Raw genomic sequence first — 72,089 nt, 5'->3', positions numbered from 1 at the left:
AAATGCTCACATTCGCTGGCGTTTGGCACGTTGGAGAGGTGTTCTCTTCACGGATGATGCGAAGGAGATGTGTTGCACTGCATGAGGCAAATGGTGGTCACACCAGATACTGACTGGTATCCCCCCCCAATAAAACAAAACTGCACCTTTCAGAGTGGCCTTTTATTGTGGGCAGTCTAAGGCACACCTGTGCACTAATCATGGTGTCTAATCAGCATCTTGATATGGCACACCTGTGAGGTGGGATGGATTATCTCAGCAAAGGAGAAGTGCTCAGTATCACAGATTTAGACTGGTTTGTGCACAGTATTTGAGGGAAATGGTGATATTGTGTATGTGGAAAAAGTTTTAGATCGTTGAGTTAATCTCATACAAAATGGGAGCAAAACCAAAAGTGTTGCGTTTATATTTTTGTTGAGTATATATATATATATATATATATACACGAGGTCTATTAGAAAAGAAACCGACCTTTTTATTTTTTCAAAAACTATATGGACGTGCGGACGGATTCGCGCGTCGGCACCCAGCCGCTTATCGCGCGGCGCCACAGCAAAACACCTCCGTTGGAAGCATTACAGGACAAGTTTGAACATGCCCAGCTGTTAAACAATTTCTCGGATACTCACTCAACTGAAAGCCATCGAAAACCGCCTGAATCTTATGAATGGTTATCAACACGGAGGTGTTTTGCTGTGGCGCCGCACCATGAGCGGATGGGTGCCGACGCGCAAATCCGTCCGCACGTCTTTCATTACAAAATCTCCTTTAACAGTGGAATGTCCGGATAAACTGCTGATCCCGAGCTCTCCTGAAACTTCTCTGTTCTCTCACGACGTCCTGGGTCAACAGAGGCTTAAATTTGGAAGTTTTCAGCTTGAAACAGGCTGACGACGGCGGCTCAGGGCGTGGCGCGCCGTCCGGCTCCGTGGGCAGTCCTTAAAGCGACAGTAACACTCCATAATCTCTCATCAGCCGTTAAAATTTTCACCGAAAACCGTCTGAATTTCTCGAATGGTGTCCACTTGGATGTGTCTCACAGTTTCAGAAAAAATTTTGATCAAGCAAAGCGTCCGTCTCTCAGGAAGAAGTCAGACAAAGGAATTCCGACGAGGGGGGTGGACCAGTGCTCGCTCAAAGCCTGCCCACAGGGGAATGACGCAACCAACAGGCGTGAAAAAACTCACGCATGCGCATGAGGGTTCAAGCTTGTCTGACGTAATCGCATGTGATTCAAATCCATATAGTTTTTTTTTTAAATAAAAAGGTCGGTTTCTTTTCTAATAGACCTCATATATATATATACAAGTTCTTTTATACTCACTCGAATGGTAAGCACTGAAAGCTGAGATAGACATGTCCCAACTTGTCCTCTAACACGCCGAAACGGAGGTGTTCCTTTGTCTCGCTTCATCAGCGAATCGGTCGTGACGCGCGAAGCCTCCGCGCGGCTTTCCATGACAAAATCTCTTGTTAAAAGTGAAATCTGCCGGAAAATGGCTGATGTCCAGGTCTTGTGATAACCAGAGAAAGAGCACACGACGGTCTCGTATCCACAGAGCCATCAGCTTAGAAATGATCCAGTGGTTTGTGCCGCATCGTCACAGCTCGCAGCGCGGCGCACCGACCGTCCTTTAAAGGGGTCCTTATACCTGTAGTTAAAGTCCTTATTCTCTGTGAAGCCCGTAAAATTTTCACTGAAAGCCAGATAAATTTTTCGAATGGTTTCCAGGTGCCAGTCTCTAACAGCTTCTGAAAAAATTCTGATGGAAAAAAAGTCCTTTTCATTCCGCCATTTCCAGACAATGAAAATCCGACGAGGGGGCGGGACCACTCCTTCCACAAGGCGTGCTCACAGGCGAATGACGTCACCGACAGGCGTGGAAAAACTCACGCATGCGCACGAGGGTTCAAGCATGTCTGACGTAAAAACATATGAATGAAATCCATATAGTTTTTGAAAAAAATAAAAAGGACCGTTACTTTATTGACAGACCTCGTATGTATTGTGTGCTGGCAAATGGAGCATACAGTAACCTTCTTATGTAAGGTGCGTCTGTCTCTGACAGCACTCAATAATTAGGAAATGAAATTGGTTGGCTCAGATTTGTGTATCTGATGGTGCAGATAAGGCTGGACTTCGGACCTTGTTTTTGTGTAATCTGAGGTGTACATTTCTGGTGACATATGATAATGCACCAGCTCTGCACTCGACCACGCCTCATATGTAGACCAACACGCTAACTGCCACAGACCTTTCAGGAATTTTCACTTATTTTGCAGAGACATTCAGTTCTCTGAAACATTTAATTGAGATTTTTTAAATAACATAAACTTTACATAGTTTTTATTATCCCTCAAAAACACACATTTCCCATTTTAAACGCCTCACTGACTCGCTCTTTCAAGTGTGTAGAATCTGATCATATTCCATTACCACATTTTCACATCCGATCTCAGCTCCAGCTGCATAGTGCTCTGTCAGATGTCCACTCGTCTTTCCTGTATAAGCCACAGTGTACAGCAGACCAACCTACGTCAGCTGTTCCTATGGCAATGAACTCACTGTTAAGGTCAGCTTCACAGCACTTGACAAAGATACACTTTTTTCAGTTTTCTATCACTGAGCAACTGTCTACCCTTGGAGGCCATCAGTGGGCAGCAGACAGCCTTAATGAGGAAATCCTGCTGACAAGACAAACGTCCTTAGAAGACTAGAAACTCTGTGAGACAACCAGAACTTGACTGTAACTCATATATACCAAGAGGATGCATATAAAAGTGTGCAGGTGTATCAACAGGTGATAAATGAAAGGATGCATGCGTAAAAAGGATTAATTTCTTCTGGCTTTTGCATTTTTTTGTGACTAGGGTTTGGAAACGCTGAGACATGTACGCTGTAAAATGCACTGAGTGAATGAATGAGATCATCTCCTCCATGTTGTTAGTACAATAACATAGAAACAACAAAAGCTTTCATCTTTCAACTCACCAAATGAAAGGTCATATCATGAGGACAACCTGATTAGATTTTGGTTTAAACTTACACCCACTGATTTTTGCACCATTTGATAGTGATTGCTGATAATTGTCTGGAATGATCCTTTTCATGTTTGGTCCACACCGAATACCATAACAGTAAAAAATAAAATAAAATAAATCTAGAATACTGGTTTGTCTGACCACAATACATGTTTCCTGTGTGTGAGAGCTGGTCCAATTCAGAAGTCAATGCTGCTTCTGGACAAAATTAAGATAATGCTTCTTTTTTGCACAGCAAAGTTTTAAGTAGCATTTGGGAAAGTAACTCTGTATTGTAGTGTCAGACAGAAGTTTTCCAATGTTATGCCTTGCACATGTGGTTATATCAGCTATTGATGTATGATGGTTCTTTATACAGTATCACCTATCACCTGAGGGGTCAGAGATCCAAGCAGTTGTTGGGCAAGAGCAGTCAGTTTTAGAGTTTTGTCTAACCTGCATGTGTTTGGAAATGAGTGGAAGCCAGAGTACTCGGAGGGAACCCACGCAAACACAGGGAGAACATGCAAAGTCCACACATAAAGGACAAAGTGGGAAACTATTTTAGGATGTTCTCGTTGTGAGGAAACAGTGCTAAAACCACTAATTCATGATGCCGCTACCATACTACAAATAACCAATAAATAAAGTACAAGAATTGCCAGACATGCAATACACAGATTATGAAATTAAGCATCCAGGTACTAAAGCCAAGTGATCAAAGTGACTAGTAGTCCAAACAATTAAGTGGTAAAGCTCATGGACCTGTGATGTGGGATCATCATAGTCATTTGACAGTTCTGTTCCCAATAAAACCACAGGAACAATCACTGCTCCCCTAGCATCCCCATCGATCCACAGCAAGGCCATGGCCCTTAACCATCTCCCTGCCCCACTTGCAGTCCAGTGAAGATGAGATATATCAGTGGAGGTGATCCATGCTCAGCTAAAGGAGACTGACAGTTTCTTCATCCCCTGCATCTCAGTCAAGATGATAGAGCAGAAATCAATTTGCCGAAACAAATAACTCACAGGAACAATGTTGCCCAACAGCAGTAGAATGGGCAGAATGCTAATGGGATTTTGTGAGCAACAGAGTCCTACGTTTCACCATATCGAAATCCTAGAATTTAGATATGGTGAGACTGAGTCCAGCTCCAAGAGTATTACCATAAAGTTAAGATAGAGGTTAAAGGTAAGTCAATGCAACCAAGTCTATATTGGTCATATGAAAGAGAAAACAGACAAATCTTTAATCTAGATTTGAATGAACTGACAGAACCATTTTATCCCAGCAAGCAGATTGTTTTACAGAACAGCTGTACGATCAGAAAAAGTTCCGGGAGCTTCTAACTTTTTTTAAACCTTTGGAACACACAGCTGCAATCCTGCATCCTGAGAATGCTGAGCATGGGACAGTAAAGAAAGTTTAATTCAATCAGTCAGATAGCGAGGTGCAACCCCATGAAGAATTTTGTATGCTAATAACAAAAACCTGAAATCTGACCTTGCACAGACAGGAGGTCAGTGGCGAGAGGACAAAATTACAGTTATATGGCCAAATTTTCTTCTCCTAGATCAGTGGTGTCCAAAGTATTCCAGAAAGGGCTGAGAAGGTGCAGGTAATTTCACTGATGAACTCATCCCACCTGCTCAAAGTGATGTTAATCAGTGAAATCACCTGCTGGAGTCAGTGGCTGCAAGGAAAACCTGCACATTCTCGGCCCTTTCTGGAATACTTTGGACACCGCTGTGCTAGATAGAACTCTAGCAACAGCATTTTGAACCATCTGAAAACCTACTATGCTTATTTTTCTATACAAAAATATAATGAAATCTACTGTATTGATTACAGGACTCTATTGTAGAAGAGACAAAGGGATGAATCAGAGTCTCTGCATCTGTCAAAGACACAACAGGTCAAACCTTCACAACAACGTGGAGGTGCAAATAAGCATTCTTTATCATTTCTCTAATGTGTAGGTCAAACAACAGCATGGGATCAATGCACATAAAATTCTTCTTTTTAATAATAATAATAATTTAATTTTAGCTGTCATGAAGCAAAACTATCAAACAAAAAAATTAATGTAAAAGTCTAATGACATGGTTACTTTTATAGGTTGTGTCAATATAAGAGATGTTAAAAAATGAAATGAGGTAATGTGGTGCTTATTCATGGGTGTGATACTGATATTAGATCCTGTCATGCCTTTGTCTGGGTCCACCTGTCCTCTTACAGACCACAAACCATTAAACCACCATTAGGTGACGTGTTACCACACACTGAGGATGAGGCTCCGAGGATGGTCTGACTATGAAAATTATGTAAATCATCAGGCCTTTCAGTGGCATCACAGTATATGTTAATTTTTTCCCTTCAATATGTCACCCATTTGTGTATTAGGAACCTGCACATGTTTATATATGCAGGATGACGTACAGGTAGACCATCAAATCCTGAGGAGTAACAATGACATTTTAGGAAAATTCCTTACACAGTGGAAATTCATGTCAGAAATGTGACTGTGGAAAAATACTGCGGTTATACATCACTGTGTCACTGTGATGTGTGTTTTGTGCAACCTCTCACACCGAGTGTGGATACAGATTGGAGGAGGCGACAGCTCATGGCCCAATCAGAAAGCGGCATGTCATACCCATCTTTGTATTGTGGTGAGGAGAGCTGCAGGGTGTAAGGAGGAGAGCCAGAGTGGGCATGGTAAACAACTAGGACAAACACACACACGCACACATGCACTCTAACTATAGTGGACAAGCCTTCTCTTCACATTAAGTTGAGTGCAGCCCTGAGGATTGAGTAAAAATAGTTCGGCATGAAGACACGAGCCAAAACGACACCAGCATCAGCGTGCATGATGCAGGGCTCATCAGTGTACCGTGCACAACTAAACATCGAAAAAATGACTGAAATTAAAAGGAAAACCACAATCATCCTAAATGTACTGGTTACAATTATTCTGCATGAAAATCTCTATAAATCTCTTCAGCTCTGGAATGAGACAGTCTCGCTCACCGAGTGTTTTGTTGGTGCAGTATTAGCTTTTCCCACCCCTACCCCATCGCCTGGCAACCTTGACAGCTGCAAGTGACAAGCTAGCATAGTGGGCGTAATCCGTAGTCTTGTAATCATTTTGTAGTATTTCTTTCTACAACCCCAATTCCAATGAAGTTGGGATGTTGTGTAAAATGGAAATAAAAACAGAATACAATGATTTGCAAATCCTCTTTGTTCAAACTGATACACTTTATTGTTTTTGTGCAAATATTTGCTCCTTTTGAAATGGATGCCTGCAACACATTTCAAAAAAGCTGGGACAGTGGTATATTTACCACTGTGTTACATCACCTTTCCTTCTAACAACACTCAATAAGTGTTTGGGAACTGAGGACACTAATTGTTGAAGCTTTGTAGTTGGAATTCTTTCCCATTCTTGCTTGATGTACGACTTCAGTTGTTCAACATTCTGGGGTCTCCGTTGTCATATTTTCTGCTTCATAATGTGTCACACATTTTCAATGGGCGACAGGTCTGGACTGCAGGCAGGCCAGTCTAGTACCTGCACGCTTTTACTACGAAGCCACGCTGTTGTAACACTTGCAGAATGTGGCTTGGCATTGTCTTGCTGAAATAAGCAGGGACGTCCCTGAAAAAGATGTTGCTTGGATGGCAGCATGTGTTGCTCCAAAACCTGGATGTACCTTTCAGCATTGATGGTGCCATCACAGATGTGTAAGTTGTCCATGCCATGGGCACTAACACACCTCCATACCATCACAGATGGTGGTTTTTGAACTTTGTGCTGGTAAGAATCTGGATGGTCTTTTTCCTCTTTTGTCCGGAGGACATGACGTCCATGATTTCCAAAAACAACTTGAAACGTGGACTCATCAGACCACAGCACACTTTTCCACTTTATGTCTGTCCATTTCAAATGAGCTCTGGCCCAGAGAAGGCGGTAGCATTTCTGGATGTTGTATGTATGGCTTTTTGGTATGTTGTATGTTGATGTATGGCTTTCACTTTGCATAGTAGAGTTTTAACTTGCACTTGTAGATGTAGTGCCGAACTTTGTTAATTGACAATGGTTTTCTGAAGTGTTCCTGAGCCCACGTGGTAAGATCCTTTACACAATGATGTTGGTTTTTAATGCAGTGCCGCCTGAGGGATCGAAGGTCATGGGCATTCAATGTTGGTTTTCAGCCTTGCTGCTTATGTGTAGAAAGTTCTCCAGATTCTCTGAATCTTCTGATAATATTATGGACTGTATATGATGGAATCCCTAAATTCCTTGCAATTCAACATTGAGAAACATTGTTCTGCAATTGTTCACAAAGTGGTGATCCTCGCCCCATCTTTGCTTGTGAATGGCTGAGACTTTTGGGGATGCTCCTTTTATACCCAATCATGACACTCACCTGTATTCAATTAGGTGTTCTTTGAGCATTCATCAACTTTCCCAGTCTTTCGTTGCCCCGTCCCAACTTTTTTTAAATGTGTTCCAGGCATCCATTTCAAAATGAGCAAATATTTGCACAAAAACAAAAAAGTCTATCAGTTTGAACATTAAATATCTTGTCTTTGTGGTGTATTCAATTGGATATAGGTTGAAGAGGATTTTCAAATCATTGTATTCTGTTTTTATTTACATTTTACACAACATCCCAACTTCATTGGAATTGGGGTTGTACTTTACTAATAAACATTAGTTATTTATAGAGCAACTATTATATTATCCATATTATCCAATATTAATAGTATGATTCATGAATTTATTGACTCATCTTATAAGAAAGGCTGGATAACAGAAAAAGAGAAGGCCTTCCTTTTAAGTGAATACCCTCGTTGTCCAGTATTTTATGGTGTACCCAAAATTCACAAACAATTGGATGATCCTCCATTACGGCCTATTGTTTCTGGAATAGGGAGTCTTACTGAGCCCCTTTCACTTCTTTCTGGCAAAGTTTGTTCGTAAATTACCTTTGTATCTTGAGGATACCACTGATGTTCTAAATCTTATCAATAATCAGAACTGTGCAAGTGATGATATCCTTGTGTCTTTGGATGTACAAAGTCTATATACGTGCATACCTCACCACACAGGCTTAGAAGCCATTTTCTACTATCTTGCCAAACGTCCTATTGATGTGCTGCCACCTTCAGATTTTTGATTAAATTGGTTGAGATTGTCTTATCGAATATTTTTTTTTAAATACTCAGACAAATATTATCTACAACTACAGGGGACTGCTATGGGGAGTGCTTTTGCTCCATCATACGCCTGCTTAGTGATGGGTTTTTGGAAAGAGAAACATATCTTTAGTACTGAAAATAACCCTTTTCACTCAAAAATATCACTATGGCGCAGATACATTGATGACGTCCTCTTAATTTGGAGGGGCACATCTGATGAGTTACATCAATTTTTGAACTATATTAATTCCTCTACGGATTATTTATCTTTTACTATGAACTATAATCCTCATTCCATAGATTTTTTAGATCTCACTATTTATAAGGATGTCAATAATTTTTTGCAATCAACTATTTATCGCAAACCTCTTAGCAGAAATACTTTATTGAGAGCAGATAGTAATCATCCGCCCCATTTAGTTCGTAACATACCAATGGGTCAGTTCTTGCGAGTTATAAGAAATTGTAGTTCTATCATGGACTTCATGTCAAAAGCAGCTTATCTAGCAACTGTTTGAACAACGTGGTTATAGTAAAATTGATATTGGTAAAGCATGGGACAGAGCTCTAAATACATCTAAATTGTTTTTTTCTACCTGCTATACTCCATTTGCGGGAAGAATAAAAAACATAATTTCTAAATATTGGCACATTTTGAAGAGTGATCCCACACTTAAAGACATCTGTGCTGAACCGCCTAAATTTATATTTAGGTGTGCCCGAAATATTCGTGACAGACTTGTTCATTCAGATATGATCAGTCCCGTCTCAACTGCCTGGCCCTCCAGCCCACCAAAAGGTTTCTTCAGATGTGGTAATTGTGCACATTGTTCAAATTCCACTAATGCTTCATGTTTCTCTCATCCTCGGACTGGTAAGCAATATCCTATTTCTTCATTTATCAATTGTAATACTACTCATGTAGTATATATTTTAAAATGCCCTTGTGCATTGGTATATATTGGCCAAACAAAATGTCAACTCAAATTACGGATAGCTGAACATAAAACAGCAATCCGTACTCAGAATTTAACTTATGCCATGGCAAGGCACTATAAACAGGCCGGTCATGGCACTCCAGCATCTTTAAAATTTGGTGGGATTGAGAGAATCATAGCTCCACCCAGAGGTGGTGATATCATTAAAAAGCTCTTATGCAGAGAAGTATTTTGGATTTACACTTTAGGCACTTTGGAACCTTTTGGTCTGAATGAAGATCTAAAATTTACTTGTTTTCTTTAATAATTGTTTTTAGTCCGGTTTTAATTTTGTGTGCTTTGGGACAGTGTGTTTCAAATCATGAATTGATTACTAATTGAGTGAATGTTGTGTCTGATGGATGGTCATGCCCCTTTGGAAGCATCAGGACACCTGTTTCTTATTAGCATTTAAGCTGTACCATCTCTGTCTTTGCAGGACTCTGAGGAAGATGTGACTCTCACATCGAAACGTTAGTCCCGTGTACATTTTTTGCTTTCAGCACCTTATTAAATTGTCTGGCACTTATTTCTGTGTTGCACCAGTTATTTTTCTCTTTTATTAGTTATTTATAATTGTACATATGGTGCCTGAAAGCATCCTTTTAAGCTTTTTTTAACCAACCATTTTGTCTGGGGGAAAATAAAATCGCACTAGTCATGAGATTGTTTAAGCCACTATGGATATACCTGTTGTATCTTTCATTTTAGGGGGAAAGTAGGCTACACATGTTGGTTGTATTCCAAGGAGCCTTCCAAATGGGACAGCCACTAATGACATATGCGCCTGACAAATGCAGCCCGAGAAGAGTGCAGCCCCTGAATTGGGACACAGGTATAGTGAGCAGGCCTTGGTAGGTAGCTAAAAATTAATCACGGTTCCACTGCAACCAACTTTACGTTCCTTCTTGGAATTACTGTAGTTTTTTGTAGTTCACAGGACATATTTGTGTTTTGTTTTGTTTTTATGTGGAGGGGTTTGACAGTTTGCACAGCATTGTGTAACCACATACTTTCTAATTCAATACTCAATGACATGTAGGCCACCATTCACCTTAACTCAATCTCACACAACATGAGAGCTGCTGGTATAAATCACAAGTCAAGTGATGATCAGTGACATGAATACAACCCTTGCAGTTACTCATAACCAACACTAAACAGATGATTCTGTGCCTTTGACACAATGACATCACTATTTTGTGCCAGATGATAACCCAGTCAGTGCTCACGCTGTACGTGAAGAAAGTATTCACACCACTTCACTTTTTCCACTATTTTATGTTACAGCCTATTCTAAAATGGATGAAATTCTTTTTTTTTCCCTCAAAATTCCACACGATACTCATAATGACAATGTGAAAAAAGGTTGCATTTTTTTAGATTCGAGATTTTTGCAAATTTATTAAAAATAAAAAAAGAATTCACATGCACTTAAGTATTCACAGTGTCTGCGATGAAGCTCAAAATTGAGCTCAGGTGCATCCCCTGTTTCCACTGATCATCCTTGAGATGTTTCTACAGTTTACTTGGAGTCCACCTGGGGTAAATTCCGTTGATTGGACATGATTTGGAACGACACACCTGTCTACATATAAGAGCACAAACCAAGCGTGAAGTCAAAGAAATTGTCTGGAGACCTTCAAGACAGGATTGTCTCGAGGCAGAAATCTGGGGAAGTTTACAAAAACATTTTTGTTGCTTTGAAGGTCCCAATAAGCACAGTGGCCTCCATTATCCATAAGTGGAAGAAGTTTGGATCCACCAGGGCTCTTCTTAGAGCATGCTGCCCATCTTAACTGAGCAACTGGGGAAAAAGGGCCTTAATCTGGGGAAGTTTACAAAAACATTTTTGTTGCTTTGAAGGTCCCACTAAGCACAGTGGCCTCCATTATCCATAAGTGGAAGAAGTTTGGATCCACCAGGGCTCTTCTTAGAGCATGCTGCCCATCTTAACTGAGCAACTGGGGAAAAAGGGCCTTAGTCAGGGAGGTGACCAAGAACCTGATGGTCACTCTGTCAGAGCTCCAGCAGTTCTCTGTGGAGAGAGGAGAACCTTCCAGAAGGACAATTATCTCTGCAGCAATCCACCAATCAGGCCTGTATGGTAGAGTGTCCAGATGGAAGCCACTCCTTAGTAAAAGGCACATGGCAGCCCACCTGGAGTTTGCCAAAAGGCACCCGAAGGATTTAGATAAATGAAAAACAAAATTCTCTGGTCTGATGAGACAAAGAATGCCAGGCATCATGTTTGGAGGAAACCAGGCACCATCCCTACAATGAAGCATGGTGGTGGCAGCATCATGCTGTGGGGATGTTTTTCAGTGGCAAGAACTGGGAGACTCGTCAAGATTGAGGGAAAAATGAATGCAGCAATGTACAGAGACATCCTGGATGAAAACCTGCTCCAGAGCGCTCTTGACCTCAGAATGGGGCGAAGGTTCATCTTTCAGTGGGACAATGACCCTATGCACACAGCCAAGATATCAAAGGAGTGGCTCCAGGACAACTGTGTGAATGTCCTTGAGTGACCCAGCCAGAGCCCAGACCTGAATCCAATTGAACATCTCTGGAGAGATCAGAAAATGGCTGTGCAGCGATGCTCCCCATCCAACCTGATGGATCTTGAGGGGTGCTGCAAAGAGGAATGGACAAAACTCCCCAAAGATAGATGCATCAAGCTTGTGGCATCATATTCAAAAAGACTTGAGGCTGTAATTGCTGCCAAAGGTGCATCAACAAAGTATTTTGTTTTTAATAAATTTGCAAAAAAAAAAAAAAAAAAAACTTTTTTATGCTGTCATTATGGTGTGTTGTGAGTGGAATTTTAAAGGGGGGAAAATAATTTACTCAATTTTGGAATAAAGCTGTAACATAAAATGTGGAAAAACTGAAGCACTGCAAATATTTTCCGGACACTGTATGTAGAATTTATATGAATGTGTGTAGCAGATGTGTCTGTTGTATCTGTTTCATGTGTCTGAGTCACATGAAACAGATATTTCTGCCACAGTAACCCAATTCTGTAGTTTTCAATTTTGGTTGAGTGTGTTGATTTGTGTGTTGACAGCATATTCTGGTATTTATTAAATAGATAAAAATAAAGAAAAAGCATAGCACACTCAAAATATTGATGTCTAGCCGCTGTTTTATTTCATAATAATTACGTTTCGGCCAAAAGGCCTTCGTCAGATAGCAGCTTCCGTTGGACCAAGAGTTCAAAATTGTTTGACAACCCAGGTGCTTAAATTCCCCTCCAACGAGTGGGAGGTCCCAAGAGTGATGACACCCAGTGATTTCAGCCCATTCTAAAAATAGAAGACAAGATTATGAAATGTTCAAAAGAAAAAACATCAGTATAAACAATACATGATTGCAAAAACATAATCACAAAAAACATCTTAAATCAAAGTCAATGTTGAGTCCATGAGGAGTAAGAGTCTTCATATTCATATATGAAGACTCATATTCATATTCATATGCAGCATATTCTGGTATAACACAAACAAGGAGGCTTTATGCTGCTGAACAATTAGTTTTTTGTAAGCATCGTATAGGGCCTGAGAACCACTGGTACCAGTGTGCACACCTGGATTCCACAGGGTGAACTGCATGAGAGTCTCCATCTCCCGCTGGATGGGATGCCAGTTCAACACAGGTTGGGACAGCTATGTGCAAGCAGTGTTTCTCTGAAGGACACAAACAGGTAGTGTGAATAGGTATCGAACCCACACCTACATATTGGTAGCTGAACTCCTTAGTCTGCTGAGCTACGTGCTCTATATGGTAAGTCCCTTCAGCTACTCCGTGTTTGCACTCGGGGTCGCCACAGCAAATCTGAGGTGGATCTACATGTTGAATTGGCACAAGTTTTACGCCGGATGCCCTTCCTGACGCAGCTCCACATTGCATGGAGAAATGTGGCAGGGATGGAGTTTGAAACAGGAACCTTCCACACTGAACCAAAGTGCACAAACCATTTGGCCACCTGCTCTACTACATTTCCTTTACAGATGTACTTTGCAAACCCGCCAAATATAATGTACATTAATGCTCAACAACTGCTTAGTTATATTTACCAAATAACGCAGCTGTTCTCTGTTATTTTACAAGCAAACACAGATATATCCCCTGTTCTTCTCTCTGTCTTTTCCAGTGTCCTTTTGACAAATCACCACAATAAATGTGGCCATTTTTTAGGGCCGGCTCACTTTCCTCTGTTTATTGGTTTCAGATAAAAGTGCAATATTTCCATTCATCCATTTCCGCTCGGATGCTGTGTGTAGGTCGTGTCCACTCGTATGCACGTGAGTACTCTGAAAAGCGCACAGTGACACACTACCTCTTCTGTCTCTTTGGTCGTTAATAATGTGTTGATAGCAATACTGGGGTTACTGACCCGCAGCCAAGCTATTAATCAAACAATACAACTAGCATATGATCATAGTAATGTATGCTCCGGAATAATGCCTTGCAGTAGTGTGAAGTTTGTGCACAGACCCAGTCTGCAGGACAGAAGAAGGATGAATCTGATGGAAAATGGATTCAAATCAGAGGAATATAGTCTTCTTTTGAAAATGTCTGACAGACAGGCTTCTGTGTTGTTGTAGATTATTTCTCACATGTATTAAAATTCAGATTTTCTGCAGTTTGTCTTCTTATTAACAGGCAGTGTGTGATTATATTTGCCTGTTGTGATTCAGCAATATGAGACTGCTTGATGTCATTCAGCATGCAATGGACATAAGTGTTACAATAACATTACATTGATGTTCTACTGACCTCTAGTGGTAATCAATGAAATTACATAGTATTCTTTCCATATGAGAAATCCAGTTTTTTTTTAACTTCAGTCCTTCTAAAACATTGTTTAGAGGTCAACCCTGCTTTTATGGGAAGAATCCCTTTTCCACAAGTTGCTCTTCAGGAAAGACAATGAGTATCAATAAGGCACCTGAGCTCATTAATGAAACCATTTCTCCAAAGTAGAGAAGCTTGAATCTTCGACTGGACTGGGTTGCTTGACGTGAGGACGTTTCGCTTCAAATCACAGAAGCTTCCTCAGCTAAAATTCTTGCTCTGGTAGTCTGACTTCTGTCTTGACGCTTGTAGAGAAGAATAAACCAGAAGCCAATAAAAGCTGGAGTTTTTATCATAACTAGACCCCACCTACCGAGAGGCTGAATGCTATAGGCTAGTGACTAAACAATAGCTCTAATTAGCACCTATTGTGCTCTAGTTAGCACTTTCCTAATGACAGGACGGAAGCCTCCCCTGATGGCTCCCTTGACGACTCTCTCCTGATGACGTGAATGACTCATTACCATGAACAAAAGACTGAAACTGCTTTGACCTGAGTACCCCATTGTGAACAGGGGACAAAGCGTGTCTGAGACCCGCTCCGCGGTTAAGGCTGGGTTTCAACTGTTTTACAAAGAATGCTTCCTTGACACCTCTCTCAAACCATTTCTTCTCTCTGGCTAAGATTTTAACTTCCTTGTCCTCAAACGTGTGGTTAGTGCCTTTCAGGTGGAGACGAACTGCAGACTGAGGTCCACTGGCGACCTCTCTGCGGTGCTGGTATAGCCTCTTGTGTAAAAGTTGCTTCGTCTCACCTATGTAGTGTTCATTACAGTTTTCCTGACATCTGATATGATACACTACATTGCTCTGTTTGTAACTAGGGATCCTGTCCTTAGGGTGAACTAATTTCTGTCTCAAGGTGTTGACTGGTTTAAAGTAAACTGGGATTTTGTGCTGTCTGAAGATCCTCTGTAGTTTTTCCCCTACTCCTGCTAAATAAGGGAGAGACACTCCTCTTCTTCTTGTCTCTGTCTCCTGTCTATCTGGTCTCTTTGTTTTCTGGGACTTCTGCACTTTGTCCAGGGACCAACGTGGGTACCCACATACTGTGAGGGCTTTCCGTACAAGTTGTTGCTCTTTAGCCCTTCCCTCTGCAGTTGTGGGCACCTGTAGGGCTCTGTGTTGAAATGGTTAGGATAAAAAACTCCAGCTTTTGTTGGCTTCTGGTTTATTCTTCTCTACAAGAGTCAAGACAGACGTCAGACTACCACAGCAAGAATTTTAGCTGAGGAAGCTTCTGTGATTTGAAGCGAAATGTCCTCACGTCAAGCAACCCAGTCCAGTCGAAGATTCAAGCTTCTCTACTATGGAAACCACCTGGACAACTGAGAGCCTACACAGAAACATTTCTCCAAACTTTAAAAATGCACAGTGTAGTTATTAATGTGTTCCTGCATTTTATTAAAACTTGCAACGCATTTGCTGGTGATATGACTTTTCTGTAGGGACTGTTTATTCACTAGTGGTACTCATACCACTAGTGAGTAGTACTTCTGTCAGATATTCAGGGTTCATACCTTGATGATCTATGGGGCATGATGTAAAGCTCGTAACACAAGTGCATTTTGGGCATGTTCAACTCTACTTTGCTATTTACACAGTATGTAATCAGGCAGGGCGCAAGGGAGCTGTACTTAGTCAGTAATTACTAGGGTTGAGAGGACCAGTGCAAGTCACTTGTCAAGTGGTCAGGTCACATTACTCATCTAGTAGTCGACTCATTGATCACTAATTTGACAATAAGTGAGGTCAAATCTAAGCATGAAAAAAATTGATGTTATTAAAAGAACAACAACTGCAGAACTACAAGTTGAAAATATGGAATTAACACAATATTTGTGGTACTACTAGATACAAGATGGGGTGCGGGGGTGGTGTCCAAGAGGTTACTGCGCTTGTTCCCAGTACCGAAGGTTCCCGGTTCAAGACTACCCCTGCCTGTTCTCCATGTAATGTGGAGTTCTGTCAGGAAGGGCATCTAGCATAAAACGTGCCAAATCAATATGCAGATCCACCTCGGCTCTGCATATTACGAGGGAGAAGTGGAACGGACTTACTGAATAGATGCAAGGTATTATTCAAAACACTTAGGTGAAGGGAGGTGCGTGAACATGGAACTGTTTGATCTCTGTCCTCAGCGAAACAATCTATTCAAGGGTACCCTGCCTCTGTTTTTTAAAAGCCATGAAAATCTGAATCAACTAAAAGAAAATGTCAAATCATACCTGACTTTTACGGCTAGTTGTTGCAAATTGATTAATTTCTTGTGGGTGTGTTTGGGGCAAAACATGACAAAAACATTCATCCATTCATTCATCTTCCACCGCTTAGTCCAATTAAGGGTCGCGGGGAGCTGGAGCATATCCCAGCAGTCATAGAGCATGAGGCGAGGTACACCCAGGACAGGACACCAGTCTGTCGCAGGGCCACAAATAGACAAACAAACACAAACACAGCCACACACACACACACCTACGGACAATTTTTTTTTTTTAAGATTTCAATCCACCTAACCCGCATGTCTTTGGATGTGGGAGGAAACCGGAGCACCCGGAGGAAACCCACGCAAACACGGGGAGAACATGCAAACTTCTGCATGACAAAAACAATCATTTTATTATCTGCCATTCCCTGGTGCACTGCTACAAACTCAGAAGTGAGAGGTTTTCTGGCAAAGCATCAAAACCTCCACCACAGCCCACTGTGGTGACGCATGCGTATTTAGTACCTCATTCCCACAACACTGTGTTGACTTTATCTTTTTCTTTTAATTAGTTGACCATGATTATGATGATAATAAAACACAGGACAAACATTTAAGGCAATTAAAATGTACTTTTTAATGAAATCAAAATATTTGACATTTAAATTTTACTTTTTCAGTTAAGATTTTTGTTCAGAAACAATGTAACAATATCCAAATATTGTTATACAGTAATGGATTTGTTTTCCGCAGACGTCACAGCTTGCAGGGTTTTTGTCTGCTGTTGTAAAATAGCTCCATGCGGTGCTGCTCCTCTTCCTCTCTGCCATCATGTAGCCAGAAAAGCGCAACAAGTCACAGCAGCAGACAACGGGCAAAGTCAGCATAAGCGAAGTGAGAGGAGCGGTGTTTACACAACCACTATGGTCTAACGGGAGCTGTGGACTGAACGTAGAGAAGCGAAACTAAAGTGTCAACATCATAACGCAAGTATTAATACAATAACATGCTTTTGGGGGGCGGTATGCATTTTCAAGAGGCCCGACGTCCATGCCCAGTCGCCCAAAATGACAGCTATAAAACAACAACAACAAAAAAGGTCAATGTGGCCCTAAAACGCCGCCGTACCACAGAATGCCTTGGAGTTATTTTCCTCCTGCTTCCTTATAGCGCGTTCCTTATGTTTATTTTGGTAAAATTTGCTTCTGTTACGTCCCCAAACTCTCAGAGGGCGGAGCCAGCAGTCAGCGCTGGGCGGAGCTTTCGTCAACAGCAGTAGTAGGAGGCGGAGCCGCGCTGCAGTAGGATTCCTTAGCCGTGTTTGGAGTATTTGTCCTCGTTTGCAGTTTCCTCAAACGCCGCTTTCTTGTCAGTCGGTAGATAGCAGTAAAAAATGACAAACGTCAGCTGGAAGCCGTTTGTTTTCGGCGGAGTGGCTTCTGTGACGGCGGAATGCGGTGAGTGATAAAAGGAGCGGGGCGGCGGCGCGAGGCCGAGCTGTGTGGCTTTTTGACTCTAGTGCAGGCTTGTTGAAAGTAAAACATCTTATCCTGTCTGTTTCAGGGACTTTTCCCATCGATTTGGCAAAGACTCGTCTTCAAGTGCAAGGACAAGTGGGGGACAGTAAATATCGAGAGATCCGCTACAGAGGCATGCTGCACGCGATAGTGAGGATAGGAAGAGAGGAGGGTCTGCGCGCGCTCTATTCAGGGTCAGTCCGCCGCCTTATTACTGCTGGTCACTAGAGGGCGCCCCCTCCAAATATTGAGAAAATAAATACGTTCTGCAACACAATAAATATAATAGTGCAGCGGATAACTGAAAAAAAATGCTTCAAATGGTGATGCAAGCACCAAATTTGGCACACATACTCCTTAGACATTACTCTTTTAAAAATGCCGGGTACCCACGTGAACTTTCAATAGGTGACCAAGAAGTACAGGTGTCAAAATTTAAAAATGCTCCAATCATATTGAAAGGTATTCCGTATTATTTGTCTGATCATAAAGATTCCAAAAAGGTATAGTTTGGACTATCTGTGAATGAATGTTATGGAGTTATGGGGTAAAAACAGCAAGAACACTGAGAAAGGTCAATTTCAGTTTATACAGGGGTCAAAAGTTAAAGTTGCTCCAATTTTGGTAAAAAGTGGTGCAAATTAGTGGTTGAGCTAATAGGATTAATAAATGGAAGAGTTTTGACTGTGCTTGGTTTGCAAAGTAAAGGTTAAACAATATCAGCATCCATTGGATTCTATGACACGTGACATATGTTACTCTGTAACATAACTAAGCATGATACATGATGCAAACTATTCCTTTTTAAAACCGTATTCACCCAACTAATAATTTGTATTTTTATTTTATAATTGTGTTTGTTTTATGTAAACATGCGAGAAGCTCAGGTTGTTTCACCGTTATTTTCAATGGGAATCACTGTGAGCCGCGATTGCTTTCTGTTCATGTCATTCTGGGTGAAAGTGAAGTTTGCTCTTTAATGTCCTGCTTACTGCTTATATATCCTTTACAACACTGTTTGTCCTGTTTGTTCCAGAGTTTTATATATATATATATATATATATATATATATGAAATGTATGAAATTCGGTTTGCGTTTATTCGCAAGTTTTCAGTAGAGCCCGACTGATATATCGGCCGATATAAGCCCTTTTCACAGTACTCACTGTCGGATGAAATTTTGCCGATAGAACGCGATAATTTCTCACAAACAGAACAGTTACTGAAATAATGTTTGTGTCGGCAATGTAAAATGTCCTTGTACCGTTTGTCCAGTAGATGGAGCTCTGACTCCATTCAACTGAGAGCTGCTTACACCCCTGCTTAAATGTGTTCATCACCGGCCCCCGTAGTTCGCCGTCACACTGCACTGATCGGCTGACAAAAGCATACAAGTAAGTTTATAAGGATCTACACTCAACAAAAATAAAAACGCAACACTTTTGGTTTTGCTCCCATTTTGTATGAGATGAACTCAAAGATCTAAAACTTTTTCCACATACACAATATCACCATTTCCCTCAAATATTGTTCACAAACCAGTCTAAATCTGCGACAGTGAGCACTTCTCCTTTGCTGAGATAATCCATCCCACCTCACAGGTGTGCCATACCAAGATGCTGATTAGACACCATGATTAGTGCACAGGTGTGCCTTAGACTGCCCACAATAAAAGGCCACTCTAAAAGGTGCAGTTTTATCACACAGCACAATGCCACAGATGTCGCAAGATTTGAGGGAGTGTGCAGTTGGCATGCTGACAGCAGGAATGTCAACCAGAGCTGTTGCTCGTGTATTGAATGTTCATGTCTCTACCATAAGCCGTCTCCAAAGTCGTTTCAGAGAATTTGGCAGTACATCCAACCAGCCTCACAACCGCAGACCACGTGTAACCACACCAGCCCAGGACCTCCACATCCAGCATGTTCACCTCCAAGATCGTCTGAGACCAGCCACTCGGACAGCTGCTGAAACAATCGGTTTGCATAACCAAAGAATTTCTGCACAAACTGTCAGAAACCGTCTCAGGGAAGCTCATCTGCATGCTCGTCGTCCTCATTGGGGTCTCGACCTGACTCCAGTTCGTCGTCGTAACCGACTTGAGTGGGCAAATGCTCACATTCGCTGGCGTTTGGCATGTTGGAGAGGCGTTCTCTTCACGGATGATGCGAAGGAGATGTGTTGCACTGCATGAGGCAAATGGTGGTCACACCAGATACTGACTGGTATCCCCCCCAATAAAACAAAACTGCACCTTTCAGAGTGGCCTTTTATTGTGGACAGTCTAAGGCACACCTGTGCACTAATCATGGTGTCTAATCAGCATCTTGGTATGGCACACCTGTGAGGTGGGATGGATTATCTCAGCAAAGGAGAAGTGCTCACTATCACAGATTTCGACTGGTTTGTGAACAATATTTGAGGGAAATGGTGATATTGTGTATGTGGAAAAAGTTTTAGATCTTTGAGTTCATCTCATACAAAATGGGAGCAAAACCAAAAGTGCTGCGTTTATATTTTTGTTGAGTATATATCCTTATCCTGAACCTATGTCTAAGTTGCAGCAACAAGAGGTACAAGATCAGATGTATTTCACAACTCTTTTTAAGGATATGTATTTGCTAATTTCACAAAGGTTTTATTCTTGATTGTATTTTTTGAACTTGAAAATTCTTCTCTGTTATAAAGTTAATCAGTATGAGGACAAAGCTTCCACTTTTAGCTCATACCTTTTTTGTTAATGGTCCAAAAAAGAACATTTTATTCATTAAAAAAATAATATCGGCTGATTTATCGGCTATCGGCAAATCAGCCGATTTATCAATTATCTGCATTTTTTTCATCCAAATATCGTTATCGGCATAGGCCTCAAGAGATCCATTACGGTCGGGCTGTATTTTTCAGGGTCTCATGCATGCAGTCTCTTATTAGCATGATGAAAAGCATAAAAAACACATTTCGGTAGTTTAATGTTCATTTGCAATTGTCGTCATATGGTTTCTCTGTGGTATTTAGACGGCAGTGACTCTGGTGCACAAGGGATTATGGGATATCTCAAGAGCGCAAATTATGGCTTGAAAAAATGTTGGTACGCCTGCGACCTCCACAGCCTTTGTGTTCCAAAGCCCAGCTTCCAGATACTTTTGTCTTATTTCATTTGTGTGCATGTGCAGTTGTTATATGACATCACAGAATTCAAAGCAAAGATCAGTGCAAATTATTCTTTGGAATCTTAGCACGCACTTCAAAGCTTTGAAGCGAAAGACTTTGAAGGCTGAATTCAAAACAAAAAAGCCAACTGTGAACTAATATCGATTGATAATGTTGTATATCAAGGTAGGATATCCTATATTTCAAAGTAAGGGATGCAGCTGAAGCACCCTGGAGTACTTGAAGCTTTGAATCAAAGACAATGTTGTGTTGAACCCTAAACAAGAAGCTGGCGTGCTACTTCAACAGCTTCATCAAACAACAAGTTTTAAAGCATTTTACAGGTTCAAATACATTAGACATGCTCCCATACAGCCCAATAGAGTCATAATAATAATACACTGTGAAGTGTGTTGTATGCCCAGATTGTTTCATCCATCTTCTGTACCCGCTTATTCCAATCAAGGGTCCCGGGGGCTGGAGTCTATCCCAGCAGTCATAGGGGGTGGGGGTGTGTGTGTGTGTGTGTGTGTGTGTGTGTGTGTGTGTGTGGGTGGGGGGGGGTACACCCTGAACTAGGGTCCCTTCATTCAGAGGTTAGTGTCAACAGAGAACATGGTGCCATATTTGGTCCAAGTGTGCTGAACTACTGAATACACCTTTTATGTTTTCAACATTTTTTTAAAATCAGTTAACCACATACAGTAACATGTACAGGTACTATCAAAATAAATATAAAAATAGTTAAGCTATCAAATTGACATGAATTCACAATTTATGATAATTTATTTAATTAATTTAAAGTGTGATTTATACCTTTGCACAGCTGTAACTCTGTCATGATGCCGACTTGTGTGACAGTTTTAAAGTTCTCCATTGCTGGATTATGCTTTATTATGGACTAATTTGTCCCTCAGCCAGCTTTTCTTTCTACAATCATCACCTCCAGTTCAAAGGACTCAGTGTTGTAACTTTGCAGACTTTTCCAATCCATTATGTAATCAGTATGCGCAGTGCAAAAAATATTAAAATATGGGAGGAAAGAGCGAAAGCAGAAAAGTACCAAATTGCAGCCTTTTGTGGTGTCTGATTTAACAGATGCACGTCAGACTGTGGGTCAGTTTGAGTTCAGTTTGAAAAAATAAATGGTCTGGCTTTTAATCACGGAAATGACTCCGGGCCCACTTTCCTCAAATCGATGAGTGTCAGCGCTGAACTTTAATTTTGTACCTGTGTTGCTGGGCATGTTCAGACTGCTCTGTCCGGTACATGCAAGAGGTTTTTAATGGAAATGCAGTGCGATCGAACAGGACATTTTATCCGATGTGAGCGCACATCCATTGTTTATTACATGGAAAACCATACAAAAGCATCGGGTTTATACCATGATGGTTTAGGTGAGTTTTCCTGTACATAGGAATGAACACTAAATTTACCTCTCAAAACTTTGACGTTGCAGTCGCTTCCATTCCACACGGCTGAATTTATTTTCCAAAATTTTTCTTCTATTCAGATCTGAAGGGAATCTGTACATCTTGAACTCCTTGTGTCTATTTGTGCATCCAAACGCATAACAACCTGGCATTTTCAGCCAATAAATAAATAAAATAGCTGGGTTTGCATGCAGATAGATTAACAGTGAATGCTATTTTGGCCCCAAGATGGCAGCATGAGTCACGTGACTGTGTTTTGTTTTGTTTTTTTCCCCCGCTCATCATGTCGCTACCCTGTGAATAAAGGGACTCTATCCTGAACAGGATGCAAGTCTGTCACAGGGCGACATGGAGACAGACAATCTCGGTTACACACACGGGCAAATTAAAGTTTCCAATTCATATAACCTACTTGTCTTTGTAAGTGGGAGGAAGCTGGAGCCGCTGGAGGGAACCCACGCAAACACAGGGAGAACATGCAAACTCCACACAGAAAGGACTGGGTGGGAAGTGATCCCACAATCTTCTTTTTGTTAGGCAACAGTGCTAACAACAATGCCATGGTGCCATCATCATCATTGTCACTGTACAGGAACAAATTAATGCAAGTAGAACAAAATTTGAAGGGCTGCTTCAAGGTGCTGGGAAAAGATAAAACAAAAAATGGTGTAACTGTAGGAAATTGTAGCGTTTGCATAGCAAGCAACATGCAACAAGATGTTGTGTAATAAGCACAGTTTGTAATAAAACAAATTCACACGTGCTTATAGTAACAGTGTGAGGTATGAAAGTGTGGAATTGTCAGTGACCTCTATTGCACATGAACTTATTGCTGTTATTGCACGTTGTCTTGTATGGTGGTGGGTGGGTGGGGGGGGGGGGGGGGTGAGTGAGTCTGCATGTGTATGAGCAATGCATGGGGAGTGGGGAGGCTTTGGTGTATGAGAGGTGGGGGGCATGTGTGCATTTAGTGTAGTGGGAAGTTGGCTCTGAGTCTGTTAGTCTTGGTTCTGATGCCAGAGGGCAACAGGTCAAACAGTTGGGAAGTGAGATGAGTGGGAGGTGTAAATGTCTTTCAGGGAAGGGAGGGGGCAGCTGATGATCTTACGCACTTACATCTTAAACCAGTCTGTGGAGCCTTCTCCGGTCAGCCTCGGTGCAGCGGGAGATGCACTCAGTGGAGGAGCGGTAGATCACCAGCAGCTTCTCAGTGACATTGTTCTTCCTGAGCACTCTGCAAATGGTAATGGACTGCATTATATAGCGCTCTTCCATCTGCATCAGACGCTCAGAGCACTTTACAATTATAACTCACATTCACCCCGATGTCAGGGTGTTGCCATACAAGACGCTCACTACACACCGGGAGCAATAGGGGATTAAGGACCTTGCCTCACCTAACCCCAAGGTGATGGTCTAGTGGTTAATTTCAGGACCTCATCCCTGTAGGCCAACTTGTCTGAGATCAGCCCCACCGCTGTTGTGTCACCTGCAACCTTCACTGTGGTGTTGCTGGTGTGGTCAGGTCTGCAGTCAGAGGTGTAGCGGTTGTAGAGTAGGGGCTTCATCACGCACGGTTGTGGGGTGTCTGGGTGGAGGAGAGACGGGGTCTGAGTTTCACTGTCTGGGGCTGGTTGGTGAGAAGGTCCTTAATCCAGGAGCGGGTGAGTGGGCGAAGTCCCAGGTCAGACACTTTGCCATCAAGATGTCTGGGATGATTGTATTGAAGGCTGAGCTGTAGTCGCTGAAGAGCATCCTGACGTTGCTCTCCCAGTGTTCCAAGTGGCTCAGCATGGTGTGTAGGTCAATGGCTATGGCATCCTTGGTTGATCTGTTTGCTCTGTAAGCAAACTGGTGTTTTGCCATTGCCCAGAAGTCTCTGTGGCAGGAGTTATAGCCACTTTTACACATGATGTCAAATTTTTCTTGTTTTCCAGTCATTATGGGCTATAAATGGTGCCATAATGACCCTTCTGTGGTATTCTACAACCCCTGGCAATAATTATGGAATCACCGGCCTCGGAGGATGTTCATTCAGTTGTTTAATTTTGTAGAAAAAAAGCAGATCACAGACATGACACAAAACTAAAGTAATTTCAGATGGCAACTTTCTGGCTTTAAGAAACTTATTCACTTTGCGTGTTTTTAGGAATCCGCTAGCTTAGCGTAGCTACTAGCTCTTAGCCGATTTAGCATGGCGGCTTCTCCTGTCTCTCCCGCACTTTTCTGCTCTGGGTGTGAAATGTTTAGTTATTCCTCGGCCTCCTTTAGCAGTAACAGTACTTGTAATAAGTGCAGCTTATTCGTAGCTTTGGAGGCCAGGCTGGGCGAATTGGAGACTCGGCTCCGCACCGTGGAAAATTCTACAGTTAGCCAGGCCCCTGTAGTTGGTGCAGACCAATGTAGCTTAGCCGCCGTTAGTTACCCCCTGGCAGATCCCGAGCAGCCGGGAAAGCAGGCTGACTGGGTGACTGTGAGGAGGAAGCGTAGCCCTAAACAGAAGCCCCATGTACACGGCCAACCCATTCACATCTCTAACCGTTTTTCCCCACTCGGCGACACACCCGCCGAGGATCAAACTCTGGTTATTGGCGACTCTGTTTTGCGAAATGTGAAGTTAGCGACACCAGCAACCATAGTCAATTGTCTTCCGGGGGCCAGAGCAGGCGACATTGAAGGAAATTTGAAACTGCTGGCTAAGGCTAAGCGTAAATTTGGTAAGATTGTAATTCACGTCGGCAGTAATGACACCCGGTTACGCCAATCGGAGGTTACTAAAATTAACATTAAATCGGTGTGTAACTTTGCAAAAACAATGTCGGACTCTGTAGTTTTCTCTGGGCCCCTCCCCAATCAGACCGGGAGTGACATGTTTAGCCGCATGTTCTCCTTGAATTGCTGGCTGTCTGAGTGGTGTCCAAAAAATGAGGTGGGCTTCATAGATAATTGGCAAAGCTTCTGGGGAAAACCTGGTCTTGTTAGGAGAGACGGCATCCATCCCACTTTGGATGGAGCAGCTCTCATTTCTAGAAATCTGGCCAATTTTCTTAAATCCTCCAACCATGACTATCCAGGGTTGGGACCAGGAAGCAGAGTTGTAGTCTTACACACCCTCTCTGCAGCTTCTCTCCCCCTGCCATCCCCTCATTACGCCATCCCCGTAGAGACGGTGCCTGCTCCAGACTACCAATAACCAGCACAAAATCTATTTAAGCATAAAAATTCAAAAAGAAAAAATAATATAGCACCTTCAACTGCACCACAGACTAAAACAGTTAAATGTGGTCTATTAAACATTAGGTCTCTCTCTTCTAAGTCCCTGTTAGTAAATGATGTAATAATTGATCAACATATTGATTTATTCTGCCTTACAGAAACCTGGTTACAGCAGGATGAATATGTTAGTTTAAATGAGTCAACACCCCCGAGTCACACTAACTGTCAGAATGCTCGTAGCACGGGCCGGGGCGGAGGATTAGCAGCAATCTTCCATTCCAGCTTATTAATTAATCAAAAACCCAGACAGAGCTTTAATTCATTTGAAAGCTTGACTCTTAGTCTTGTCCATCCAATTGGAAGTCCCAAAAACCAGTTTTATTTGTTATCTTTATTATCTATCGTCCACCTGGTCGTTACTGTGAGTTTCTCTGTGAATTTTCAGACCTTTTGTCTGACTTAGTGCTTAGCTCAGATAAGATAATTATAGTGGGCGATTTTAACATCCACACAGATGCTGAGAATGACAGCCTCAACACTGCATTTAATCTATTATTAGACTCTATTGGCTTTGCTCAAAAAGTAAATGAGTCCACCCACCACTTTAATCATATCTGAGATCTTGTTCTGACTTATGGTATGGAAATAGAAGACTTAACAGTATTCCCTCAAAACTCCCTTCTGTCTGATCATTTCTTAATAACATTTACATTTACTCTGATGGACTACCCAGCAGTGGGGAATAAGTTTCATTACACTAGAAGTCTTTCAGAAAGCGCTGTAACTAGGTTTAAGGATATGATTCCTTCTTTATGTTCTCTAATGCCATATACCAACACAGTGCAGAGTAGCTACCTAAACTCTGTAAGTGAGATAGAGTATCTCGCCAATAGTTTTACATCCTCATTGAAGACAACTTTGGATGCTGTAGCTCCTCTAAAAAAGAGAGCTTTAAATCAGAAGTGCCTGACTCCGTGGTATAACTCACAAACTCGTAGCTTAAAGCAGATAACCCGTAAGTTGGAGAGGAAATGGCGTCTCACTAATTTAGAAGATCTTCACTTAGCCTGGAAAAAGAGTCTGTTGCTCTATAAAAAAGCCCTCCGTAAAGCTAGGACATCTTTCTACTCATCACTAATTGAAGAAAATAAGAACAACCCCAGGTTTCTTTTCAGCACTGTAGCCAGGCTGACAAAGAGTCAGAGCTCTATTGAGCTGAGTATTCCATTAACTTTAACTAGTAATGACTTCATGACTTTCTTTGCTAACAAAATTTTAACTATTAGAGAAAAAATTACTCATAACCATCCCAAAGACGTATCGTTATCTTTGGCTGCTTTCAGTGATGCCGGTATTTGGTTAGACTCTTTCTCTCCGATTGTTCTGTCTGAGTTATTTTCATTAGTTACTTCATCCAAACCATCAACATGTTTATTAGACCCCATTCCTACCAGGCTGCTCAAGGAAGCCCTACCATTATTTATGCTTTGATCTTAAATATGATCAATCTATCTTTGTTAGTTGGCTATGTACCACAGGCTTTTAAGGTGGCAGTAATTAAACCATTACTTAAAAAGCCATCACTTGACCCAGCTATCTTAGCTAATTATAGGCCAATCTCCAACCTTTCTTTTCTCTCAAAAATTCTTGAAAGGGTAGTTGTAAAACAGCTAACTGATCATCTGCAGAGGAATGGTCTATTTGAAGAGTTTCAGTCAGGTTTTAGAATTCATCATAGTACAGAAACAGCATTAGTGAAGGTTACAAATTATCTTCTTATGGCCTCGGACAGTGGACTCATCTCTGTGCTTGTTCTGTTAGACCTCAGTGCTGCTTTTGATACTGTTGACCATAAAATTTTATTACAGAGATTAGAGCATGCCATAGTATTAAGGCACTGCGCTGCGGTGGTTTGAATCATATTTGTCTAATAGATTACAATTTGTTCATGTATATAAATGGGGAATCTTCTTCACAGACTAAGTTAATTATGGAGTTCCTCAAGGTTCTGTGCTAGGACCAATTTTATTCACTTTATACATGCTTCCCTTAGGCAGTATTATTAGACGACATTGCTTAAATTTTCATTGTTACGCAGATGATACCCAGCTTTATCTATCCATGAAGCCAGAGGACACACACCAATTAGCTAAACTGCAGGATTGTCTTACAGACATAAAGACATGGATGACCTCTAATTTCCTGCTTTTAAACTCAGATAAAACTGAAGTTATTGTACTTGGCCCCACAAATCTTAGAAACATGGTGTCTAACCAGATCCTTACTCTGGATGGCATTACCCTGACCTCTAGTAATACTGTGAGAAATCTTGGAGTCATTTTTGATCAGGATTATGTCATTCAAAGCGCATATTAAACAAATATATAGGACTGCTTTTTTGCATTTACGCAATATCTCTAAAATCAAGAGAAATCTAAATCAAAAACAAAGGAGAGGTTTATCAAACTCTTAAAAGAGGGTAAATCATCACGCAATGTTGCAAAAGATGTTGGCTGTTCACAGTCAGCTGTGTCTAAACTCTGGACCAAATACAAACATGGGAAGGTTGTTAAAGGCAAACATACTGGTAGACCAAGGAAGACATCAAAGCGTCAAGACAGAAAACTTAAAGCAATATGTCTCAAAAATCGAAAATGCACAACAAAACAAATGAGGAACGAATGGGAAGAAACTGGAGTCAACGTCTGTGACCGAACTGTAAGAAATCGCCTAAAGGAAATGGGATTTACATACAGAAAAGCTAAACGAAAGCCATCATTAACACCTAAACATAAAAAAACAAGGTTACAATGGCCTAAGGAAAAGCAGTCGTGGACTGTGGATGACTGGATGAAAGTCATATTCAGTGATGAATCTCGAATCTGCATTGGGCAAGGTGATGATGCTGGAACTTTTGTTTGGTGCCGTTCCAATGAGATTTATAAAGATGACTGCCTGAGTCATTGATGATATGGGGCTGCATGTCAGGTAAAGGCACTGGGGAGATGGCTGTCATTACATCATCAATAAATGCACAAGTTTACGTTGATATTTTGGACACTTTTCTTATCCCATCAATTGAAAGGATGTTTGGGGATGATGAAATCATTTTTCAAGATCATAATGCATCTTGCCATAGAGCAAAAACTGTGAAAACATTCCTTGCAAAAAGACACATAGGGTCATTGTCATGGCCTGCAAATAGTCCGGATCTTAATCCAATTGAAAATCTTTGGTGGAAGTTGAAGAAAATGGTCCATGACAAGACTCCGATCTTGCAAAGCTGATCTGGCAACAGCAATCAGAGAAAGTTGGAGCCAGATTGATGAAGAGTACTGTTTGTCCACTCATTAAGTCCATGCCTCAGAGACTGCAAGCTGTTATAAAAGCCAGAGGTGGTGCAACAAAATACTAGTGATGTGTTTGGAGCATTCTTTGTTTCTCATGATTCCATGATTTTTTCCTCAGAATTGATTAATTGGTCTAAAAAAGTAACCGTTACTGACTGCCACATTTTTTTTTTCCTGATTTCTTATAGTGTTTCTTAAAGCCAGAAAGTTGCCATTTGAATGACTTTAGTTTTGTGTCATGTCTGTGATCTGCTTTTTTTCTACAAAATTAAACAACTGAATGAACATCCTCCGAGGCCGGTGATTCCATAATTTTTGCCAGGGGTTGTAATATTCCAAAATCTCACCCTTTGAAAAACAGGTTCCAGTTTGTGGCGCTCCTTACTCAGTATTGTGTTACAGCAGGTTACCCCCCTCCCTTAATAATAAAGGCCACCAATAACAAATTGCTGACTTATATAATGTATACACATATGTGTGTGTAGGTCTAAATTTTTGTGTTTTTATTAACATTATTTCTTTAAAGATTGAAGAAAGTTTGAGATGATCGTAGGAGATGTTTTCCAGACTTATTTTCACAAAAAGAACATGTTCTCACACAGACAGACACCAGCATGACAAAACAATGTCCTGTATCTTATGTTTGTAGTGGCAGAACATAAAAATATGGTGCTTTTACTTGCCAACTGCTTCAGTCCCCTGATGCGTAAATGTGTGACCAGAAGGAATATGTAAGCCCCATTTAAGATGTTAGCACTAACCAGTGTAAGCAGAAGAGGAAAGCTCCAGTAAGGCCCAGTCCCAATACTCTCCATGCACCCTACCACTTCACCCTTTGCCTTCATTTTGCACGTTCACTTGAACGTACAAATGAAGTCTTAATAAATCACAGAAGATTGATGGAGCTGTAAACGGCTACAGATGTGCAGTGGTGATGGAAAACAGGCAGTGACAGAGCAGTTACAAGTGTCAAACCCTGAAGAACGCTCTTCAGTGTAAGAAAACTTGGCTCTTCCTTGTGGCACCATGGTTGGACAGTGTTGCATTGCTGCAGAAGGTGATCACTGTGTGCGTGCATCACGACCGACCACAGCACAGGGAAAAGGACCTTGGAGGAACATTCAACGTTAAAATCAATGCATGTACGAAAAAAAAGCATGAATGCAGTGAATACTCCTATTGAAGGACCAACAATTGAAAAGTATGTTGGTCAGTAGTGGGCGTGTACAGTAGCAGGTCACTCATTATGCCTCGACGACGTGGCTCTTATATAGATAACCAAACATGCTACAGGCTGTTATGGTTGTATGTTATGTTGGTGTTACTTATGTCGCTGATTTTTTTTTAAATTTTGTTTCTCTCCAGAATTGCTCCAGCTATGCTGCGCCAGGCATCCTATGGCACAATAAAAATTGGCACATACCAAAGCTTTAAGAGGCTGCTAGTTGGACAGACCTGAAGGTGAGTCTCATTTTCGTGTTTTCACTTCCTCCTGACCCTGTTGAAGGTCAGCACATTTGCTTGGCCTGTTTTATCATTCCTCCTAACTTTGTTCAGGATGAGGGCTCAATTTTTGTGGCTGTGATTGTCTTAATCTGGATCATGGAATGAAATACTGCTCTACAGTTCTGGTGTTTCTCCTCTTTCAGATGAGACGATGCTGACTAATGTGATGTGTGGTATTCTCGCTGGTGTCATTTCCTCCTCCATTGCCAACCCCACTGATGTGCTGAAGGTAAGCTCGTGGCACAATCACTGTGGCACAAACACTGAACCAAAGAGTTCATTCTTTGACTCATCAGACCAGAGAATTTTGTTTTTCATTTATCTGAGTCCTTCAGGTGTCTTTTGGCAAACTCCAGGCAGGCTGCCATGTGCCTTTTTCCTAAGGAGTGGTTTCAGTCTGGCCACTCTACCATACAGGCCTGATGGTGGATTGCTACACAGGTTGTCCTTCTGGAAAGATCTCCTCTCTCCAAAGAAGAATGCTAGAGCTCTGAGAGAGTGACCATCAGGTTCTTGGTCACCTCCCTGTCTAAGGCCCTTCTCCCCCGATCGCTCAGTTAGATGGGCGGCCATTGTGAGGAAGAGTCCTGGTGGATCTGAACATTTTCAGTTTACTGATGACGGAGGCCACTGTGCTCATTGGGACCTTCAAAGCAGCAGAATATTTTTGTACCCTCCCAGATTTGTGCCTCGAGACAATCCTGTCTGAGGTCTACAGACAATTAATTCTGTTCAACATGTTTAATTTTTTCTGTGTTCAGCACAAGACGCAGAAAGGATAGTTTTTCTCATAAGTTGAGGCAACTTAACGGTACTTAACCTGACTGGATGCCACACCACACAATATAACGCTACCCGATGCCAGTTTGATTCCATTGCTGCCAAGCTATAAGTCACGCAGGATTGTTGTCGAACTATTTATACCATGTACACAATGCAATAAAACTAAAGCACTCAAAGAGCACATGTGAATAATTAAAAGAAAAAAAATGTGGCTGTAGCTCATTGCGTTCGCCTCCTCAAGTTCTCTCATGATTGTGTTAAATAAAGTCCATAAGTCCTGCTCACAGACTGATTGCCAGAGACATGACATGGTCCACATCCAGTAGGGGTGGTGGACATGTGATTAATGCACTTGGTTTTAGTGCGGAAGGTTCGCGGTCGAATCTCACCCCTACCACATTTCTCCATGTAATGTGGAGTTGCGTCAGGAAGGGCATCCGGCGTAAAATTTGTGCCGATTCAACATGCAGATCCACCTTGGATTGCTGTGGCGACCCCCTGAGTACAAAACAGGAGCAGCTGAAGGGACTACATATTCACAGACTGTTCGTGCCTGAACGCCGGCGGCAGCGGTCACAGAAAGAAATATAACTAGAAGAGAAATCAGAGTGCACGCCTACTCATTTTACAATCTGGCTGCAGCTGAGCTCCTCGGCGCTTTCACCTCCTCAGGCTTCCCCCCGCGCGCACTCCACCACACTGCGTGCAACTGACGCAGATATTCGTGCATTATTAGATAAGCAGCAATATGCAACTTGAAGCAAGCCTAGTGTGAAAGGGGCATTAGACGATTTTTGAACAATATTTGAGAGAAATGGGTCTTTTGTTTATGTAGGAAATATTTTAGAGCTTTGAGTTTAGCTCATGAAAAATGGGAGCAAAAGCAAGAAGTGTTTATATTTTTGTGCAGATATTTGCAACACTTGCAAATTATTGAATTTATGCTAATGTTTTCTATAAAATATTTTACAATTACTGTATTAAGTGTTGTCTACGTGTTGAGTGAATAAATGGGTTGGGAGGTCAAAACATTTTTTGCTGCCAATGTGTGCATGTGCCTCCTTATTAGAAGAGCCCCCAAAACAAGATCAGATCCTAGATCCACCACTGAGCATACACCAAGATACTGGTTTTGAAAAGCATTTAAAACCAGGTAATCATTCATTTTGAACGGTTCTAACATCTCAACCTGATCTAAAGTGATCTTGTTTTAAATGGTTATACACAAACGATGGGCTGCAAAATGTTAGTGCTTTAAAATGGTTTCCAACCAGTATTGTTTTTAATGTGTTGAAACTTCAGATTAATTCTGTTTTGACGATTGTCAAAACTGTTGAATTTTAATTGATAAAATGAAAAGGTATTCATTTAGGTTATGAGATAAACCTTTTAAATATATTGTTCAACTTTCACTCATATGATGATTGAAGGAAACTTCTGGTTGTGGTTCTGAAAATGTTATTCTTTCAGAGTGCCCTACTGTTGTGTTGTCCATTATTTAAATATATATAGATAGATAGAGTGAGGTATTTGATCACTGTCGATTTTGTAAGTTCTCCCACCCACAAAGAATGGCGAGGTCTGTAATTTTTATTGTAGGTATACTTCACCTGTGAGAGACAGACTCCAAAAAGAAGAAGAAGAAAAAACAAAGTCACATTGTATGCTTTTTAAATAATTAATTTGCATTTTATTGCATGAAATAAGTATTTGATCCACTAGAAAACAGACCTTAATATTTGGTACAGAACTTTTGTTTGCAGTTACAGAGGTCAGATGTTCCTGTAGTTCTTGACCAAGTTTTCTCACACTGCAGCAGGGATTTTAGTCCACTCCTCCATACAGATCTTCTCCAGATCATTCAGGTTTGGAGTTTCAGCTCCGTCCAAAGATTTTTCTATTGAGTTTGGTCTGGAGACTGGCTAGGCCACTCAGGACCTTGAAATGCTTCTTACGGAAGCCCTCCTTAGTTGTCCTGGCTTTGTGTTTGGGGTCATTGTCGTGCTGGAAGACCCAGCCCACGACCCATCTTCAATGCTCTTACTGAGGGAACGAGGTTATTTGCCAAAATTCTCGCGACACATGACCCCATCCATCCTCCCTTCAATATGGTGCAGTTGTCCCGGACCCTTTGCAGAAAAGCACTCCCAAAAATGTTTCCACCCCCATGCTTCACGGTTGGGATGGTGTTCTTGGGGTTGTTCTCGTCCTCCAAACACAGAGTGGAGTTGATTCCAAAAAAGCTCTATTTTGGTCTCATCTGACCACATGACCTTCTCCCATGCCTCCTCTGGATCATCCAGATGGTCACTGGTGACCTTCAAACGTGCCTGGACATGTGCTGGCCTGAGCAGGGGGACCTTGCTGCCCTGCAGGATTTTAAACCATGACAGCGTTGTGCGCTCTGTAATGTAATCTTTGTGACTGTGGTCCCGGCTCTCTTCAGGTCATTGACCAGGTCCTCCCATGTAGTTCTGTGCTTTCTCAGAATCATCCTTACCCCATGAGGTGAGATCTTGCATGGAGCCCCAGACTGAGGAAGATTGACAGTCATTGTGTGTTTCTTCTATTTTCTAATAATTACTCCAACAGTTGTTGCCTTCTCACCAAGCTGCTTGCCTATTGTCCTGTAGCCCATCCCAGCCTTGTGCACGTCTACAGTTTTGTCCCTGATGTCCTTAGACAGCTCCTTGGTCTGATTGAGTGTGTGAACAGGTGTCTTTTATACAGGTAACAAGTTCACACAGGTGCAATTAGGAAGGTAAAGAGTGCAGAATAGGAGGGCTTCTTAAAGAAAACTAACAGGTCTGTGAGAGTCAGAATTCTTGCTGGTTGGTAGGTGATCAAATACATACAATGTGGTTTTCTGATTTATTGTTTGTTTTGTTTTTTTCTTAGATTCTGTCTCTCACAAGTTGAAGTGTACCTACGATAAAAATTACAAAGCTCTCCATTCTTTGTAGGTGGGAAAACTTGCAAAATCAACAGTGGATCAAATACTTATTTGCCTCAGTGTGTGTGTGTGTGTGTGTGTAGTAGTGTTCAGAATAATAGTAGTGCTATGTGACTAAAAAGATTAATCCAGGTTTTGAGTATATTCCTTATTGTTACATGGGAAACAAGGTACCAGTAGATTCTCACAAATCCAACAAGACCAAGCATTCATGATATGCACACTCTTAAGGCTATGAAATTGGGCTATTAGTAAAAAAAAAAAAGTAGAAAAGGGGTGTTCACAATAATAGTAGCATCTGCTGTTGACGCTACAAACTCAAAACTATTATGTTCAAACTGCTTTTTTAGCAATCCTGTGAATCACTAAAGTAGTATTTAGTTGTATAACCACAGTTTTTCATGATTTCTTCACATCTGCGAGGCATTAATTTTGTTGGTTTGGAACCAAGATTTTGCTCGTTTACTAGTGTCCTTGGGGTCATTGTCTTGTTGAAACACCCATTTCAGGGGCATGTCCTCTTCAGCATAAGGCAACATGACTTCTTCAAGTATTTTGACATATCCAAACTGATCCATGATACCTGGTATGCGATATATAGGCCCAACACCATAGTAGGAGAAACATGCCCATATCATGATGCTTGCACCACCATGCTTCTTGCACCACCATGCTTCACTGTCTTCACTGTGAACTGTGGCTTGAATTCAGGGTTTGGGGGTCGTCTCACAAACTGTATGTGGCCCTTGGACCCAAAAAGAACAGTTTTACTCTCATCAGTCCACAAAATATTCCTCCATTTCTCTTTAGGCCAGTTGATGTGTTCTTTGGCAAATTGTAACCTCTTCTGCACATCTTTTATTTAACAGAGGGACTTTGCGGGGGATTCTTGCAAATAAATTATCTTCACACAGGCGTCTTCTAACTGTCACAGCACTTACAGGTAACTCCAGACTGTCTTTGATGATCCTGGAGCTGATCAGTGGGTGAGCCTTTGCCATTCTGGTTATTCTTCTATCCATTTTGATGGTTGTTTTCCATTTTCTTCCACGCGTCTTTTTTTTTTTTTTTTTTTTGTCCATTTTAAAGCATTGGAGATCATTGTAGATGAACAGCCTATAATTTTTTGCACCTACGTATAAGTTTTCCCAACTTTTTAATCAAACTAAGCTGTTCTTCTGAACAATGTCTTGAACATCCGATTTTCCTCAGGCTTTCAAAGAGAAAAGCATGTTCAACAGGTGCTGGCTTCATCCTTAAATAGTGGACACCTGATTCACACCTGTTTGTTCCACAAAATTGATGAACTCACTGACTGAATGCCACACTACTATTATTGTGAACCCCCCCCCCCCTCTACTTTTTTTTTTACTAATAGCCCAGTTTCATAGTCTTAAGAGTGTGCATATCATGAATGCTTGGTCTTGTTGGATTTGTGAGAATCTACTGGTACCTTGTTTCCCATGTAACAATAAGGAATATACTTAAAACCTGGATTCATCTTTTTAGTCACATAGCACTACTATTATTCTGAACACTACTGTGTGTGTGTATGTATGTATGTATGTATGTTGTGTATATATCTATATATATTATATATATAATATATAATAATATAATATAAAAAAAATTAAGACATCCTGTTCAATCTTTGAACAACCACAGGCTGTCTATTTTGTCCTTTGGCATTGCGCCCAGTGGAGTAGAGGATATCTTTGTGCTGTTAAGACCCCACTTGTAGATTATTTATAAACTAAAGACTTAACATTGTGTTCTGTAAATGATACAGTGAGTGAATCAGTCATGTGTGTACATAAACCTCTTCTTAGCATTCCTTCAAGGTGTTTCCACAGGGTGCAGTTGAACTCGTAGTTCTAGATGTAGGTTCAGAACATTGCATTATGCTCACAGATTTCACAAAGTCTTGAAGCCAGCTACTGATCAACAGTACAGCAAGTCTGTAAACAGCAGCTGTTATGAAATGAAACAAGTCAGACATGGGTATTACAATTCCTTGAAGCCTGCAGAGAGAGGAAGTACTTCAGAACATTATGCTTGCCAAAGTCTCTCACACTAACCTTTCATAAACGTGCCACCGTATTAATGCAGTTCCATATTTGGATTAGTGAGCATACAGCATTCCATATGCTGAGATTGTGTGCAGTGTGCAAACCTTACATCAGCAAAAGCTATGCTAAAAAAAACAGGTCTGTGTCCTCGTGTGTCCTCAGTCACATGCACAGATCATTTCTAGAGTCCTGCACACTACAATAGGATGATTGAAGTCACATTACTCCATTTGAGCCCATGGAACACATCCAGAGCCAGTACTGCTATTACTGGGGTAAGTATATTTGATGTATAACATTCAAATTTATTGAGCAAATATGAACTAGCCTCTTGCCCACTGACTGCTGGTATAGGCTCCAGCTCCTCTGTGACCCTTAATTGGAGTAAACAGGTATGGAAAATGGATGTGGAAATGGCAAACTAAAATGCCTGTATAGGCAGCGTTAAATCAGATGAAGAACCAATTAAAGTTCACACAGTCTTTTTTTTTTTTTTTTTTTTTTTTTTTAATTTTAGTAGAAATGTTTGTATGCATGTCTGCTTACGACAAAAACAAAGGTTTGTTTATCTATGACACAGTTTGTAGGAAGTTTCTGGCATTTTTTTCACCCCTTTGCCACCCTAAGGGTGTGCCTTTTTATTTATAAAAACAATACATGGGCTACGATACAATTCAGGAACAATACTTTTTAGTATGGAACGAATCTGTGTTGTACAGTGCAGTCCAATACAGTTCTTTCTTTAATGTCGACATGCATTTTCATGATAAATTAGCATAACCCAAAAGTGATATTGCTTACTCTCAAATGCATATTTCATTAAACACTAGGGACATTCTTCATGTTTTTACTATTGTCCTGCAACTGATTGTCGCTGCCTTTATTTGCCACTGGGGGCAGCACCTCATACAGAAGCAGAAAGTGCAGCATAGAAGAAGTAGGCAATTCATTCATTTTCTACACCCGCTTTTTCCAATTAAGAATCATGACGGCCTGGAGTTGTCATAGAACGTGAGGCAGGGTGCACCTGAACAAGATGTCAGTCTGTCACCGGGCCACATACAGACAAGCACATTCACACGTGTGGTCAACTTACAGTGCATCCAGAAAGTATTCACAATGCTTTTTCCACATTTTATGTTACAACCTGATTCCAAAATGGAGTAAATTATTATTTCCCCACCCAAAAAAATTCTACTCAACACCCAATAATGACAACATAGAAAAAGGTGGGTTTTTTTTTGTTTTGTTTTTTTAACTAAAATAACAAATCACCTACATAAGTAGTTACACCATTTGCTCAATACTTTGTTGATGGCACCAGTGGCATCATTCAAGGATATCCAGGTGTTCTTAAATTATGCCAGAAGCTTGGTGCACCTATCTTGGGGCAGTTTTTCCCTATTCCTCTATGCAGCACCTCTCAAACTTCGTCAGGTTGGATGGGGAGTGTCGGTGCACAGCCATTTTCAGATCTCTCCAGACAAACAACCTGGCATTTTCAGCCAATAAATAATAAAATAGCTGGGTTTGCATGCAGATAGATTAACAGTGAATGCTATTTTGGCCCCAAGATGGCAGCATGAGTCACGTGACTGTGTTTTGTTTTGTTTTTTTCCCCCTCTCATGTCGCTACCCTGTGAATAAAGGGACTCTATCCTGAACAGGATGCAAGTCTGTCACAGGGCGACATGGAGACAGACAATCTCGGTTACACACACGGGCAAATTAAAGTTTCCAATTCATATAACCTACTTGTCTTTGTAAGTGGGAGGAAGCTGGAGCCGCTGGAGGGAACCCACGCAAACACAGGGAGAACATGCAAACTCCACACAGAAAGGACTGGGTGGGAAGTGATCCCACAATCTTCTTTTTGTTAGGCAACAGTGCTAACAACAATGCCATGGTGCCATCATCATCATTGTCACTGTACAGGAACAAATTAATGCAAGTAGAACAAAATTTGAAGGGCTGCTTCAAGGTGCTGGGAAAAGATAAAACAAAAAATGGTGTAACTGTAGGAAATTGTAGCGTTTGCATAGCAAGCAACATGCAACAAGATGTTGTAATAAGCACAGTTTGTAATAAAACAAATTCACACGTGCTTATAGTAACAGTGGAGGTATGAAAGTGTGGAATTGTCAGTGACCTCTATTGCACATGAACTTATTGCTGTTATTGCACGTTGTCTTGTATGGTGGTGGGTGGTGGGGGGGGGGGGGGTGAGTGAGTCTGCATGTGTATGAGCAATGCATGGGAGTGGGGAGGCTTTGGTGTATGAGAGGTGGGGGCATGTGTGCATTTAGTGTAGTGGGAAGTTGGCTCTGAGTCTGTTAGTCTTGGTTCTGATGCCAGAGGGCAACAGGTCAAACAGTTGGGAAATGAGATGGGAGGTGTAAATGTCTTTCAGGGAAGGGAGGGGGCAGCTGATGATCTTACGCACTTACATCTTAAACCAGTCTGTGGAGCCTTCTCCGGTCAGCCTCGGTGCAGCGGGAGATGCACTCAGTGGAGGAGCGGTAGATCACCAGCAGCTTCTCAGTGACATTGTTCTTCCTGAGCACTCTGCAAATGGTAAATGGACTGCATTTATATAGCGCTCTTCCATCTGCATCAGACGCTCAGAGCACTTTACAATTATAACTCACATTCACCCCGATGTCAGGGTGTTGCCATACAAGACGCTCACTACACACCGGGAGCAATAGGGGATTAAGGACCTTGCCTCACCTAACCCCAAGGTGATGGTCTAGTGGTTAATTTCAGGACCTCATCCCTGTAGGCCAACTTGTCTGAGATCAGCCCCACCGCTGTTGTGTCACCTGCAACCTTCACTGTGGTGTTGCTGGTGTGGTCAGGTCTGCAGTCAGAGGTGTAGCGGTTGTAGAGTAGGGGCTTCATCACGCACGGTTGTGGGGTGTCTGGGTGGAGGAGAGACGGGGTCTGAGTTTCACTGTCTGGGGCTGGTTGGTGAGAAGGTCCTTAATCCAGGAGCGGGTGAGTGGGCGAAGTCCCAGGTCAGACACTTGCCATCAAGATGTCTGGGATGATTTGAGAGGCTGAGTAGTCGCTGAAGAGCATCCTGACGTTGCTCTCCCAGTGTTCCAAGTGGCTCAGCATGGTGTGTAGGTCAATGGCTATGGCATCCTTGGTTGATCTGTTTGCTCTGTAAGCAAACTGGTGTTTTGCCATTGCCCAGAAGTCTCTGTGGCAGGAGTTATAGCCACTTTTACACATGATGTCAAATTTTTCTTGTTTTCCAGTCATTATGGGCTATAAATGGTGCCATAATGACCCTTCTGTGGTATTCTACAACCCCTGGCAATAATTATGGAATCACCGGCCTCGGAGGATGTTCATTCAGTTGTTTAATTTTGTAGAAAAAAAGCAGATCACAGACATGACACAAAACTAAAGTAATTTCAGATGGCAACTTTCTGGCTTTAAGAAACTTATTCACTTTGCGTGTTTTTAGGAATCCGCTAGCTTAGCGTAGCTACTAGCTCTTAGCCGATTTAGCATGGCGGCTTCTCCTGTCTCTCCCGCACTTTGCTCTGGGTGTGAAATGTTTAGTTATTCCTCGGCCTCCTTTAGCAGTAACAGTACTTGTAATAAGTGCAGCTTATTCGTAGCTTTGGAGGCCAGGCTGGGCGAATTGGAGACTCGGCTCCGCACCGTGGAAAATTCTACAGTTAGCCAGGCCCCTGTAGTTGGTGCAGACCAATGTAGCTTAGCCGCCGTTAGTTACCCCCTGGCAGATCCCGAGCAGCCGGGAAAGCAGGCTGACTGGGTGACTGTGAGGAGGAAGCGTAGCCCTAAACAGAAGCCCCGTGTACACCGCCAACCCATTCACATCTCTAACTTAACCGTTTTTCCCCACTCGACGACACACCCGCCGAGGATCAAACTCGGTTATTGGCAACTCTGTTTTGCGAAATGTGAATTAGCGACACCAGCAACCATAGTCAATTGTCTTCCGGGGGCCAGAGCAGGCGACATTGAAGGAAATTTGAAACTGCTGGCTAAGGCTAAGCGTAAATTTGGTAAGATTGTAATTCACGTCGGCAGTAATGACACCCGGTTACGCCAATCGGAGGTTACTAAAATTAACATTAAATCGGTGTGTAACTTTGCAAAAACAATGTCGGACTCTGTAGTTTTCTCTGGGCCCCTCCCCAATCAGACCGGGAGTGACATGTTTAGCCGCATGTTCTCCTTGAATTGCTGGCTGTCTGAGTGGTGTCCAAAAAATGAGGTGGGCTTCATAGATAATTGGCAAAGCTTCTGGGGAAAACCTGGTCTTGTTAGGAGAGACGGCATCCATCCCACTTTGGATGGAGCAGCTCGCTCATTTCTAGAAATCTGGCCAATTTTCTTAAATCCTCCAACCATGACTATCCAGGGTTGGGACCAGGAAGCAGAGTTGTAGTCTTACACACCTCTCTGCAGCTTCTCTCCCCCTGCCATCCCCTCATTACCATCCCCGTAGAGACGGTGCCTGCTCCCAGACTAACCAATAACCAGCAAAAATCTATTTAAGCATAAAAATTCAAAAGAAAAATAATATAGCACCTTCAACTGCACCACAGACTAAAACAGTTAATGGGTCTATTAAACATTAGGTCTCTCTCTTCTAAGTCCCTGTTAGTAATGATGTAATAATTGATCAACATATTGATTTATTCTGCCTTACAGAAACCTGGTTACAGCAGGATGAATATGTTAGTTTAAATGAGTCACACACCCCGAGTCACACTAAACTGTCAGAATGCTCGTAGCACGGGCCGGGGCGGAGGATTAGCAGCAATCTTCCATTCCAGCTTATTAATTAATCAAAAACCCAGACAGAGCTTTAATTCATTTGAAAGCTTGACTCTTAGTCTTGTCCATCCAAATTGGAAGTCCCAAAAAACAGTTTTATTTGTTATCTTTATTATCTATCGTCCACCTGGTCGTTACTGTGAGTTTCTCTGTGAATTTCAGACCTTTTGTCTGACTTAGTGCTTAGCTCAGATAAGATAATTATAGTGGGCGATTTTAACATCCACACAGATGCTGAGAATGACAGCCTCAACACTGCATTTAATCTATTATTAGACTCTATTGGCTTGTGCTCAAAAAGTAAATGAGTCCACCCACCACTTTAATCATATCTGAGATCTTGTTCTGACTTATGGTATGGAAATAGAAGGACTTAAACAGTATTCCCTCAAACTCCCTTCTGTCTGATCATTTCTTAATAACATTTACATTTACTCTGATGGACTACCCAGCAGTGGGGAATAAGTTCATTACACTAGAAGTCTTTCAGAAAGCGCTGTAACTAGGGTTTAAGGATATGATTCCTTCTTTATGTCTCTAATGCCATATACCAACACAGTGCAGAGTAGCTACCTAACTCTGTAAGTGAGATAGAGTATCTCGCCAATAGTTTTACATCCTCATTGAAGACAACTTTGGATGCTGTAGCTCCTCTAAAAAAGAGAGCTTTAATCAGAAGTGCCTGACTCCGTGGTATAACTCACAAACTCGTAGCTTAAAGCAGATACCCGTAAGTTGGAGAGGAAATGGCGTCTCACTAATTAGAAGATCTTCACTTAGCCTGGAAAAAGAGTCTGTTGCTCTATAAAAAAGCCCTCCGTAAAGCTAGGACATCTTTCTACTCATCACTAATTGAAGAAAATAAGAACAACCCCAGGTTTCTTTTCAGCACTGTAGCCAGGCTGACAAAGAGTCAGAGCTCTATTGAGCTGAGTATTCCATTAACTTTAACTAGTAATGACTTCATGACTTTCTTTGCTAACAAAATTTTAACTATTAGAGAAAAAAATTAATCATAACCATCCCAAAGACGTATCGTTATCTTTGGCTGCTTTCAGTGATGCCGGTATTTGGTTAGACTCTTTCTCTCCGATTGTTCTGTCTGAGTTATTTTCATTAGTTACTTCATCCAAACCATCAACATGTTTATTAGACCCCATTCCTACCAGGCTGCTCAAGGAAGCCCTACCATTATTTAATGCTTTGATCTTAAATATGATCAATCTATCTTTGTTAGTTGGCTATGTACCACAGGCTTTTAAGGTGGCAGTAATTAAACCATTACTTAAAAAGCCATCACTTGACCCAGCTATCTTAGCTAATTATAGGCCAATCTCCAACCTTTCTTTTCTCTCAAAAATTCTTGAAAGGGTAGTTGTAAAACAGCTAACTGATCATCTGCAGAGGAATGGTCTATTTGAAGAGTTTCAGTCAGGTTTTAGAATTCATCATAGTACAGAAACAGCATTAGTGAAGGTTACAAATTATCTTCTTATGGCCTCGGACAGTGGACTCATCTCTGTGCTTGTTCTGTTAGACCTCAGTGCTGCTTTTGATACTGTTGACCATAAAATTTTATTACAGAGATTAGAGCATGCCATAGGTATTAAAGGCACTGCGCTGCGGTGGTTTGAATCATATTTGTCTAATAGATTACAATTTGTTCATGTATATAAATGGGGAATCTTCTTCACAGACTAAAGTTAATTATGGAGTTCCTCAAGGTTCTGTGCTAGGACCAATTTTATTCACTTTATACATGCTTCCCTTAGGCAGTATTATTAGACGACATTGCTTAAATTTTCATTGTTACGCAGATGATACCCAGCTTTATCTATCCATGAAGCCAGAGGACACACACCAATTAGCTAAACTGCAGGATTGTCTTACAGACATAAAGACATGGATGACCTCTAATTTCCTGCTTTTAAACTCAGATAAAACTGAAGTTATTGTACTTGGCCCCACAAATCTTAGAAACATGGTGTCTAACCAGATCCTTACTCTGGATGGCATTACCCTGACCTCTAGTAATACTGTGAGAAATCTTGGAGTCATTTTTGATCAGGATATGTCATTCAAAGCGCATATTAAACAAATATATAGGACTGCTTTTTTGCATTTACGCAATATCTCTAAAATCAAGAGAAATCTAAATCAAAACAAAGGAGAGGTTTATCAAACTCTTAAAAGAGGGTAAATCATCACGCAATGTTGCAAAAGATGTTGGCTGTTCACAGTCAGCTGTGTCTAAACTCTGGACCAAATACAAACATGGGAAGGTTGTTAAAGGCAAACATACTGGTAGACCAAGGAAGACATCAAAGCGTCAAGACAGAAAACTTAAAGCAATATGTCTCAAAAATCGAAAATGCACAACAAAACAAATGAGGAACGAATGGGAAGAAACTGGAGTCAACGTCTGTGACCGAACTGTAAGAAATCGCCTAAAGGAAATGGGATTTACATACAGAAAAGCTAAACGAAAGCCATCATTAACACCTAAACATAAAAAAACAAGGTTACAATGGCCTAAGGAAAAGCAGTCGTGGACTGTGGATGACTGGATGAAAGTCATATTCAGTGATGAATCTCGAATCTGCATTGGGCAAGGTGATGATGCTGGAACTTTTGTTTGGTGCCGTTCCAATGAGATTTATAAGATGACTGCCTGAGTCATTGATGATATGGGGCTGCATGTCAGGGTAAAGGCACTGGGGAGATGGCTGTCATTACATCATCAATAAATGCACAAGTTTACGTTGATATTTTGGACACTTTTCTTATCCCATCAATTGAAAGGATGTTTGGGGATGATGAAATCATTTTTCAAGATCATAATGCATCTTGCCATAGAGCAAAAACTGTGAAAACATTCCTTGCAAAAAGACACATAGGGTCATTGTCATGGCCTGCAAATAGTCCGGATCTTAATCCAATTGAAAATCTTTGGTGGAAGTTGAAGAAAATGGTCCATGACAAGACTCCGACCTGCAAAGCTGATCTGGCAACAGCAATCAGAGAAAGTTGGAGCCAGATTGATGAAGAGTACTGTTTGTCACTCATTAAGTCCATGCCTCAGAGACTGCAAGCTGTTATAAAAGCCAGAGGTGGTGCAACAAAATACTAGTGATGTGTTGGAGCATTCTTTTGTTTCTCATGATTCCATGATTTTTTCCTCAGAATGATTAATTGGTCTAAAAAAAGTAACCGTTACTGACTGCCACATTTTTTTTTCCTGATTTCTTATAGTGTTTCTAAAGCCAGAAAGTTGCCATTGAAATGACTTTAGTTTTGTGTCATGTCTGTGATCTGCTTTTTTTCTACAAATTTAACAACTGAATGAACATCCTCCGAGGCCGGTGATTCCATAATTTTTGCCAGGGTTGTAATATTCCAAATCTCACCCTTTGAAAAACAGGTTCCAGTTTGTGGCGCTCCTTACTCAGTATTGTGTTACAGCAGGTTACCCCCCTCCCTTAATAATAAGGCCACCAATAACAAATTGCTGACTTATATAATGTATACACATATGTGTGTGTAGGTCTAAATTTTGTGTTTTATTAACATTATTTCTTTAAAGATTGAAGAAAGTTTGAGATGATCGTAGGAGATGTTTTCCAGACTTATTTTCACAAAAAGAACATGTTCTCACACAGACAGACACCAGCATGACAAAACAATGTCCTGTATCTTATGTTTGTAGTGGCAGAACATAAAAATATGGTGCTTTTACTTGCCAACTGCTTCAGTCCCCTGATGCGTAAATGTGTGACCAGAAGGAATATGTAAGCCCCATTTAAGATGTTAGCACTAACCAGTGTAAGCAGAAGAGGAAAGCTCCAGTAAGGCCCAGTCCCAATACTCTCCATGCACCCTACCACTTCACCCTTTGCCTTCATTTTGCACGTTCACTTGAACGTACAAAATGAAGTCTTAATAAATCACAGAAGATTGATGGAGCTGTAAACGGCTACAGATGTGCAGTGGTTGATGGAAAACAGGCAGTGACAGAGCAGTTACAAGTGTCAAACCCTGAAGAACGCTCTTCAGTGTAAGAAAACTTGGCTCTTCCTTGTGGCACCATGGTTGGACAGTGTTGCATTGCTGCAGAAGGTGATCACTGTGTGCGTGCATCACGACCGACCACAGCACAGGGAAAAGGACCTTGGAGGAACATTCAACGTAAAATCAATGCATGTACGAAAAAAAAGCATGAATGCAGTGAATACTCCTATTGAAGGACCAACAATGAAAAGTATGTTGGTCAGTAGTGGGCGTGTACAGTAGCAGGTCACTCATTATGCCTCGACGACGTGGCTCTTATATAGATAACCAAACATGCTACAGGCTGTTATGGTTGTATGTTATGTTGGTGTTACTTATGTCGCTGATTTTTTTAAATTTTGTTTCTCTCCAGAATTGCTCCAGCTATGCTGCGCCAGGCATCCTATGGCACAATAAAAATTGGCACATACCAAAGCTTTAAGAGGCTGCTAGTTGACAGACCTGAAGGTGAGTCTCATTTTCGTGTTTTCACTTCCTCCTGACCCTGTTGAAGGTCAGCACATTTGCTTGGCCTGTTTTATCATTCCTCCTAACTTTGTTCAGGATGAGGGCTCATTTTTGTGGGCTGTGATTGTCTTAATCTGGATCATGGAATGAAATACTGCTCTACAGTTCTGGTGTTTCTCCTCTTTCAGATGAGACGATGCTGACTAATGTGATGTGTGGTATTCTCGCTGGTGTCATTTCCTCCTCCATTGCCAACCCCACTGATGTGCTGAAGGTAAGCTCGTGGCACAATCACTGTGGCACAAACACTGAACCAAAGAGTTCATTCTTTGACTCATCAGACCAGAGAATTTTGTTTTTCATTTATCTGAGTCCTTCAGGTGTCTTTTGGCAAACTCCAGGCAGGCTGCCATGTGCCTTTTTCCTAAGGAGTGGTTTCAGTCTGGCCACTCTACCATACAGGCCTGATTGGTGGATTGCTACACAGGTTGTCCTTCTGGAAAGATCTCCTCTCTCCAAAGAAGAATGCTAGAGCTCTGAGAGAGTGACCATCAGGTTCTTGGTCACCTCCCTGTCTAAGGCCCTTCTCCCCCGATCGCTCAGTTTAGATGGGCGGCCATTGTGAGGAAGAGTCCTGGTGGATCTGAACATTTTCAGTTTACTGATGACGGAGGCCACTGTGCTCATTGGGACCTTCAAAGCAGCAGAAATATTTTTGTACCCTCCCCAGATTTGTGCCTCGAGACAATCCTGTCTGAGGTCTACAGACAATTAATTCTGTTCAACATGTTTAATTTTTTCTGTGTTCAGCACAAGACGCAGAAAGGATAGTTTTCTCATAAGTTGAGGCAACTTAACGGTACTTAACCTGACTGGATGCCACAACCACACAATATAACGCTACCCGATGCCAGTTTGATTCCATTGCTGCCAAGCTATAAGTCACGCAGGATTGTTGTCGAACTATTTATACCATGTACACAATGCAGTAAAACTAAAGCACTCAAAGAGCACATGTGAATAATTAAAAGAAAAAAAATGTGGCTGTAGCTCATTGCGTTCGCCTCCTCAAGTTCTCTCATGATTGTGTTAAATAAAGTCCATAAGTCCTGCTCACAGACTGATTGCCAGAGACATGACATGTCCACATCCAGTAGGGGTGGTGGACATGTGATTAATGCACTTGGTTTTAGTGCGGAAGGTTCGCGGTTCGAATCTCACCCCTACCACATTTCTCCATGTAATGTGGAGTTGCGTCAGGAAGGGCATCCGGCGTAAAATTTGTGCCGATTCAACATGCAGATCCACCTTGGATTTGCTGTGGCGACCCCGAGTACAAAACAAGGGAGCAGCTGAAGGGACTTACATATTCACAGACTGTTCGTGCCTGAACGCCGGCGGCAGCGGTCACAGAAAGAAATATAAACTAGAAGAGAAATCAGAGTGCACGCCTACTCATTTTACAATCTGGCTGCAGCTGAGCTCCTCGGCGCTTTCACCTCCTCAGGCTTCCCCCCGCGCGCACTCCCCACACGCGTGCAACTGACGCAGATATTCGTGCATTATTAGATAAGCAGCATATGCAACTTGAAGCAAGCCTAGTGTGAAAGGGGCATTAGACAGATTTTTGAACAATATTTGAGAGAAATGGGTCTTTTGTTTATGTAGGAAATATTTTAGAGCTTTGAGTTTAGCTCATGAAAAATGGGAGCAAAAGCAAGAAGTGTTTTATATTTTTGTGCAGTATATTTGCAACACTTGCAAATTATTGAATTTATGCTTAATGTTTTCTATAAAATATTTTACAATTACTGTATTAAGTGTTGTCTACGTGTTGAGTGAATAAATGGGTTGGGAGGTCAAAACATTTTTTGCTGCCAATGTGTGCATGTTGCCTCCTTATTAGAAGAGCCCCCAAAAAAAGATCAGATCCTAGATCCACCACTGAAGCATACACCAAGATACTGGTTTGAAAAGCATTTAAACCAGGTAATCATTCATTTTGAACTGGTTCTAAACATCTCTAACCTGATCTAAAGTGATCTTGTTTTAAATGGTTATACACAAACGATGGGCTGCAACAAATGTTAGTGCTTTAAAATGGTTTCCAACCAGTATTGTTTTAATGTGTTGAAACTTCAGATTATCTGTTTTGACTGATTGTCAAAACTGTTGAATTTTAATTGATAAAATGAAAAGGTATTCATTTAGGTTATGAGATAAACCTTTTAAATATATATTTTCAACATTTCACTCATATGATTGATTGAAGGAACTCTGGTTGTGGTTCTGAAAATGTTATTCTTTCAGAGTGCACTACTGTTGTGTTGTCCATTATTTAAATATATATAGATAGATAGAGTGAGGTATTTGATCCACTGTCGATTTTGTAAGTTCTCCCACCCACAAAGAATGGCGAGGTCTGTAATTTTTATTGTAGGTATACTTCAACTGTGAGAGACAGACTCCAAAAAGAAGAAGAAGAAAAAACAAAGTCACATTGTATGCTTTTTAAATAATTAATTTGCATTTTATTGCATGAAATAAGTATTTGATCCACTAGAAAAACAGACCTTAATATTTGGTACAGAAACTTTTGTTTGCAGTTACAGAGGTCAGATGTTTCCTGTAGTTCTTGACCAAGTTTTCTCACACTGCAGCAGGGATTTTAGTCCACTCCTCCATACAGATCTTCTCCAGATCATTCAGGTTTGGAGTTTCAGCTCCGTCCAAAGATTTTCTATTGAGTTCTGGTCTGGAGACTGGCTAGGCCACTCCAGGACCTTGAAATGCTTCTTACGGAGCCCCTCCTTAGTTGTCCTGGCTTTGTGTTTGGGGTCATTGTCGTGCTGGAAGACCCAGCCACGACCCATCTTCAATGCTCTTACTGAGGGAAAGAGGTTATTTGCCAAAATCTCGCGACACATGACCCCATCCATCCTCCCTTCAATATGGTGCAGTTGTCCCGGACCCTTTGCAGAAAAGCACTCCCAAAAATGTTTCCACCCCCATGCTTCACGGTTGGGATGGTGTTCTTGGGGTTGTTCTCGTCCTCCAAACACAGAGTGGAGTTGATTCCAAAAAAGCTCTATTTTGGTCTCATCTGACCACATGACCTTCTCCCATGCCTCCTCTGGATCATCCAGATGGTCACTGGTGACCTTCAAACGTGCCTGGACATGTGCTGGCCTGAGCAGGGGGACCTTGCTGCCCTGCAGGATTTTAAACCATGACAGCGTTGTGCGCTCTGTAATGTAATCTTTGTGACTGTGGTCCCGGCTCTCTTCAGGTCATTGACCAGGTCCTCCCATGTAGTTCTGTGCTTTCTCAGAATCATCCTTACCCCATGAGGTGAGATCTTGCATGGAGCCCCAGACTGAGGAAGATTGACAGTCATTGTGTGTTTCTTCTATTTTCTAATATTACTCCAACAGTTGTTGCCTTCTCACCAAGCTGCTTGCCTATTGTCCTGTAGCCCATCCCAGCCTTGTGCACGTCTACAGTTTTGTCCCTGATGTCCTTAGACAGCTCCTTGGTCTGATTGAGTGTGTGAACAGGTGTCTTTTATACAGGTAACAAGTTCACACAGGTGCAATTAGGAAGGTAAAGAGTGCAGAATAGGAGGGCTTCTTAAAGAAAAACTAACAGGTCTGTGAGAGTCAGAATTCTTGCTGGTTGGTAGGTGATCAAATACATACAATGTGGTTTTCTGATTTATTGTTTGTTTTGTTTTTTTCTTAGATTCTGTCTCTCACAAGTTGAAGTGTACCTACGATAAAAATTACAAAGCTCTCCATTCTTTGTAGGTGGGAAAACTTGCAAAATCAACAGTGGATCAAATACTTATTTGCCTCAGAGTGTGTGTGTGTGTGTGTAGTAGTGTTCAGAATAATAGTAGTGCTATGTGACTAAAAAGATTAATCCAGGTTTTGAGTATATTCCTTATTGTTACATGGGAAACAAGGTACCAGTAGATTCTCACAAATCCAACAAGACCAAGCATTCATGATATGCACACTCTTAAGGCTATGAAATTGGGCTATTAGTAAAAAAAAAAAAAAGTAGAAAAGGGTGTTCACAATAATAGTAGCATCTGCTGTTGACGCTACAAACTCAAAACTATTATGTTCAAACTGCTTTTTTAGCAATCCTGTGAATCACTAAAGTAGTATTTAGTTGTATAACCACAGTTTTTCATGATTTCTTCACATCTGCGAGGCATTAATTTTGTTGGTTTGGAACCAAGATTTTGCTCGTTTACTAGTGTCCTTGGGGTCATTGTCTTGTTGAAACACCCATTTCAGGGGCATGTCCTCTTCAGCATAAGGCAACATGACTTCTTCAAGTATTTTGACATATCCAAACTGATCCATGATACCTGGTATGCGATATATAGGCCCAACACCATAGTAGGAGAAACATGCCCATATCATGATGCTTGCACCACCATGCTTCTTGCACCACCATGCTTCACTGTCTTCACTGTGAACTGTGGCTTGAATTCAGGGTTTGGGGGTCGTCTCACAAACTGTATGTGGCCCTTGGACCCAAAAAGAAACAGTTTTACTCTCATCAGTCCACAAAATATTCCTCCATTTCTCTTTAGGCCAGTTGATGTGTTCTTGGCAAATTGTAACCTCTTCTGCACATCTTTTATTTAACAGAGGGACTTTGCGGGGGATTCTTGCAAATAAATTATCTTCACACAGGCGTCTTCTAACTGTCACAGCACTTACAGGTAACTCCAGACTGTCTTTGATGATCCTGGAGCTGATCAGTGGGTGAGCCTTTGCCATTCTGGTTATTCTTCTATCCATTTTGATGGTTGTTTTCCATTTTCTTCCACGCGTCTGTTTTTTTTTTTTTTTTTTTTTTTTTTTGTCCATTTTAAAGCATTGGAGATCATTGTAGATGAACAGCCTATAATTTTTTGTACCTACGTATAAGTTTTCCCAACTTTTTAATCAAACTAAGCTGTTCTTCTGAACAATGTCTTGAACATCCGATTTTCCTCAGGCTTTCAAAGAGAAAAGCATGTTCAACAGGTGCTGGCTTCATCCTTAAATAGTGGACACCTGATTCACACCTGTTTGTTCCACAAAATTGATGAACTCACTGACTGAATGCCACACTACTATTATTGTGAACCCCCCCCCCTTCTACTTTTTTTTTTACTAATAGCCCAGTTTCATAGTCTTAAGAGTGTGCATATCATGAATGCTTGGTCTTGTTGGATTTGTGAGAATCTACTGGTACCTTGTTTCCCATGTAACAATAAGGAATATACTTAAAACCTGGATTCATCTTTTTAGTCACATAGCACTACTATTATTCTGAACACTACTGTGTGTGTGTATGTATGTATGTATGTATGTGTGTATATATATATATATATATATATATATATATATATATATATATATAATATAATATAAAAAAAAATTAAGACATCCTGTTCAATCTTTGAACAACCACAGGCTGTCTATTTTGTCCTTTGGCATTGCGCCCAGTGGAGTAGAGGATATCTTTGTGCTGTTAAGACCCCACTTGTAGATTATTTATAAACTAAAGACTTAACATTGTGTTCTGTAAATGATACAGTGAGTGAATCAGTCATGTGTGTACATAAAACCTCTTCTTAGCATGTCCTTCAAGGTGTTTCCACAGGGTGCAGTTGAACAGCTCGTAGTTCTAGATGTAGGTTCAGAACATTGCATTATGCTCACAGATTTCACAAAGTCTTGAAGCCAGCTACTGATCAACAGTACAGCAAGTCTGTAAACAGCAGCTGTTATGAAATGAAACAAGTCAGACATGGGTATTACAATTCCTTGAAGCCTGCAGAGAGAGGAAGTACTTCAGAACATTATGCTTGCCAAAGTCTCTCACACTAACCTTTCATAAACGTGCCACCGTATTAATGCAGTTCCATATTTGGATTAGTGAGCATACAGCATTCCATATGCTGAGATTGTGTGCAGTGTGCAAACCTTACATCAGCAAAAGCTATGCTAAAAAAAACAGGTCTGTGTCCTCGTGTGTCCTCAGTCACATGCACAGATCATTTCTAGAGTCCTGCACACTACAATAGGATGATTGAAGTCACATTACTCCATTTGAGCCCATGGAACACATCCAGAGCCAGTACTGCTATTACTGGGGTAAGTATATTTGATGTATAACATTCAAATTTATTGAGCAAATATGAACTAGCCTCTTGCCCACTGACTGCTGGTATAGGCTCCAGCTCCTCTGTGACCCTTAATTGGAGTAAACAGGTATGGAAAATGGATGGATGGAAATGGCAAACTAAAATGCCTGTATGACTAGGCAGCGTTAAATCAGATGAAGAACCAATTAAAGTTCACACAGTCATTTTTTTTTTTTTTTTTTTTAATTTGTAGTAGAAATGTTTGTATGCATGTCTGCTTACGACAAAAACAAAGGTTTGTTTATCTATGACACAGTTTGTAGGAAGTTTCTGGCATTTTTTTCACCCCTTTGCCACCCTAAGGGTGTGCCTTTTTATTTATAAAAACAATACATGGGCTACGATACAATTCAGGAACAATACTTTTTAGTATGGAACGAATCTGTGTTGTACAGTGCAGTCCAATACAGTTCTTTCTTTAATGTCGACATGCATTTTCATGATAAATTAGCATAACCCAAAAGTGATATTGCTTACTCTCAAATGCATATTTCATTAAACACTAGGGACATTCTTCATGTTTTACTATGTCCTGCAACTGATTGTCGCTGCCTTTATTTGCCACTGGGGGCAGCACCTCATACAGAAGCAGAAAGTGCAGCATAGAAGAAGTAGGCAATTCATTCATTTTCTACACCCGCTTTTTCCAATTAAGAATCATGACGGCCTGGAGTTGTCATAGAACGTGAGGCAGGGTGCACCTGAACAAGATGTCAGTCTGTCACCGGGCCACATACAGACAAGCACATTCACACGTGTGGTCAACTTACAGTGCATCCAGAAAGTATTCACAATGCTTTTTCCACATTTTATGTTACAACCTGATTCCAAAATGGAGTAAATTATTATTTCCCCCACCCAAAAAAAATTCTACTCAACACCCAATAATGACAACATAGAAAAAGGTGTTTTTTTTTTTGTTTTGTTTTTTTAACTAAAATAACAAATCACACGTACATAAGTAGTTACACCATTTGCTCAATACTTTGTTGATGGCACCAGTGGCATCATTCAAGGATATCCAGGTGTTCTTAAATATTATGCCAGAAGCTTGGTGCACCTATCTTGGGGCAGTTTTTCCCTATTCCTCTATGCAGCACCTCTCAAACTTCGTCAGGTTGGATGGGGAGTGTCGGTGCACAGCCATTTTCAGATCTCTCCAGACATATTCGATCAGATTCAGGTCTGGGCTCTGGCTGGGCCACTCAGAGACATTCACGAAGTTGTCCTGAAGCCACTCATTTGATATCTTGGCTGTGTGTTTAGGTTCATTGTCCTGCTAAAAGTTGAACCGTCACCCCAGTATGAGGTCAAGAGCGCTCTGGCCCAGGTTTTCATTCTGAATGTCTCTGTACATTGCCGCATTCATCTCTCCCTGAATCCTGACTAGTCTCCCAGTTCATGCCACTGAAAAACATCCCCAAAGCATGATGCTGCCACCACCATGCTTCACTGTAAGGATGGTGCCTGGTTTCCTCCAAACATGATGCCTTGCATTCACATCAGAGTGTACAATCTTTGTCTCATCAGACCAGAGAATTTTGTTTTTCATGGTCTGAGAGTCCTTCAGCTGCCTTTTGGCAAACTCCAAGGAGGCTGCCATGTGCCTTTTACTAATGAGTGGCTTCCGTCTGGTCACTCTGCTACACAGGCCTGATTGATGGATTGCTGCAGAGATGGTTGTCCTTCTGGAAGGTTCTCCTTTCTCCACAGAGGAATGCTGGAGCTCTGACAGAGTGACCATTGGGTTCTTGGTCACCTCCCTGACAATCCTGTCTCAGAGGTCTACAGCCAATTCCTTTGACTTCATGCTTGGTTTGTGTTCTGACATGCACTGTCAACTGTGGGACCTTAGATGTAGACAGGTGTGTGTCTTTACAAATCATGTCCAATCAACTGAATTTACCCCAAGTGGACTCCAGTTAAGCTGTAGAAACATGGATGATCAGTGGAAACAGGATGCACCTGAGCTCAATTTTGAGCTTCATGGCAAAGGCTGTGAATGCTTATGTTCATGTGATTTCTTACTTGTTTTTTTTTTTAACAAATTTGCAAAAATCTCAACCTTTTTTTCATATTTATAATAATTGTCATTATGGGGTATTGTGTGTAGAATTTTGAGGAAAAAAATGAATTTCATCCATTTTGGAATAAGGTTGTAACATAAAGAAAAATGTGGAAAAAATGAAGTGCTGTGAATACTTTTCAGATCCACTGTAGGTTCCAAGTCACCCATCCTGTATGTCTTTGGAGGCAAAGGCTATGTACACCACTGACATGTAAATTAAGATTTAGTACACTCCTATTTGCACCACCCTCATCTACACAAATTTAATGTATAATATTAAATGCAGTATGGCTGCCTCTGTGCTTCCCTGTTCAAATTCAAAAAGCCTTCTGATAAAGTCAAATTTCACAGCTAAATTTTTGATCCTAACTAGCAATATTTTGAACTTTCTTACTGCATAAACTGCCCACACCATCCCAAAATGCAATGTGGCTCCCTCAGGTGGTACATATTGTGTGATAGGGATGAGTAATATACATCAGGTGGTGTATATTACTCATCCCTATCGCACAGTATGCACCGCATAGTGCATATTGTGCATCCATATCTTGCAATATGAACAATCCAGCGTGCATATAGTCAGTCCGGTCTTTAGAAGTGGGAGGAAACCAGAGCACCCAGAGGGAACCTACACAAACATGGGGAGAACATGCAAACTCCATGCAGAAAGGACCAGGTGAGAAGGGATCTCTTCTTGCTGTGAGGCAACCATGAAACCACCATGCTGCCAAGAAGCCAATTGGTGTTGGAATACCATGAGTAGCAGAGCATAACTAGCATAACACTCCTATTCTAAACCGGTGTAACAGTATGAACAAATTGTGAACTGCATTAAATTTTCAAATGGGTACATGTTACCACTGACCTCATGAAAGTTATTGTTTGTTATTGGAAAGTTATTGTTCCTGTGACTTGTGTCAAGAGAGCTTTGGACTGATCTTTGAACTCTTAGGAGTTTAAGAATACAGAAGTAGCAGTGTAATTAATTCAACTAATTTAGAATGTGGAAATCTGTTTCAACACACTTAAACTAACCCTAACCCTAACGTTCCTTATGGCATGGGGCAGATAACACTCCAGTGTTGCTTGGTGTGTGTGTGTGTGTGTGTGTGTGTGTGTGTGTGTGTGTGTGTGTGTGTGTGTGTGTGTGTGTGTGTGTGTGTGTGTGTGTGTGTGTGTGTGTGGTGTGTGTGTGTGTGTTGTGTGTGTGTGTGTGTGTGTGTGTGTGTGTGTGTGTGTGTGTGTGTGTGTGTGTGTGTGTGTGTGTGTCTTAGTAAGAGAGAAAGAGAGACCTCCATGAAGGAGCAGGAAAACTGCAGCAGAGTTTGAGACTATTCTTTTGGAATGTGGTTTGGGTGTCTTCTGTTTTTCCAGATCCGTATGCAGGCTCAGGGAAGTGTGATTCAGGGCAGTATGATGGGCAACTTCATCAACATCTACCAGGAAGAGGGAACAAGAGGACTTTGGAAGGTACAAATACCTTTTACATTCCTTTAAGGGAAAAAAAATGCTGTGTCACTGTTCTAAATGCTGTATTTTATTTTCTGTGTATATTTGTGTGTCCATGTGCACGTGTGTGCCAGGGTGTTTCCTTAACAGCTCAGCGGGCAGCTATTGTGGTGGGGGTAGAGCTACCTGTTTATGACATCACCAAGAAGCATCTAATCTCCTCAGGATACATGGGTGACACGGTGTATACACATTTTGTGTAAGTTGGATTATTTTATGCAAGATTTTCATTGGTGGGAAATTACTACCAGGGTTATAGCCACGGTGGGCGGCCCCGTCCGGCACTGCAAATTTCTACCCAGATTTCGGGTTCAAATTGGCTCTGCCACCCAGCACAGCACATAATTTCTGAAAAATTAACTGAAATGTTGCTGAAAATGTACCAGTTTGATCGTATTTCAAGCTTATAGAGTCACAGTTTTGTATTATCAAACCAATAATTAAAGTAATAAGAAATATATTTCTCATGTTCTTCGTATCAAATCGCAAGCAGCAGACATCAGAGAGTCAGCGCGTTCTGTGGCCACAGCAGCGTGCGGTGAAGGGCCGCAGCTGAAAACAGTGTTTCTGAATTGAAGGAAAAAAATGCCGCTATGAAAAACCGACACAGAAGTCCTTCTGTATCCGTATCTGAAGATACATTCAGAAATTTGGTTTGTTTTACAGTTGAAAGGCTTCGTGTTTCCAAAAAGCTCAGAATTTGAAAAACAGCATGTGTGAGTGATCAGAGAGAGGTGGAGGGGAGAGAGCGGAGGAGGAGGGGTGGAAAGGAGGGGTGGCACAACATCAGTGAAAGAGGAAAGTGAAACTCATTCACAAAGTTTTTCATTTAAAAGAGCAGGTTTGACAAATCAGTCCAGATTCAGCTCTTGTTCAAACAAGGCAGTTAGGTGTTATATTGTTTAAAAAGAAAAAGTAATGCAGTCCCACTCAAATTGTTGAAAAAAAAATCCCAAAACTGTCAGGATGACAGAAAAACTGCCTGCTTCACTGGATTAAAAGCTACTAGTGTCATTTTTTTGAAGAAAGCGTAAATGCTATGTCCATTAAATATTAATGTGCTTTAACATTTTCAGTGTTACTTAATTTATTAACTTAGACTTTGACAGAAACATGCAAAAAATAACTTTGATTTTACATATATTACAACATAAATATAATTTTTGTTTATTCTTGCATTCAGTGTGTCTAAAACCACCCAAAATTAGTTAAAATAAGGCTTTCCAAGAATGTTTTAGTGGTATAAAACCATATTTGCAGCAGCGAAGCTCAATTCTCTACTCAATAACTGCGTCGCTGTGAGGCGGAGGTCTTGGAAAATAAAGCAGTGCTGAGTTATGGTTTGGTTTATAAATAAAATTATACTGATAGCATAACTCCATTAATGTCAATTCTGTCATTTGTACAAAGTTAAAATATAACATATCTTTTAATGTTGAATAATGCACTAAATCTGAAGTTTTGTAACAAACACAGACAGATGGCAAAGGATTATGGATAAAATGTGCCTCCGCTAACATGCATTCTATGTAAACCAATACATTAATGTGAGGTGTGTCGTGTGTTGGTGTTTACAGATAAATGTGCTTTTGTAAAATATGCCATTTTTTTATTTGTAAAAATAAAGGCATTTTCAAAAAAAAAAAAAGCCAGGTTGTAATTAGATAACAGTCTGATATAACTGGTGTCAAAATAAATAGAATCAATCAATCAGTTTTATTTATATAGCGCCAAATCACAACAAACAGTTGCCCCAAGGCGCTTTATATTGTAAGGCAAGGCCATACAATAATTCCGTAAAAACCCCAACGGTCAAAACGACCCCCTGTGAGCAAGCACTTGGCGAGAGTGGGAAGGAAAAACTCCCTTTTAACAGGAAGAAACCTCCAGCAGAACCAGGCTCAGGGAGGGGCAGTCTTCTGCTGGGACTGGTTGGGGCTGAGGGAGAGAACCAGGAAAAAGACATGCTGTGGAGGGGAGCAGAGATCAATCACTAATGATTAAATGCAGAGTGGTGCATACAGAGCAAAGGAGAAAGAAATGCTCAGTGCATCATGGGAATCCCCCAGCAGTCTAAGTCTATAGCAGCATAACTAAGGGATGGTTCAGGGTCACCTGATCCAGCCCTAACTATAAGCTTTAGCAAAAAGGAAAGTTTTAAGCCTAATCTTAAAAGTAGAGAGGGTGTCTGTCTCCCTGATCTGAATTGGGAGCTGGTTCCACAGGAGAGGAGCCTGAAAGCTGAAGGCTCTGACTCCCATTCTACTCTTACAAACCCTAGGAACTACAAGTAAGCCTGCAGTCTGAGAGCGAAGCGCTCTATTGGGGTGATATGGTACTATGAGGTCCCTAAGATAAGATGGGACCTGATTATTCAAAACCTTATAAGTAAGAAGAAGAATTTTAAATTCTATTCTAAAATTAACAGGAAGCCAATGAAGAGAGGCCAATATGGGTGAGATATGCTCTCTACTTCTAGTCCCTGTCAGTACTCTAGCCGCAGCATTTTGAATTAACTGAAGGCTTTTCAGGGAACTTTTAGGACAACCTGATAATAATGAATTACAATAGTCCAGCGTAGAGGAAATAAATGCATGAATTAGTTTTTCAGCATCACTCTGAAATTTGTGGGGCCAAGTACAATAACTTCAGTTTTATCTGAGTTTAAAAGCAGGAAATTAGAGGTCATCCATGTCTTTATGTCTGTAAGACAATCCTGCAGTTTAGCTAATTGGTGTGTGTCCTCTGGCTTCATGGATAGATAAAGCTGGGTATCATCTGCGTAACAATGAAAATTTAAGCAATGTCGTCTAATAATACTGCCTAAGGGAAGCATGTATAAAGTGAATAAAATTGGTCCTAGCACAGAACCTTGTGGAACTCCATAATTAACCTTAGTCTGTGAAGAAGATTCCCCATTTACATGAACAAATTGTAATCTATTAGATAAATATGATTCAAACCACAGCAGCGCAGTGCCTTTAATACCTATGGCATGCTCTAATCTCTGTAATAAAAGTTAATGGTCAACAGTATCAAAACCAGCATTGAGGTCTAACAGAACAAGCACAGAGATGAGTCCACTGTCTGAGGCCATAAGAAGATCATTTGTAACCTTCACTAATGCTGTTGCTGTACTATGATGAATTCTAAAACCTGACTGAAACTCTTCAAATAGACCATTCCTCTGCAGATGATCAGTTAGCTGTTTTACAACTACCCTTTCAAGAATTTTTGAGAGAAAAGGAAGGTGGGAGATTGGCCTATAATTAGCTAAGATAGCTGGGTCAAGTGATGGCTTTTTAAGTAATGGTTTAATTACTGCCACCTTAAAAGCCTGTGGTACATAGCCAACTAATAAAGATAGATTGATCATATTTAAGATTGAAGCATTAAATAATGGTAGGGCTTCCTTGAGCAGCCTGGTAGGAATGGGGTCTAATAGACATGTTGATGGTTTGGATGACGTAACTAATGAAAATAACTCAGAACAATCGGAGAGAGAGAGAGTCTAACCAAATACCGGCATCACTGAAAGCAGCCAAAGATAACGATATGTCTTTGGGATGGTTATGAGTAATTTTTTCTCTAATAGTTAAAATTTTATTAGCAAAGAAAGTCATGAAGTCATTACTAGTTAAAGTTAAAGGAATACTCGGCTCAATAGAGCTCTGACTCTTTGTCAGCCTGGCTACAGTGCTGAAAAGAAACCTGGGGTTGTTCTTATTTCTTCAATTAGTGATGAGTAGTAAGATGTCCTAGCTTTACGGAGGGCTTTTTTTATAGAGCAACAGACTCTTTTTCCAGGCTAAGTGAAGATCTTCTAAATTAGTGAGACGCCATTTCCTCTCCAACTTACGGGTTATCTGCTTTAAGCTGCGAGTTTGTGAGTTATACCACGGAGTCAGGCACTTCTGATTTAAAGCTCTCTTTTTCAGAGGAGCTACAGCATCCAAAGTTGTCTTCAATGAGGATGTAAACTATTGACGAGATACTCTATCTCACTTACAGAGTTTAGGTAGCTACTCTGCACTGTGTTGGTATATGGCATTAGAGAACATAAAGAAGGAATCATATCCTTAAACCTAGTTACAGTGCTTTCTGAAAGACTTCTAGTGTAATGAAACTTATTCCCCACTGCTGGGTAGTCCATCAGAGTAAATGTAAATGTTATTAAGAAATGATCAGACAGAAGGGAGTTTTCAGGGAATACTGTTAAGTCTTCAATTTCCATACCATAAGTCAGAACAAGATCTAAGATATGATTAAAGTGGTGGGTGGACTCATTTACATTTTGAGCAAAGCCAACTGAGTCTAATAATAGATTAAATGCAGTGTTGAGGCTGTCATTCTCAGCATCTGTGTGGATGTTAAAATCGCCCACTATAATTATCTTATCTGAGCTAAGCACTAAGTCAGACAAAAGTTCTGAAAATTCACAGAGAAACTCACAGTAACGACCAGGTGGACGATAGATAACAACAAATAAAACTGGTTTTTGGGACTTCCAATTTGGATGGACAAGACTAAGAGTCAAGCTTTCAAATGAATTAAAGCTCTGTCTGGGTTTTTGAGTAATTAATAAGCTGGAATGGAAGATTGCTGCTAATCCTCCGCCTCGGCCCGTGCTACGAGCGTTCTGGCAGTTAGTGTGACTCGGGGGTGTTGACTCATTTAAACTAACATATTCGTCCTGCTGTAACTAGGTTTCTGTAAGGCAGAATAAATCAATATGTTGATCAATTATTATATCATTTACTAACAGGGACTTAGAAGAGAGAGACCTAATGTTTAATAGACCACATTTAACTGTTTTAGTCTGTGGTGCAGTTGAAGGTGCTATATTATTTTTTCTTTTTGAATTTTTATGCCTAAACAGATCTTTGCCGGCCATCGGCGGCCCGGGAGCAGGCACCGCCTCCACGGGGATGGGGTAATGAGGGGATGGCAGGGGGAGAGAAGCTGCAGAGAGGTGTGTAAGACTACAACTCTGCTTCCTGGTCTCAACCCTGGATAGTCACGGTTTGGAGGATTTAAGAAAATTGGCCCGATTTCTAGAAATGAGAGCTGCTCCATCCAAAGTGGGATGGATGCCGTCTCTCCTAACAAGACCAGGTTTTCCCCAGAAGCTTTGCCAATTATCCATGAAGCCCACCTCATTTTTTGGACACCACTCAAGACAGCCAGCAATTCAAGGAGAACATGCGGCTAAACATGTCACTCCCGGTCCGATTGGGGAGGGGCCCAGAGAAAACTACAGAGTCCGACATTGTTTTTGCAAAGTTACACACCGATTCAATGTTAATTTTAGTGACCTCCGATTGGCGTAACCGGGTGTCATTACTGCCGACGTGAATTACAATCTTACCAAATTTACGCTTAGCCTTAGCCAGCAGTTTCAAATTTCCTTCAGTGTCGCCTGCTCTGGCCCCCGGAAGACAATTGACTATGGTTGCTGGTGTCGCTAACTTCACATTTCTCAAAACAGTCGCCAATAACCAGAGTTTGATCCTTGGCGGGTGTGTCGTCGAGTGGGGAAAAACGGTTAGAAATGTGAACGGGTTGGCGGTGTACACGGGGCTTCTGTTTAGAACTACGCTTCCTCCACACAGTCACCCAGTCGGCCTGCTTTCCCGGCTGCTCGGGATCTGCCAGAGGGAAACTAACGGTGGCTAAGCTACCTTGGTCCGCACCGACTACAGGGGCCTGGCTAGCTGTAGAATTTTCCACGGTGCGGAGCCGAGTCTCCAATTCGCCCAGCCTGGCCTCCAAAGCTACGAATAAGCTACACTTATTACAAGTACCATTACTGCTAAAGGAGGCCGAGGAATAACTAAACATTTCACACCCAGAGCAGAAAAGTGCAGGAGAGACAGGAGAAGCTGCCATGCTAAACCGGCTAAGAGCTAGTAGCTGCGCTAAGCTAGCGGATTTCTAAAAACACACAGTGAATAATGTGTAAATAATTTAGAGGTGATTCAGCAGAGGGAGTGCTTTAGTTAAGGCACGTGAAGATTACACTGTGAAACAAATCATTATCTAGTTAACTAGATCAATCTAACTGCGCAGATTAAACAGCTAACAGATACAGCAAAACACTGCTGTGCTCCGGAACAGGAAGTGATACAATACCGCAGTGAGAGCCAACCACCAGTAGAGGCAGTAGAACAGTGCCAACTACTGGATGCTCAGTACTAGGGCGAATACTGCCATGAACACTACTGGCCAGTAGATGGCAGTAGAGAGTGCGAAAACTTGCCAAAACAAAATTCCAGATAATCCGTGTCTGCTACCTTTAAGATGCGTGGAATTTAATAAACGCAAACTGAATTTCAGATGTCTTACATATATTACTCTGGAACAAAGATGACACACAGTGTTTGACATAAGCAGTATTCTAAATAGCTAACAGGAATCAATTACAATGATTCCAATATACAAATAATGAATGTTTGAGTTCAGTGGTATGAATATATCATATCTGGAACAAACCATTCAACTCGGTTTTGCCTCGTTGAATGGTATGTTCCAGCTTTCACCATATTAAATATTTGTTCCATTGAAAGAATGTAAAAACATTCATTATTTGTTTTATATAACAGCTAAAATAGATCCTTGTCATTTGATATTTTATTAATTTATAAACAACAGAAAAGGGACTTACATTTTGGTGTTCCACTGCTGCTAAAGTCCAAATTGTAACGTGTAGTCCAGTGATGCTGTGCGGTGACTTCAGACTTCCATAAAAAAGAAAAAAAAAAGACTTTGTGTAGTTCCTCAATCCAGGCATTTCATGTGAACAGATCTTCATGAAACCAGACGGCTTACAGGGAGGGGATTGTGTGTGTGTGTGTGGGGGGGGGCAGCGTCAGTTAGTTCAGTCAAAACATCATGCCGTTGTCCCCCGCGCACGCACACACGCAACCGGCTCGGTCAACTGTTTACATCCTCAGTGCAGCGAAAAAAAAAATCACGTCAGAAATGAGTGCAGCTTTTCTTTCTCTCTACCTGCTAACAGCATACGCACCGTTGTTTGTCCAGGTCCAGCTTTGTGTGTGGTCTGGCGGGGGCTTTGGCCTCCAACCCAGTGGATGTTGTCCGGACGCGCCTGATGAACCAAAAAGGAGGCGATTTGTACAAGGGGACACTGGACTGTTTGCTGCAGGTCAGTGACATCGCCATCGTCTGACAGAGATGATACAACACAAGAGGGGTGGTGGATTGACTACATTATGCTCTTCTCTCTGTGGTAAATGTGTAATATCGCACAATAAAAAAATTAAACACCTGGATCAAATGAGGGTGCTGTGTTTGAACTTGAATTGCACAGTCAGTATTTAGGGGAATTTATTAGAGTGTAATACAGTAAAGTGGGTTTTTAACATGTTTGTTTTCACTTCAGACGTGGCGCTTGGAGGGCTTCATGGCCCTCTACAAGGGTTTCTTTCCCAACTGGCTCCGCTTGGGACCTTGGAACATCATTGTATCCTTTAACCAAACTGGGCTTGTGAATTCTGTTATGTAAGGTTTTGTCCATTCTAAGTGTAACTGTGACTGTAAAGGCGCCGTGACACCTCCAGCAATTTGATCTCCGCACTGCCACGCAATTCCTTGCCAATGCATCCCGCTTTGTCGCACACGACGCCACGCTACATAAAATAATCATTTTGTAGCCGATGACGCATTTGCTGTCAGAGCTTGGCTGAGGAAACCATTCTCTCATCGCTCCCAGAATTGCAGATAAATTATCTACAGCTACAGTTTGTCTCGTGTGCATTGTGTGAAGGAGAACACATTTGGAATCTTGTCTCAAGAGTAATTATTTCTAGTATTTATATAGTAATGGGGTGGTAAAACAGTTACATTTTCATTCCTTCTTATGCGTTAGATAATGTATCTGTAAAGAATGTTAATTATAGATGTAACTTCTCGTCATTATCTAATTTCAGGTTCAGATGCCCTGCGCGCAGTGACACACATTTACACACAGTGTTTTCGAATAGGTTGCGCAGTGTTCACGACTACTTCACGCAAGTGGCACAAAATTAATGCCTGCCAGAAAGTGTGCAGCCACACACAGTTTACGATGAGTTTACTTATTGACACGCAAGATAGCGTGCCAGTGTGGGGATCAAATTTGTGCAAATGTCAAGGTGCCTTAAGTAGAGATGGATGTTAGGAAATCTTAACAGTGAAGTCAACGTTCCTCTATCGCTCTCTGCTGGCTGGTTGTAGAACAGGTCATTTGCCTGTCATCCTGCATTCATGTTGATGAGATGCAGCTCAAAATACAATTTTAAAAATGCATTCACAATAATTGTTTACCGATGCGGCCATATGTTATAGATTTATTGGCTAATACTCAGAGGGGCATCGATATATTGGCCATGTGATCAGCAAAGGATTGCTTTGATTGGCAGCTGCTTCCACCACACAGTTGTATACTTGTGGTTCTCAGAAGTGTTCAGGTGATATTTGAATATTTCTTGGTCCCCTCAGTATTACATGCAGGTCATTATGTTGTAAAACAGGCATGCCTTTTTTTTATGTGATAACTGAAGATCGGTGTAGTTGACACTTCATATTAACATCATAGCAACCCTATAGGACATAGACAAACTGGTTTTGATTGAATCTTGTGGGAAAACCTACATACAATGACTGGAATGCAGTTGAGTATAGTCTTGGGACAGTGACAATTTTTGAATTTTTGCCTTTCTACACCACCGCAATAGAGTTGAAACAATCAAGATGTAATTGTAGGGGTTTAACAAAGATATTGCATTAATCATTTAGGAATTATTACTGTTTTTATATACAGTTGCTGCATTTTCAGAGCCTGCAGGTAACTGGACAAACTACAAATCAGTTTTTTTTTTTGTTTTTTTTTTTTTAAACAAATCATCGCTTTTACAGCCAGTTTTCTTTAGCAAGTCAGAGGATTGGTACACAAACATTTCTAAGTCACTGAATATTTTCTTGGACTTCATTCACATCAGTCATTAAAAAACACAAACTGTATGTTATTGGCTGGAAAATCTGTGTGGATGGATGTCTGCAAGGGGTCCTCGGTTCCATGTATTACAAAAAGAAGAGTGGAGAAATGCGTAATTGAACATAGTGAGCTTTGTACAAAGAAGTGGCAAAAATGGAACCACTGAATTGAAGTACACAAAGTTTTATAGACTGACCTCTCAGTCAAAGTATCTTGTTTTTTTCTCTGGCCCTTGACTGTGCATCCAGTTCTTCCTCACTTATGAGCAGCTGAAGAAGATTGATGTTTGATGGTCAAAAGAAGGAAAAGTGAAGAGACAAGTATGAGCTCGCACTCCAGGACAAGCACAGAAGACCCAGTCAGGATCAGTTTGATCCTTGATGGAACACTGGCAGGGGACAGTGGTTTGATAATTTCTCAGAATCCTGTTTGAAGCTTTTGGCAAAATGCAACACATAAACCTGCCTAACTTCACTTGTTAATCCATCCAAAAGTTAAAATGTCTCCAGGCTACGTGGTTTTCATAATGGACATGAGGTTCTGGTGTAGCCTGGGGTTGAACCAAGTCAGATGAAGTCTGCTGGAAGGTTGGAGCTGTAATCCATATGTGTGACAGTGACAGACCCACATCCATTTCGGTGTGGTGTCATTTTTTAATGCAAGCCTTCCAATAGATTGTAGGATTGTGCGTATCAAAGGCACAAACCTGACCGTAGCATTAAAAGATTGTTGAAATACGTGCGCTGCAGCCCAACAGAGTGAGGCTTTTAAGTTGGCTTAATATACTAAACTTTGTCAAATTTAAAAGAATTTATCTATTTGTACTGCAGGGGTACAGCCCATCTGTCTTCCACTGATTATACCGCATTCTGTTTCTTTTCAGGGAGGGTGAGTTTTTAAATTGAAAATGCTTAGACGTTGAGCTGTGAGATGTCTGTTTTGGTGTCACCGTATCAAAACTGTACTACTTTTCTTCCAGACAACTGTTACGTGTGTGCCTCTCTGCCTCAACCTGATTATATCATTCAAGTGTGTAACCGATCAGTTACTAACAGACGCTTGAATGAGCTCATTGGCTTGTGTCAGAGTAGGGAGAGATGGAAAATGTGTCGGTGAGGTGGTCCTTGAGCACCAATTTGAGAATCACTGATTTAGTGTGATCAGTGCACCCAACCTGCATGTTTTTGGAAGTGGTAGGATGCTGGAGCCCCCTGAGGGAACCCACACAAATACGTAGAGAACATGCACATGCCACACATAAAGGACCAGGTTGGTAGCAAACCTGGGATCTTCTCACTTTGAGGCAGCCATGCTCACCGCTAAACCTCTGTGCTAAGACCCAAACATCTGAACCAAGATCAGACTATTACGAGCAGCTTTAGCTTGTTTGGTAACTCTGAGATTGGGAGGCGAGTTCAAGTTTCATTCGTCCTGTATAGACTTGCTTATGCTCCACCTCTTTACCTGTTGAGTTGGCTAGGACCTAGGCAGAGGCACTTCCAACATGGCGACACACAGAACAGTAATACAGTCAACATTCACAGCATAGACTTTCATCTCCGCAACAGTGCCTCTGGCAATCTATAACTGAATATATGGTTTGGCAAAATTTACTCCTGAAGTCCTTCCTGGTTCTATCCTCATTTATGTGGGATTGGGATCAGCATTCGGAATGCACTGGCTTGTGCAATGCCAGTGGCTGAATTTTTAAGCGACGCTGCTGATTGAAATTCAACACAAGTCTCTCTTGCTTCATCAGTGGATAACTGCAGCACTCTGACTGTGACTTTTATCTGAACTGAGCCAATAGAAACGGCTGTTAAATGTTTAGAAGCCAACTTTTTTCTTTTTCAGCCAAGAAGCTGCCTTTAAAAACAGGTAGAGCTCTCAGACTTGTACACCTAATGGTGGTTTCCAGTTTAGAAACCACCATTACTGTTTGCCTTACAGAGACACTGGCTGACTGTGCTAAAATTACATGAGGCCTGAAGGTCAGAGAGCAGGGGACAATCAGTGTTTGACACGGCCTGCCTAAGATTTGCTAGTTTTTTCTCTATTTCTTAATTGAGAAATAAATGTAAACAGGTGAAAATGTTATTTTGGACCGTCTATGGAGGATATTCACAGTAAGATTTCAGAATACTTTGGCTTATTGTAAAAAAGAATATTTATGTAAACAGTGGGTGTATGGGCATGATACAAATATAACTGAGGTGAGGATAGAGGCCTAACATGTCCATGTTGTACATGATACAGTAAATTGGGTTTGCAGTGCAGTTAGGCACCGTGGTCGTCTGTAAAAACTTTAGCACTGACACACTACACCACTCTACACACTATCCACTTCATATGAACGCCACATGCTTACTTGTGAGAATACTCGTCCACCAAGGAAGGAGTGTGGATTATTAGCGTTTTTCACGCATTATAGAAACAGTATTGATCAAACCTAGTGAGAAGATTGGATACGAGTTTAAATAGAACTAAACACATTGAAAAGAAGGCGGAGCCAGGAAAGGTCAACCTTTTTGAAATGGTTGTATGACATATGAATGTCATAAATGAATGTCATGAATGAACTTGGTGAAAAGGTTGTGCCCATCCTGGATTTCAGTGGATTAAAATGGTCATTTGTGTCCCCAAAAAATGATCTATCTCTGGTCGGGATCCTCACCGTCCTATACTTCTGTCTGTGAATGTAAATACTGCCTTTTTAGATATACAGTGAGGCAAATAAGTATTTGATCCACTGTTGATTGTGCAAGATTTTCCACCTACAAAGAATAGAGAGGTCTGTAATTTTCATCGTAGGTACACTTCAACTGTGAGAGACAGAAAGAAAAAAAAAATCATAAAATCACATTGTATGATTTTTTTTAAATAATGAATTTGCATTTTGTTGCATGAAATAAGTATTTGATCCAACAGAAAAACAGACCTTAATATTTGGTACAGAAACCTTTGCATTTACAGAGGTCAGATGTTTCCTGTAGTTCTTGACCAAGTTTGCACACTGCAGCAGGGATTTTGGTCCACTCCTCCATACAGATTTTCTCCAGATCTTTAAGGTTTCGAGTTTCAGCTCCCTCCAAAGATTTCCTATTGGTTGCAGGTCTGGAGACTGGCCAGGCCACTCTAGGATCCAGGATCCACTCCAGCATCCTCCCTTCAATACGGTGCAGTCGTCCTGTCCCCTCTGCAGAAAAACACTCCCAAAAATGATGTTTCCACCCCCATGCTTCACAGTTGGGACGGTGTTCTTGGGGTTGTTCTCATCCTCCAAAAACAGAGAGTGGAGTTGATTCCAAAAAGCTCTATTTTGGGCTCATCTGACCACATGACCTTCTCCCATGCCTCCTCTGGATCATCCAGATGGTCACTGGTGACCTTCAAATGGGCCTGGACATGTGCTGGCTTGAGCAGGGGGACCTTGCTGCTTTGCAAGATTTTAAACCATGACAGCATCATGTGTTACTAATGTAATCTTTGTGACTGTGGTCCCGGCTGTCTTCAGGTCATTGACCAGGTCCTCCCGTGTAGTTCTGTGCTTTCTCAGAATCATCCTTACCCCACAAAGTGAGATCTTGCATGGAGCCCCAGACTGAGGAAGATTGACAGTTATCGTGTGTTTCTTCCATTTTCTAATAATTACTCCAACAGTTGTTTTCTCACCAAGCTGCTTGCATAAGGAGCCTCTCCTTAGTTGCCCTGGCTGTGTTTGGGGTCATTGTCATGTTGGACGACCCAGCCATGACCCATCTTCAGTGCTCTTACTGAGGGAAGGAGGTTGGTTGCCAAAACCTCGTGATACATGACCCCTCCAGTGATGTTTCCACCCCTATGCATCATGGTTGGGATGGTGTTCTTGAGGTTGTTCTCATCCTCCAAACACAGCAAGTGGAGTTGATTCCAAAAAGCTCTATTTTGGTCTCATCTGACCACATGACCTTCTCCAATGCCTCTTCTGAATCAAACAGGCCTGGACATGTGCTGGCTTGAGCAGGGGTCTTCAGGTTATTGACCAGGTCCTCCCATGTAGTTCTGAGCTTTCTCAGAATCATCCTTACCCCATGAGGTGAGCTCTTGCATGGAGCCCCAGACTGAGGGAGATTGACAGTCATCTTGTGTTTCTTCCACTTTCTAATAAATAATCATAACAGTTGTTGTCTTCTATCAAGCTGCTTGCCTGTTGTCCTGTAGTCCATCCCAGCCTTGTGCAGGTCTACAGTTTTGTCCCTGGTGTCCTTAGACAGCTCTTTGGTCTTGGCCATGGTGGACAGGTTGGAGTGTGATTGAGTGTGTGAACAGGTGTCTTTTATACAGGTAATGAGTTCAAACAGGTGCAATTAATACAGGTAAAGAGTAATAAGAGGATAATAAAGAGAATAAGAGGGCTTCTTAAAGAAAAATTAACAGGTCTGTGAGAGACAGAATTCTTGCTGGTTGGTAGGTGATCAAATACAGTAGTGTTCATAATAATAGTGCTATGTGACTAAAAATTAATACAGGTTTTGAGTATATTTCTTATTGTTACATGGGAAACAAGGTACCAGTAGATTCTCACAAATCCATCAAGACCAAGCATTCATGATATGCACACTCTTAAGGCTATGAAATTGGGCTCTTAGTAAAAGAAAGTAGAAAAGGGGGTGTTCACAATAATAGTAGCATCTGCTGTTGACGCTACAAACTCAAAACTATTATGTTCAAGCTGCTTTTTTAGCAATCCTATGAATCACTAAACTAATATTTAGTTGTATAACCACAGTTTTTCATGATTTCTTCACATCTGCGAGGCATGGAGTCAACCAACTTGTGGCAACTTTCAGCTGTTACTCCACTCCAAGATTCTTTAACAACATTCCACAATTCATTCACATTTCTTGGTTTTGCTTCAGAAAAGCTTTTGTGATGTCACCCCCACAAGTTCTCAATTGGATTTAGGTCCGGGAATTGGGCAGGCCACTCCAAAACATTAATTTTGTTGGTTTGGAACCAAGATTTTGCTCGTTTACTAGTGTGCTTGGGGTCATTGTCTTGTTGAAACACCCATGTCAAGGGCATGTCCTCTTCAGCATAAGGGAACATGACCTCTTCAAGTATTTTGACATATCCAAACCTATCATGATACCTGGTATGCGATATATAGGCCCAACACCATAGTAGGAGAAACATGCCCATATCATGATGCTTGCACCACCATGCCTCACTGTCTTCACTGTGAACTGTGGCTTGAATTCAGAGTTTGGGGGTCATCTCACAAACTGTCTGTGGCCCTTGGACCCAAAAAGAACAATTTTACTCTCATCAGTCCACAAAATATTCCTCCATTTCTCTTTAGGCCAGTTGATGTGTTCTTTGGCAAATTGTAACCTCTTCTGCACGTCTTTTATTTAACAGAGGGACTTTGCGGGGGATTCTTGCAAATAAATTAGCTTCACACAGGCATCTTCTAACTGTCACAGCACTTACAGGTAACTACAGACTGTCTTTGATCATCCTGGAGCTGATCAATGGGTGAGCCTTTGCCATTCTGGTTATTCTTCTATCCATTTTGATGGTTGTTTTCCGTTCTCTTCCATGCTTCTCTTTTTTTTTTTTCTTTTTTTTTTTTTGTCCATTTTAAAGCATTGGAGATCATTGTAGATGAACAGCCTATAATTCTTTGCACCTGCGTATAAGTTTTCCCCTCTCCAATCAACTTTTTAATCAAACTACGCTGTTATTCTGAACAATGTCTTGAACGTCCCATTTTCTTCAGGCTTTCAAAGAGAAAAGCATGTTCAACAGGTGCTGGCTTCATCCTTAAATAGGGGACACCTGATTCACACCTGTTTGTTCCACAAAACTGACGAACTCACTGACTGAATGCCACACTACTATTATTGTGAACACCCCCTTTTCTACTTTTTTTTTACTAATAGCCCAATTTCATAGCCTTAAGAGTGTGCATATCATGAATGCTTGGTCTTGTTGGATTTGTGAGAATCTACTGAATCTACTGGTACCTTGTTTCCCATGTAACAGAAATATACTCAAAACCTGGATTAATCTTTTTAGTCACAGCACCACTGTTATTCTGAACACTACTGTACTTATTTCATGCAGTAAAATGCAAATTAATTATTTAAAAATCATGCAGTGTGATTTTCTGGTTGTTTTTTTATTTATTTTATTTTCTGTCTCTCACAGTTCAAGTGTACCTATCTCTCCATTCTTTGTAAGTGGGAAAATTAGAAAAAATTGACAGTGGATCAAATACTTATTTGCCTCACTGTAAGAGATTGAGACCTGAAATGACTCATTTAAACTTCTCTGACATTTGAGAGCCCTGTATTTTTCATCTGCTGCAAAGCAGACGCAGGGTAGTAATGGTCTAAAGGTTGAAAAATCACCAGGATGCTCTTGAGCAACTTAAGTCCTAACACACACAATTCTGTACCGGTGTTTCAGCAGCATGTGTGGCAGCATTGTGGCACTGGTGTATGAATGGATGAATGTGACTTATTGTGAAGTGTTTTGTGTTTGTGTGAGATGGAAAAGCACTATGAAAAATAGTACATTTAATTCAGAAAAATTTAATTATACAGTGCCAAATCATGTCACATCAAAGTGCTGTTCAGTAGCTGTGTAGTTGCAACTTTTTTGTATTTACTTCAACCCGCATTATACAAACAAATGTTTTCCATTGTTGCAATGGTGAGAATGTTTGCATGAGTGGAAAGATGGGAAGTGTTCCATCTTTCAACAAATTCTTCTACTGACAGCGCTGCAATAGCCAATAAAGATGCTCCTGCGAACACTGCAGCGACTGGATTTAGCTTCCACGTACAGTACCAGCTAAAAGTTTGAACATGCTTTCCCATTGAGTTGAACGAAGGGGAAAAAAATGCTTTTCAGGAAACTTATGGGTGATGTCAAACTACAGTCTTTTTAATTGCTTTTGTTTGTCCAGTATGTGTGTTATTAATTTATGTACATAGCATGTGCACATAATTTGACACCATTGGAGCAGACAAAACCTTGCCATTGCAACCCATCTCTTCTTCCTATGCTCCCGGTGATCTTTTACAAGAGTCTTGGACCCAGCATTGGGATCCAGGGGTCTAGATTTTGCCAACTCCATGACCAAGCAGATTGGTCACAAAAGGATAAACTATCGCCATGAAAGAAAATTGGTTTGTTTTGCGAATGAACTAATTTCAACAGAACCTGTTGAAAAGGTTGAGTGACTTAGAGTAGATTGTGTAACAAGCTGTTTTTATTATACTGTTAGATCGTGTTTTTCCACGGTGGAGGTGTGCACTCTTCTATTTATATTTGGTTAAACTGTATTTGCACTGTGCTTTCATTGTATATAATAGTTTTGTTGCTGCCAAACTGTATCCTATGTTTTTGTGCTGTTACTGTTCTGCATTTTTACAATAAAAAGTAACATTTATAGTATGTTTTCTCTTTCAGTCACCACAGAGTGGCGCTGTGCAGCCACACATGCTCACCATGGTTTGACCCAGTTGAAATCTACCATCTCGTTCTCTTAAATTCCCAGGCAGCCCGACTCTGGGACCACATATCCAGCACAGTGTTGTTTCCGGGGGATTGCCCGGTTTCTGTCAAACGCACATCTTCACGCCGTCATCGCACAAACAACGCGACTCATGAATTATTCAGAGGAATCCGAGAGAAAATTGTTCTTGTATTTCTGTGGATAAAT

At 41.2% G+C, this 72,089-nt stretch overlaps 1 protein-coding gene across 1 annotated transcript; it reads left to right on the top strand.

Moving 5' to 3' along the window:
- The first annotated feature begins 17,562 nt into the window (after positions 1-17,562).
- On the top strand, positions 17,563-64,837 carry LOC117521882 (kidney mitochondrial carrier protein 1-like). Its single transcript, XM_034183228.1, has 9 exons — positions 17,563-17,736; positions 17,843-17,990; positions 45,498-45,592; positions 45,781-45,866; positions 55,246-55,341; positions 55,455-55,579; positions 62,422-62,545; positions 62,783-62,863; positions 64,624-64,837. Exons 1-9 carry the CDS (start codon positions 17,673-17,675, stop codon positions 64,663-64,665), a joined length of 861 nt encoding a protein of 286 aa, XP_034039119.1. The 5' UTR covers positions 17,563-17,672; the 3' UTR covers positions 64,666-64,837.
- The last annotated feature ends 7,252 nt before the right edge of the window (positions 64,838-72,089 follow it).

This window comes from Thalassophryne amazonica, chromosome 12 (genome assembly GCF_902500255.1).
Source record: "Thalassophryne amazonica chromosome 12, fThaAma1.1, whole genome shotgun sequence".
NCBI lineage: Eukaryota > Metazoa > Chordata > Actinopteri > Batrachoidiformes > Batrachoididae > Thalassophryne > Thalassophryne amazonica.
This window is presented reverse-complemented; position numbering and strand designations above follow the sequence as displayed.

What these genes read in the sequence shown, in the direction of transcription:
- LOC117521882 (XM_034183228.1), top strand. Translation starts at nt 17,673, where the DNA reads ATGACAAACGTCAGCTGGAAGCCGTTTGTTTTCGGCGGAGTGGCTTCT. An exon ending in ACCCCACTGATGTGCTGAAG is followed by an intron (nt 45,867 to 55,245) that starts GTAAGCTCGTGG and finishes CTGTTTTTCCAG; the next exon opens with ATCCGTATGCAGGCTCAGGG. An exon ending in GAACAAGAGGACTTTGGAAG is followed by an intron (nt 55,342 to 55,454) that starts GTACAAATACCT and finishes CGTGTGTGCCAG; the next exon opens with GGTGTTTCCTTAACAGCTCA.